This window comes from Sciurus carolinensis (genome assembly GCF_902686445.1).
Source record: "Sciurus carolinensis chromosome 14 unlocalized genomic scaffold, mSciCar1.2 SUPER_6_x, whole genome shotgun sequence".
In the NCBI taxonomy this organism is placed as follows: Eukaryota; Metazoa; Chordata; class Mammalia; order Rodentia; family Sciuridae; genus Sciurus; species Sciurus carolinensis.
In genome coordinates this window covers 4,706,014-4,778,102 of record NW_025920104.1, presented here as the reverse complement: position 1 = coordinate 4,778,102, position 72,089 = coordinate 4,706,014, and positions in this window count along the sequence as shown.

Below are 72,089 nucleotides of genomic sequence, written 5' to 3'. Positions count from 1 at the left end.
TCAATACTCATGGTCAGTGCTCCTGACCATGGGCTCTGCCTCTGTGCTCTGTGCTCTGGGTTCTGGTCTCTGTACTCTGGTCTCTGTGCTTGTGCTCTACACTCTGCACTCTGGGCTCTGACTCTGTGCTCTGGCTCTGTTCTTTCTGCTCTGTGCTCTGGGCTCTTTGCTCTGAGCTCTGGGCTCTGGACTGTGTTTTGTCTCTGTACTCTGGGCTCTGGGATCTGTGTTTTGTGCTCTGGTCTCTGTGCTCTGTGCTCTGTCTTCTGTGCTCTGTATTCTGTTCTCTGGGCTCTGTGCTCTGGGCTCTGGCTCTCAGCTCTGTTTCTCTACTCTGGGTCTTGGGTCTTGGCTCTGTGCTTTGTGCTCTGTGCTCTGGTCTCAGCTCTGGCTCTGGGCTCAGACTCTCTGCTCTATCTCTGTTCTTTGTGCTGTGAGCTCTGGAATGTGGGCTCTGTGTTCTGTCTCTGTCCTCTGGATCTATGCTCTCTGCTCTGTGCTCTGTACTCTGGGCTCTGGGCTCTGTACTCTGGTCTTTGTGATCTGTGCTCTGCACTCTGTGCTATGTGCTCTGGCTCTATTCTCTGTGCTCTGTGCTGTGGGGTCTTTGCTCTCATCTCTGGGCTGTGGGCTGTGTTCTGTCTCTGTAATCTGGGTCTGGGATCTGGGATCTGTGTTCTGTGCTCTCTTCTCTGTGCTCTGTGATCACTGCTGTTTGCCCTCTTCTCTGTGCTCTGTGATCTGGGCTCTGGCTCTTGGTCTGTCTCTCCACTCTGGGTCTTGGCTCTGTGCTTTGTGCTCTGTGCTCTGCTCTCTGGGTACTGGCTCTGTGTTCTCTACTCTCTGCTCTGTGCTCTCTGCTCTGCCATTGTGCTCTGTGCTCTCTGCCCTGGCTCTGTGCCCTGTGATCTGTGCTGTATGCCCTGTTCTCTGTTCTCTGAGTTCTGGGCTCTGTCTCTTGGCTCTGTCTCTCTACTCTGGGTCTTGGCTCTGTGCTTTGTCCTCTGTGATCTGGTCTCTGTTCTCTGGTTCTGGGCTCTGCGCTCTGTGCTCAGGGCTCTGGCTCTGTGCTCCCTGTTGTGTGCTCTGTGCTTTCTGTTCTGTGCTCTGTGTTCTGCTCTTTGTGCTCTGGGTTCTAGCTCTGGGATTCTCCTCTGTTCTCTGTGCTCTGTGCGCAGGGCTCTGGCTCTGGGCACTGACTCTGTGCTTGTGCTCAGTGCTCTGTGTTCTGGGTTTTGGGCTCTGTACTCTGGATATATGCTCTGAGCTATGTGCTCTCTGCTCTGCATTCTGTGCTCAGGGCTCTGTCTCTGTGCTTTGTGTTCTGTGCTCTGGCTCTGTACTCTATGCTCTGCACTCTGACCTCTGTACTCTGACTCTGAGTTATGGGGACTATTCTCTGTTCTATGGGTTCTGTGCTGCAGTCTCTATGCTCTGTGCTCTGTGCTCTGTGCACTGGGCTCAGAGCAGGATCCCAGTGCCAGAACCCAGAGCATAGAGTACAGAGCACAGAGCCAGAGCACAGAGCACAGAGCACAGACCACAAAGCACAGAGCACACATCACAAAGCACATGAAACAGAGTAGGTGCCCAGAGTCAGAGCCCAGAAGACTGGGTGCAGAGCACAGAGCACAGAGTACAGAGCCAGGACCCAGAGAACAGAGACAGCCTTCAGAGCCCAGACTCAGAACACAGAGCACAAAGCCAGTGATCAGAGCGAGAGACCAGAGCAGAGAGCATGGAGAACAGAAGAGGAGCACAGCACAGAGAGAAGAGCACAGAGTACAAAGCCAGAGCACAGAGCACAATGCAGAGAGCACAGAGCACTGAGCCAGAGCCCAGAGTACAGAGATAGAGCACAGAGCACAGTGCACAATGACCAGAGTGTAGAACACAGAACATAGATCATAAAGTCAGAGCCTAGAGCCAGAGTCCAGAGAACCGAGTGCAGTCTCAGAGCACAGAGCACAGAGCCACAACACAGAGTCAGAGCCCAGAGCATACAGTGCAGAGCACAAAGCAAAATCACATAGTCAGAATCAGAGTCCAGAGCCCAGAGCAAAAAGCACAAAATACAGAGCAGAGAGCTCAGAAAACAGAGCAGGAGCACAGAGCCAGAGCCTAGAGCACAAAGTGCAGAGCACAGAGCCAAGACCCAGAATACAGAGACAGAGTTCAGAGCCCTGATCCAGAGTATTGAGACAGAGCCTAGAACCTGAGCCCAGAGTACACAGCCCTGAGCACAGAGCACAGATCACAGAACAATGCATAGAGCACAGAGACCTGAGCACAAACACAGAGTAGAGAGCAAGAGTACAGGGAGGGAGCACAGAGCAGTGTGACCATAGACCAGAGCAGAGTACAGTGCCCAGAGCCCAGAGTCCAAAGTCCAGAGCACAGAGCCAGAGGCCAGAATGCAGAACCAGAGCACAGAGCCAAGAACACAGAGTTCAGAGCAGAGAGCACAGAGCACAGTTACCAGAGCACACACTCAGAGTACAGAGACAGAACACAGAGCCCAGAGCCTAGAGTACACAACACAAAGCACAGCATGCAGAGACAAGAGCACAGAGTACAGAGTCCACTGCCTAGACAAAGTGTAGAGGGACAGAACACAGAGACCAGTGGCCAGAGCTCAGAGCACAGAGCATAGAGACCACAGAACAGAGCACAGAGCACAGAGTCCAGAGACCACAGAACATAATACAGAGAACAGAGCACAGAAACCAGAGCAGAGAGCACATAGCTCAGAGCTTAGGTCCAGAGAACAGAGACAGAACACAGAGATAACATCCCAGATCTCACAGCATAGAGCACAGGGAGGAGAGAGAGAACCCAGAGCCAGAGCCCAGAATGCAGAGTGCAGAGCACAGAGCACAAAGCCAGAGCACAGAACACTGAGAAAAGAGCCAGAGCACAGAGCACAGAGCACAGGGCAAAGAGCCAGAACACAGAGCCAAGGGCACAGAGCACAGAGCACAGATCCAGAGCCCAGAGTGCAGACTGCAGAGCCAGAGCACAGACCCAGAGCCCAGAGCACACTGTGCAGAGCACAAAGCAAGATCACATAGCCAGAGCATAGAGCACAGAGCCCTGAGCACAGAGCACAGAGAACAGAGTAGGAGCCCAGAGACAGATCCCAGAGCACAGAGTTCAGAGCACAGAGCACAGAGCACAGAGCACAGAGCCAGGACACAGAGAAAGGAGACAGAATTCAGAGCCCAGACCCAGAGTATTGAGAAAGAGTCCAGAGCCAAAGCCCAGAGCACACAGTCCAGAGCAGAGTGGACATAGCACAGAGACCAGAGTACAGAGCCCAGAGCCCAGAGCCCAGAGCCCAGAGCTGAGAGCCAGAGCCAAAGTACAGAGACAGAGCCCAGAGCACAGTGACCAGAGTTCAGAGCACAGAGCAGAGAGAATAGAGCCAGAGCCCAGAGCTGTGGGTCTGGCCTCTCAGCTCTGTGCTCCATGCTCTGGTTTGTGCTCTCTGCACTGGTCTCAGTGCCATTTACTCTGTTCTCTGTGCTCTGTACTCTCAGCTCTGGGCTTTGGCTGTGTGCTCTGCACTCTGTGCTCTGGACTCTGGCTCTGGGCACTGTCTCTGACTATAGTTCTGGGCTCAGTGCTCTGTGCACTGTGCTCTAGCTCTGTGCTCTGTGCTCTTCACTTGACAATCTGAGCTGTGGCTCTAGGCTCTGGTTCTGTGCTCTGTGCTCTATCTCTGTACTTTGGATCTGCCTCTGTGCTCTGTGCTCTGCAGTAAGTGGTCTGTACTCTTTGTTCTGTGCTCTGGATCTGTGCTCTGTGCTCTGCGTTCTGAACTCTGGGCTCTGGCTCTGGTCTCCTGCTCTCTGCCCTGTGCTCTGTGCTCTGGCTGTGTGCTTGGTGCTCTGAAATCTGCACTCTGGGCTCTGGCTCTGGGCTTTCTCTCCTCTGTTCTCTGTGCTGTGAGCTCTGGTATGTGGGCTCTGTGTTTTGTCTCTGTTCTCTGGATCCATGCTCTGAGTTATGTGCTCTGTACTATGGTCTCTAGTATCTGTGCTCTTGGTTCTAGAATCTGGATTCTGTGCTCTCTGCTATGGTGTGTGATCTCTGAGCTCTGTGCTGTGTTATCTGAGCTCCGGTCTCTGGGCTCTGTGCTATGTGCTCTGGGAACTGTCTGTGGTATCTATGCTCTGTGCTCTGAGTTCTGGGCTCTGGTCCCTGTGTTTTGTCCCTCTACACTTGGTCTGGGCACTGGACTCTGTGCTCTGTGCTCTGGTCTCTGGTCTCTGTGCTCTTGGCTCTGTACTCTAGGTTCTCATCTCTGTGTTCTGTCTCTGTAATCAGGGTCTGTTCTGGGCTCTGGCTGTGTGCTCTGGCTCTGTGCACTGTGCTCTGGGCTCTGAGCTCTGGCTCTGGGCTCTGGGCTCTGGTCTTGATGATTTGTGCACTGGGCTCTGTGCTCTCTGCTGTGTGCTCTGTGCTGCATGCTCTGGGCTCTGGGCTCTGTTCTCTATGCTCTGCACAATGTGTTCTGGGCTCTGGTTCTGTGTTCTGTGCTCTGCGCTCTGGTCTCTGGTCTCTGGTCACTGTGCTGTGTGCTCTGGGCTCTGTGTTCTTGGCTCTGTACTCTGTGCTCTGTGCTCTGCACTCTGTGCTCTGGGCTCTGCCTCTGTGCTCTATGCTCTGTGCTCTGGGCACTGGGCTCTGTGCTCTGTGCTCTGGTTCTGATCACTGTGCTCTGTGTTCTGGGATCTGTGCTCTGTGCTCTGTCTTACACTGTACTCTGGCTATGTACACTCAGTCTGGTCTCTGGACTCTGTCCTCTGTGCTATGGTCTCTGTGCTCTGTACTTTGTTCTCTGTGCTCTGCACTCTGTGATAAGTGCTCTGTGCTTTGAGATCTGTGCTCGGGCACTGTGCTGTGGATTCTCTCTCAATACTCTGGGTCTGTGCTCTGAATCTCTCTCTGTTCTCTAGGTCCTGGCTCTGTGCTCTGTGTTCTGTGCTTTGTACTCTGTGATTTGAGCTCTTGTTCTGTGTTCCTGCTCTGTTTTCTCTGTTATGTGCTCTGTGCTCTGTGCTTTGCACTCTGCACTCAGGGCTCTTGCTCTGGGCTCCTGCTCTGCTTTCTGTGCTTTGTGCTCTGTGCTCTGTGCTCTGTGCTCTGTGCTCTGTGCTCTGGCTCTGTGCTCTGCACTTGGTGCTCTCTGTTCTCACTCTGGGCTCCTGCAGGACCCAGAGCACAGAGCACAGAGCACAGAGACCACAGCACAGTGCCCAGAGCACAGAGAACAGTGCCCAGAGTTCAGAGCCAGAACCAGAGTAAAGAGACAGAGCACAGAGCAGAATGACCAGAGTCCAGAGCACAAAGGGGAGAGCTCAGAGTCAGAGTCCAGAGACCAGAGCACAGAGTCCAGGGCACAGAGTACAGAGACCAGAATACACACCTGTGCCCAAAATCAAGATGCAGAGACAGAGCACAGAACTCAGTGCCCTGAACACAGAGCTGGGGACTGAGTACAGAGAGAGAGCAGAGAGCCAGAGCACAGAGCAGAGAGCCCAGAGCAGAGAGCACAGAGCACAGAGCAAAGAGCAAAGAGTCAGAACACTGATCCAGAGCCCAGAGTGCAGAGCAGTAACACAGAGCACAGAGCACAGAGCAAGGACCCAGAGAACAGAGAGAGAGTTCAGAGCCCAGACCCAGAGTATTGAGACAGAGCCTAGTACCAGAGCCAAGAGCACACAGCACAGAACACAGAACACAGAGCACAGAGCCAGAGCAAATAGCACAGAGTATAGAGCACAAAGCACAGTGTGCAGAGCACAGAGACCAGAGCACATTGATCACAGACCAGAGAATATAGCACATAGTCCACAGCCCAGACCCAGAGTACAGAGCCAAGGTACAGATACAGAGCACAGAGCACAGAGCACAGTGACCAGAGACCAGAGCACAGAGCCCAGAGCACAGTGTCTGGAACCCAGAGGAGAGAACACAGCAGAGAGCACAGAGTACAGATCACAGACAACAGAGCAAAGAGCCCATATTTCAGAGTCCAGAGTGCAGAGATCAGAGAACAGAGCCCAGATCACACAGCACAGAGCACAGAGCCCAGTGCACAAATCTAAGAGCCTAGAGCCCAGAGCACAGGGCCCAGATCCCAGAGACCAGAGCACAAAGCACAGACCCAGAGCCCAGAACACAGAGATGGAGCACAGAATCCAGAGCACAGAGCACAGAGCCAGAGTACAGAGACAGAATACAGAGCCCAGAGCCTAGAGTACAGAGCACAGAGCACAGAGCACAGAGCACAGAGCCCAAAACCCAGATCAAGTGTAGAGAAACAGAGCACAGAGACCTCTCGGTCCTGGATGCTGGCTCTTTGCTCTATGCACTGTGCTCTGACTCCATGCTCTGTGCTTTGTGCTCTAAACTCTGTGCTGTGGCCTCTAGCCTGGGCTCCTTCTCTGTGCTTCATGTTCTGTGCTTTGTACTCTGTGCTCTGTGCTCTGGCTATTTGCTCTGGCCTCTGACTCTGGCCTCTGGCTCTGTACTCTGTACTCTGTGCTCTGCACTCTGTGCTCTGGCTTTGTGCTCTGGGATCTGACTCTGTGCTCTGTTCTCTGTGCTCTGGGATCTGGCTCCATGCTCTGTGCTATGGTCTCTAGTCTCTAGGCTTTGGGCTCTGTTCTGTTCTCTGTGCTCTGAAATCTGTGCTCTAGGATCTGACTCTGTACTCTGTGCTCTCTGCTCTGGTTCTGGTCACTGTGCTCTGGGTTCTGGGCTCTGTGCTCTGGTCTCTGATCACTGTGCCCTGTGCTCTGGTCTCTGGTCACTATATTCTGTGCTCTGTCTCTGAACTCTAGCTCTGTACTCTGGGTCTGGCTCTGTGCTCTGTGCTCTGGTGTCTGTGTTCTGGTCTCTGTCCTCTGCACTCTGTGCTTGGTGCTCTGTGGTTGTGCTCTATTCTCTGATCTCTGAGTTTTGTCCTCTGCACACTATGCTCTGGCTCTGTGCTCTGTGCTGCTTCCACTGGGCTCTGGGCACTGTGCCCTGTACTCTGGGCTTGTTGCTCTGTGCTCTGGACTCTGACACTGTGCTCTGTACTCTGTGCTCTTCCTTCTGTGCTCTGGGCTCTGACTCTGGTCTCTGTGCTCTGCTCACTGACTCTTGACCCTGTGCACTAGACTCTGGGTTCTGGCTCTGTGCTCTGTGCTATGGTCTCTGGTCTCCTAGCTCTGTGCTCTGTGCTATGGTCTCTGGTCTCCTAGCTCTGTGCTCTGTGCTATGGTCTCTGTGCTATGGTCTCTGTGATCTGTTCTTTGTGCTCTAGGTTATGTGGTGTGGTCTCTGTATTTTGTGCTATGTGCTCAGGGTTCTGTGCTCTGGGCTCTGTCTCTGTGCTCTGGACTCTGGGCTCTGGTCTCCTAGCTCTGTGCTCTGTGCTCTGGTCTCTGGTCACCGTGCTCTGAACTTTGTGCTCTGTCTCCGTATTCTGGCTCTGAGACCAGAGCCCAGAGCACAGAGCACAGAGCACAGAGTGCAGAGCACAGAGACCAGAGCACAGAGCACAGAGCCAGAGCCAGAGTACAGACAGAGCACAGAGCACAGAGTGCAGAACACAGAGCCAGAACCCAGAGCTAGAACCCAGAGCACAGAGCACAGAGCACAGAGAATAGCGCAGCAGCCCATAGTCATAGCCCAGAATGCAGAGTGCAGAAACAGATCATAGAGCACAGAGCCGGGACCTGGAGAACAGAGGTAGAGTTCAGAGCCCATACCCATTTTATTGAGACATAGCCTAGTGCCAGAACCCAGAGCACACAGCCCAGATCACAGAGCACAGAGCACACAGCAAGAGCACAGATCACAAAGCACAGAACACAAAGCACAGATTGCAGAGCACAGAGAACATAGCACAGAACACAGAGACCAGAGCACAGAGCACAGAGCTGAGCACAGAGCACAGAGCTGAGCCCAGAGCACAGAGCACACAGCCAAGAGCCCAGAGCATAGAGCACAGAGTGTAGAGCACATTGCCAGAGCACAGAGCTCAGAGGACAGAGCACAGAGCACAGAGTAAAGAGCACAGAGCACAGAGGTGAGAGCCCACAGAGTAGAGTCAGAGTACAGAGACAGAACAGAGAACGTAGAGCACAGTAATCAGATACCAGAGCAGAGAGCATAGAACCTAGAGCCCAGAGCACAGAACAAAGAGCACAGAGCATAGGGACCCGAGCTCAGAGCCCAGAATCAAGGGCTAAGAACACAGAATACAGAACACAGTGCCCAGAGCCCGGAGATAAGAGCCACAAACAGTACAGAGACAGAGCACAGAGCACAGAGTGTAGAGCACAGAGCACACAGCCAGAGCCCACAGCCAGAGCCAAGAGCTCTGGGTCTGTGTTCTCGCTGTGTGTTCTGTGCTCGGTTTGTGCTCTGTGCTCTTGCCTCTGTGCTCTTTACTCTGTGCTCTGTGCTCTGTACTCTGTGCTCAGTGCTCTGGGCTCTGGGTATGGGAACTGACTCTGATTCTTTATCTGGGCTCAATGCTCTGTGCCTTGTGCTCTGTGCTCTGAACTCTACACTCTGGGCTCTATCTCTGGGCTCCTACTCTATGCTTTGTGCTCTGTGCTCTATGCTCTGTGTTCAGCATCCTGGGCTTGCTCTGGGCTCTGGCTATGTGTTTTATGCTCTGAACTCTATTCTCTGGGCCTTGTGTTCTGTGCTCTGTGCTCTGCAGTCTGTGCTCTGCACTCTGGCTCTGTGCTCTGTGATCCTTGCTCAGGACTCTGGGTACTGTGTCCTGTGCTATGGAATCTGTGCTCTGTGCTTTCTGCTCTGAGCTCTGGCTCTGTGCTCTGGGCTCTGGTCACTGTGTGTTATGGGGCACAACCACTGAGAAGTCCAAATTTGATAAACTTTATTAAGTAAGCCAGCTTTCTAGCTCACACAATGCCCCCCAAAAAGGGCTATTGGGAGAATAACCCCAACCATAGTGTTGTAGGGGTTCTCATACCAAAAATCACATTAATCTTAAGTGTCTGTTGCTATGATTCGAAATTACAAACTAACATCATGAAATCTTCAATATGGGGAGTAGTGGGTCAAAATGACCCTTACCTAGGTATGAACTAAAGAATGGTTACTAACATCCACACAATTACCATTTAACAGTACATTAGTTAAGAGCAATAGAGATCAAAAGACAGCAATTTCCCATTACATAAGAATTGTCATTTTGTATTGCTAAACATGTCACACTAAATAACTAAGGATGGGTACAGAGGCAGGGTGTTCCCATGGGAGAAACTTATTTCCCACATTACATGGAGTCTCAGAACAAAATGGAGTCTGTTTATTCATTTCCTGTCAGGGACCAAGAAGAAGTTCTCATTCTGAGGACGTTCTGACCTTTATGATAAGCAGCAGCCCAGGGAGCATTTTGCGGTTGCCTCCCCTGCACAAACACCCTGCAGCTGACTCAGGCATCCTGCAGCTGAAGGCTGACGGATTCCTGGAGCGCGCCCCCTCCCCACTCCCGGCTGATAGTTCTGCCTATGGCCCGCCCCCGCTTCTCTTCCGGGATTTCACCTTCCTGCCGGTGTGAACTTGCACCTTATCAGGAGCCCAAAAGAAAAACACAGCCAACCAGCCTGTGTCTCATCATACCCCTCATTCCCTCAGCATAAATACACTTGAAAACAATAAAAATTTGCAGCTTGATCAGAATTCCTGTCTTGCTATCACTCCCTGTGTCTCTTGTCCCTTCATTCCTTCTCTCTTAGGTTTGCCATCCTGCGTTGATGTCCCGCGGGTCGGGACAGTTGGCGCCCAACGTGGTTGATTGGAACCTTTGCCAGAGAAGCGAACGCCACCCTCCGGGGAAGACTTGGCCAAGCGGGATTCGGGATCGCCTCGGTAAACGTGACCGGGAGTCAGATCCAGGAGGAGAGTGAGGTCGGCGCAAGGTGAGTGACACACCATGGGACAAGCAGTTTCGTCACATGATTTGTTTCTGTCGGGTCTCAAGGAGGCCCTCAAGACTCGGGGAGTGCATGTTAAGAAAAAGGACTTAAAATTATTCTTTTCATACATAGAGGATTTGTGTCCTTGGTTTCCCCTCGAGGGGTCAATTGATGGTAAAAGGTGGCTCAGAGTAGGAGACTGCCTCAAAGAATATTATGAGACTTTTGGTCCTCAAAATGTGCCTGTCACTGCCTTTTCTTATTGGAATTTAATTAATGAAATTCTTAAAAGTTCACCCTTTGACAGTGGTACTTTAAAACTTGTAAAAATTGGGGAGCAGGCAATGCAATCCACCTCTCGCCTCCCCTCGGCATGCCCTTCGGTTAGTATTCAAATGCCCCCTACTCAGCCTTCTCAGGACCCCGGGACCCTCCCAGACCCCGGGACCCTCCCAGACCCCACCTTACCAAAAGAGTCCCCTAAAAATCCCCCTAAGATTTATCCGGTTTTAAATCCCTATGATGAGGTGACCCCAGAAGGGGAGGCTACCCTGGAGGAGGCAGCGGCTCAACACCATTCTCCAGACCTGCCACCACTTAAAAATCCACTTCCCTCTTATACACCCCTTGTCTTTCGTGCTCCGGCCCTTCAGGGACCTACTGCCCCCCCCCGATATTTTTTCCCCGCTTTCCCTTGCCTAATCTAACCCCTTTACGTGAGTCTCTCCAACATAGGCGGGAACAAATCCAACTTTTAAAAGAACTAAAAGCCCTTGATGCCGAACTTCGCTCACTGGCCTTGGGCACAGAATTAACACAAACTGGCCCCAAACCCCTTAATACTTGTAAGGTGAAGCCGCGTGGTCAGCCTGTTCTTGTCTTTCCAGTTACTCGCAGTCAAGCAGATCAGCTCGCACAGACTAAGGCAGAGGGTGTAGAAGGAGGTCAGGAAAAGGAATCAGGGGAGGAACAAGAGGTAGAACCAGAGGGGGAACAAGAGGAGGACCAGGAATCAGGGGATGAGGAGGAGCCCACCTCTGGACAGAGTGGAGCCCTTAGTTCTTATAAAAGGCTGAGCCTCCATTTTCTTGAAAGACTTAAAAAGGCTTGTGCTCAGTATGGTCCCACTGCACCTTATACACTGGCCTTGCTAGAGAACCATAGTACACAATGGCTCACCCCTAATGATGGGAAATTTTTGGCCCGAGCCACCCTCAGTGCAGGTGACTTCCTGTTGTGGAACACAGACTTTAAGGAATACTGTCAGGAAACTGCCCAAAAAAATTCAACCAAGGCTTCCTCTAAATCCTGGACCTATGTTAAACTAGTGGGTAATGCGCCATTTAATACTAACCCTAAACAGGCGCGCTTCCCTACTGGGCTCCTAGCACAGGTTCAAACTGCTGGTTTGCACGCTTGGAGATGGCTCCCTCAAAAGGGCTCAGCCACCACCTCCCTAGCAAAAATTCATCAGGGTCCTGACGAGCCTTACAGTGACTTTGTTGCCCGGCTTAATCTAGCTGCGAAGCACTTACTTGGACCAAGTGAAAGCAAGAGCTCCTTTGTATAATATTTTGCCTTTGAAAATGCCAACACAATATGTCAAGATGTTCTTCGGCCCCATAAAGATAAAGGGGACCTTTCTGACTTCATTAGACTGTGTGCCAGGGTAGGACGGCCCATACCATGGGTCTCGCTATTGGCGCCGTCTTCACCAAGGCCCTTCACAACCCTGGCCCACGTACTTGCTTTACTTGCAAACAACCTGGCCATTTTGCACGAGAGTGCCCAACAGGGAGACTGGGTCAAGGACCCACATCTCCTCAAACAGGGTCTAAACCACCTCCACTCACCCTTTGCCCTAAATGTGGTAAAGGTCGCCACTGGGCCAAGGAGTGTAGATCCAAAACCAATGCCCTTGGACAGCCTATTCCCTCTAACTTCTCGGGAAACTCCTCTCGGGGTCAGCCCCTGGCCCCGACTGCCCCCAGAACAAACCCAGGGGCAATAAGGTTTGTTCCCTCTCAGACTCCCAACCCAATCCAGGCCCCCTGTCCTTCTCCACAATCACCTCCCTCCAACGCGCTACCCCAGGCAGCGCAGGATTGGACCTCTGTGCCTCCACCGATACAATATTAGACTCTATGCAAGGACCCCAAATAATACCCACTGGGGTTGTAGGCCCCCCTCCACCTCATATGTGTGCTCTTATTCTTGGGAGAGCTTCTACCACCTTACAAGGTGTTCAGGTCTTCCCTGGCATCATTGATAATGATTATACTGGAGAAATTAAAATACTGGCCACAGCTATTAACGGAATAGCAGCCATCCCTGCAGGAACAAAAATTGCACAATTAATACTCCTTCCCCTCAATTCAGGAAATTCACCAGGAAACACAGCCTCCTTAGGTTCCTCTGATGTGTATTGGGTCCAACCTATCTCCCACAAAAGACCCACTCTTACCTTATTTATTGAAGGAAAGAAATTCCAAGGGATCCTAGATACTGGTGCGGACGCCACAGTTATTTCTCAAAAATATTGGCCATCAGAATGGCCCCTCACCTCATCACTAACTGACCTTAAAGGAATAGGGCAATCAAAAAACCCCTTAGTTAGCTCCAGGGTGCTCAATTGGACTGACACAAAAGATAACACAGGAAATAAAGGAACTGTTACCCCCTTCATTGTTCCTGATCTCCCTGTCAACCTTTGGGGATGAGACATTCTAAGCCAAATGAAAGTTATTCTTGCTAGTCCCAACTCTTTAGTCACTCATCAAATGCTTCGTATGGGCTTTATCCCTGGTACAGGCCTTGGGAGGCTAGGACAAGGACAGGTTGAGCCTGTACAGCCCATACAAAAAACAGACAAATTTGGACTTGGGTATGTGGATTTTTAGTGTCGGTCCCTGACCCTCCTGTACCCCATGCAGACAAAATTATTTGGGAAACTCAAACTCCTGTGTGGGTGGATCAGTGGCCCCTTACCCAAGAAAAATTAGAGGCTGCCTCCATGTTAGTACAGGAACAGTTGACAGCCGGCCATGTGGAACCCTCAACCTCACCCTGGAACACTCCTATTTTTGTTATTAAGAAGAAATCAGGCACATGGCACCTTTTACAGGATTTGCGTGCTATCAATAAGGTTATGTGCCCGATGGGGGCACTACAGCCAGGCATCCCTACACCGGTAGGTATTCCTAGGGACTATTATAAAATGGTCATTGACTTAAAAGATTGCTTTTTTACTATTCCTTAACATCCTGAGGACAGACCCTATTTTGCTTTCAGCCTCCCCCGCATCAATTTTCAGGGCCCTATGCAAAGATTTCAATGAAAGGTCCTTCCCCAGGGTATGGCTAACAGCCCTAGTCTTTGCCAAAAATATGTTGCTCAAGCAGTAGACCCTGTGAGAGAGTGGTGGCCACAAGTTTATATATTACATTATATGGATGATTTGTTAATCGCTGCACCTAATACCTATGATCTTAACAATTGTTATTTGGATCTCTATAAGGCCCTCACTGCCTTGGGACTTCAGATAGCCCCTGATAAGGTTCAGACACAGGACCCCTACACCTACTTGGGCCTCAAACTTCAAACCAATCAAATTCAAATCCCTAATATACAATTGCGTGTGGACCATCTCCACACTCTTAACGATTTCCAAAAATTACTAGGGGATATCCAATGGCTAAGACCATATTTAAAACTACCCACCTATGTGCTTTTGCCTCTTAATGATATTTTAAGGGGAGATTCTGACCCTTCTTCTCCTTGAGAGCTTACTCCGGAGGCGCGGCAAGCATTAATTCAAGTCACAGAAGCCATTGCTCAACAATTTGTTACACAAATATCTTATAACATTCTTTTGGTTTTGGTTATATTACACACCCCTCATACACCCACGGGACTATTCTGGCAGCGGGATCCACATTTTAAAAATAAAGGTTGCCCCTTGCTTTGGGTTCATTTGCCCACCACATCCTCTAAAGTTATTGCTGTCTATCCTGCTCAGGTAGCTTCTATCATTATTAAAGGTCGCCTGCTTTCTCAACAACTATCGTGCTCCCTCTGGCCGCAGAGAGAGACACGACAAATGTCTGAAGCTTTGGAGGTTTATTATGCACAGTCCCTCTCCTACACTTCTCTTACTCCCAGCTTCCGCGCACTCCCAGCTTCTCTTCTCTCAGCTTCTTCTTAGCTTCCGCGCACTCCCAGCTTCCAGCTCAGCTTCAGCCTCCACCTCTCCTCTACTCTCCCACCCACCAGGCTTATATACACTTCAACCAATCAGGGGAGAGTACACGAGGTAAACGCGGACAGCTGCAAGCATAGGATAGGTACACGAAGGGGGCATGCTCTAATCACATCGTTAACTAGCCAATCATTGGAATTCGCTGGTTGTTTACTGTATAGCTGGCCGCTTTTGGCTCAGCGTCAGGCGCCATCTTGACCGTGCCCAAGGCTGGGGGTCCCGGAAACCTCGACATATCCCCCTTCTTTACTATTAAACTAAGGCTCGGGACCGTGTCTGTCTTAGGCTGAGTGGTCAGCATATGTCCTTACCCGTCATCAGAGCCTGCAGAGCATGCTGCAGCTCCTGTCTTAGGTTGGTACACAGCCACCTCCTTCATTACCCATCTTTGACTACCGGTCCAGCATCAAGAGTCATACTAATGGGGGGCTGTCGGCCTTTAGGGCGGTCATGGCCTGATGAAAGATAATTTGATCCCTCTATTGGCTAGCTTGTAGATGCATGCCAAAACGAATGAAGAGAAGGAGACCAAGGCAGAGGAGTACCACCATAGCTCCTAAGCCTGCCCACGGTTTGACAAATCTATAAGCAGAAGAAAAACCATATAGCCATATTAAATACAGAAACAATATACATCCCAGTAGAATTACAATACGGGCAACACAAACAGCTCTCAGGGAATAAACGCATCCCAGTCCCAAAAGTTCTTGCAAGGTATCCACTTGTTCTTATAGTGAGTCCACTCTCTGATAGAGTCTCTATGGTCTGTAAGGCTGCAGCTGCACTTTCGCCCGAATGATCGTTGTTATGGTTGTGTCAATGCTGCTACTGCAAGGACTGTGGTGGCAATGATCATGGCTGTTGCAATGTCGAAGCCTCTTCTGTTTCTTGATAATAGCACTGGCAATTCTATATCTGCAACAGAAACTAGGACTGGTAGGAAGATAGAAATGTGCAAATTGCACGGGTGGCAAAAGAACCATTCCAGTATTGTGAGAGATAGCACACGGTTAGTGAACAGTTAAGAGGTGTTATTAGAAATGTTAGTTGGTAGAAACATAAAAGGGAGGAAATACACAAGCTGACGTGGGAGGAAAAGCAATATCACAGCTAGGGTCAGCAGAACGAGTTGCTCCACTCTGGGTCTGATTTGTAGTATGATTCCAACAGCAAAATGCAAAAATTCCTCCTGTTAAAGCAAAGAAAGACTGGAGATATCCTTGTCACCAAAAACAGCACGACCTGAAAAATCATCAGTAGAATTGACAGGCTTGCAAAGGAATTGGTGAAAAACAAGAAAAGGAAGGATAAAAATGTGTTAGTTAGAAGTGAAAAATATGGCCAGGCTAACAATGGCCCTTAGGTTCCGGGTTTGCCTTTCCGTCTGAGTTTTTGTTATTGGAGGAAGGCTCAGGCTCGCCATTGCGAGGAGGAGCAGCATCACTTGCATGCTGTAAAACTCTGATTAGCCTTTCTGGAATCCAGACTGGAGTCTGTTGATCCTGTGGGAAAATACAAACAGACCCTCGGACCCAACGAAGGACTGGATCCGGTCCTTTCCAAAAACCTGTCAGGATATCTTTCCATTTTGCCCATACTTGAGGAGTATCATGGGGATTATAATGTCGATCAGCTGCAGAATGGCCATCCCTATCCAGAGTTAAGAAATTTAGAATGAAAAGAACTAAATTAAGTTTATCTTTAGGAGACTTGTAGGAGGCTCCTATTCCCCCTTTTTGTTTATTTAGACAATTTTTTAAAGTAAGATGTGCTCTTTCCACAATGCCCTGTCCCTGAGGATTATAGGGGATGCCAGTGACTGATTGGATGTTAAATGTTTGTAAAAACAACCGGAAGCTTTTGGAAGTATAAGCAGGACCATTATCTGTTTTAATAACTTTAGGTATGCCCCAGCCAGCAAATGCTTGTAGGCAGTGTTGAATGACATCTTTTACCTTTTCTCCAGAATGAGCGGAAGCCATAATGACCCCTGAAGCAGTGTCTACTGACACATGTACATACTTAACAGTACCAAATTCAGAAATATGGGTTACATCCATCTGCCAAATATGACCAGGCAGCAGTCCCCTGGGGTTAACTCCAAAGGATTGTACTGGGATTAAAGGAGCACAATGTTGACAATTTTTTACTATTTGTCGAGCCATACATTTAGATATAGGAAATTTTCTGCTCAAAGTAGTGGAATTTACATGAAATTTTTCATGAAAGAGTTTTGCTTGTTCCTCTATGGAAAAAAACAAAAATTGATTTGGTGGCCATATCTACCAAGTCATTAGCATTGGCCAAAGGTCCTGGTAAATTAGAATGAGCTCTAATATGTCCTACATAGAATAGATGTTTACGCTGTAGGATAAGGTTTTGTAGCGTAGTAAAATAAGAAGCTACCGTGGACATGGAAGAAATATGGGGTACCGTTTCAAGAACCTGTAAAGCGTTAATGATATATAAGCTATCAGATAGAAGATTGAATGGCTGATTATCTGCTAATTTAAAGGCTACTATTACAGCTGCAAGTTCAGTAACCTGTGCGGAGTTGGGTGGAACTATTATGGTGTGAAGTTGTTTACTGATAAGTACTGCACCTACTCCATTTTTGGAGCCATCAGTAAAAATGGTTACACAGTCTTTAAGAGGCTGGACACTAGTCACTTTTGGAAAAACTATGGGAGTATTTTTACAGAATTGAATCCAGGGATGTTCGGGATAATGGTTATCGAACTGAGCTGAAGTGGAACAATATAATACTGACCAATCATCATCATTATTAATTAGCCATTTAATTTGCTGAGTAGAATAAGGAGTTATAATAATAGACGGATGGATTCCAAAAACAGTAATGCATGATTCTATTCCCTTGAATATTACCTGAGCAATAGCTTGGGGATATGATTGCAATGTTTTAGCTGGAGAGCTAGGGAGATTTATACTTTGCAGAGGTCCTCCTTGCCAAACTATGCCAAAAGGGGTATACTTCTCTGAGATTATGATTAAACTTAATGGTTGAGTAGGATCACAATGATCAACGTAACACTGCTGAAGTCTATTCTCTACTAGCTGTAAGGATATCCGTGCTTCAGGAGTAAGTTTCCTAGGGGAATTCAAGTCAGGATTACCTTTTAATATATCGAATAAAGGTTTTAATTCCCCTGTGGATAATTTTAAATAGGATCTGATCCAGTTAATGTCACCTAAGAGTTTCTGAAAATCGTTCAAGGTATTCAATTGATCTGTCCTGATGGTCAACCTTGTTGGTCTGACTGTAGTAGCAGTGAGCCTTGTACCCAGATATTCTTGGATCTCCTCTAATTGTAATTTTTCAGGGGCTATCGTTAGTCCTCTCTTTTCTAATGCTTGAGTTATAAATTGTAATGCTTCTAACAAAACTTCTTTTTCTGGATGGCAAATAAATATGTCATCCATATAATGATAAATCAACAATCTCTTAAACTTTTGTCTAGTAGTTGTTAATGCTTTATCTACGTATATTTGACATATAGTAGGACTGTTAGCCATACCTTGAGGCAACACGGTCCATTCGAATCTCTGGTCAGGCTGAGTGTGATTAAGAGAAGGCAAAGTAAAAGCAAATCTCCAACAATCATTTTTGTGTAAGGGTATAGAGAAAAAGCAATCTTTTAAATCCAGAATAATAGTAGGCCAATTTTTTGGTAGTGCAGTAACAAGAGGGAGTCCACATTGGATGGGTCCCATAGGGTACATTTGTTCGTTTATAGGTCTTAAATCATGTAATAACCTCCATTTTTCTGATTTTTTCTTTGTTAAGAATATTGGAGTATTCCAAGGAGAGGTAGAATGTTGTAAATGACCTGCTTGTACCTGCTCTTGTACTAACTTATGAGCTGCCTCTAGCTTCTCTTTTGTTAGGGGCCACTGTGGAATCCAGCGAGGCTTATCATCTTTCCATATTATAGGGATTGATGGTTTATCAGTGGCCCCTAGGAAAAACCCAATCCATGAGAATCATTTTTTGGTAGAAGTAAAGGCAGTGGTTGGGTAGATCCTTGACTATGTCTTCCTAATCCTTTTTTATCATCATAGTTCATATTTTGTAACATATTTCTTACAGGAGTCCCTTGGTAAGTCTGATCAGTGGTGAGTTTCATATCCATTTGCTGCAGGACGTCTCATCCGCATAGGCTAATAGGAACATTACAGACATATGGCTGAAATATTCCTGTGTGTCCCTCTGTATCTTTCCACGATAATGAGGAAGCACTTTGATTGGGGCTTTCTGCTACTCCTAAGCCTCTCAAGCTCTGAGCTGCTGTGATCAATGGCCAGTGCTTTGGCCAGACCATTGCGCTAATAATACTTTTGTCTGCTCCCGTATCTAATAAACCTGTAAATTCCATATTTCCCACTTTTAATTTTAGGAGGGGCCTCTGTCCCATATCCATAGTAAGGTTTATTAAAGTGGTTCCTGTTGATCCAAAACCTCCTTGTCTTTTATTTGTATTTTTACTGGGCCACAAAGAATGTCGACTGGGCAATATAAGCATTTGTGCAATGCGATCCCCTGGAGAGATGACCATAATTCCTTTTGGTGAAGAGACCAAGGCTTTTATTTGTCCAGTGAAATCAGGATCAATAACCCCTGGGTGTACTATAAGTCCTTTTAGTGTTGAGGAACCTCTACCTAGTAATAGTCCTACACTGTTCTGTGGGATTTTTTCAATGCCAATCAGTATCAATCATCTGCACCCCCATATCTGGGGTTAGTATGAGTCTGGAGGTGGCACAGATGTCCAATCTGGCACTTCCGGAGGTGGCTCTGCGCTCCCCTTCTCTGTGGGAGGATACCAACGTCGGGGAACTTGTTGAATTACCCCGTATATTTGTTGTGGGCCCCAGGGAGGGCCCTGTCTCCCGTTTTTTTGAAGTTTAGGATTCAACCCTAGGAAATTATCCTCCCTATCTCTAATAGGCTGACAGGCACTATTCCAATGACTTCCTCTTCTGCATCTTGGACATAGCCCAGGTCCGGTTCCCAGGTTATTCTTTGTATAGATGTTCCCACCCCAGGCAAAGGGTGGCCTTTTGTTTGGACAAGTGGCTTTTAGATGTCCCTTCTGTCCGCACACAAACCCTGATCCTAAAGACTCTTTATTAGTTCTTGAAGGGAACCTCCCCTGGGCTTGTGCAAGTGCGGCAGACAACACTTTGCCTATGGCTGCTACAAAGGCACTGCTCTGCGCCGAAGTATCATTTACATCTCTACACACTTTTAAGTAGGCGGACAAGTCTTTGTTTCTCCATGGTCTTATGGCCTCCCTACACCATTTGTTAGCTTGTTCGTAAGCCAATTGTTTTACTAGGGGCATGGCTTGCTCTGCATCTCCGAAAATGCGTGATGCTGTCTGAATTAGCCTATCGACAAAATCCGCATAGGGCTCACTATTCCCTTGAGTTGCCTTTGACAACTGGCCCTGCAAATCTCCTGCTCCTTGTAATGTTTTCCAGGCCTTGGTTGCAGCCACAGCAATTTGCGCATAGACTGCTGGATGATAATTAAGCTGTGCCTGAAGGGTTTCATAAGGTCCTACGCCCATAAGCATGTCCCTATCGACTTGGGGATTCCCCGCTGCTGCATTTCAGCGGGCGGTATCCGTAGATATTTCTTGCCATGATGTTTTCCACATAAGGTACTGTCCCCCAGACAGAGCGGCCCTAGCAAGATTAGTCCAGTCCTGAGGCACTAAGTTTAATGATGTCAAGGTATCTACTAAGGCTATAGTAAAAGCTGACTGAGGACCATATTGCTAACTGCTTCTTTTAACTGTTTCACTATTTTGAAGTCTAAGGGTTGATGGAATCTTTGGTTTTGAGCATCCTCAAAAACAGGATATGCTACAGATCCAAAATGACTCCATTCTGAGCGTAACCTGAAACCGGACGCTTCATGAGGGGGTTCCCTATTTATGGGAGGTGCACTAGGCAACACGGGCACTAGAGGGGGCTTTTCATCTAGTCTTAATCTTTGTACTCTTTTTTCCAGTTCCTCTCCTGATAATTCTCCTTCTGATAGTTCCTCATCTGAATTAGTTCCTTTTTCTGAATTTTGAGAAAGATATGAACGTTCCTCTTTTATTTCTTCCAAAACCTGTCTTCCCTCAGCTAAAGGCTCGGTGAGTGAAGGTTTTTTGTTTTTATCTTGCAGACAGGATTTAATAAGAGACCAAATAGCCATAGTGCCTACTGGCAAAGGGTTTTGCCTATCCGCTATATGAAGGTCCTTCCCCAACTGTTCCCACTGTAGGGTATTCAAAAGGCCCTCATCCAAAAACCAAGGGGAAATCCTTTCCACAGTATCAAGAAATACTTTAGCTGTTTTTTCCTTTAATGGTGTCCCATGGTTTTTTAATAGCTCCCTGAGAGGTTGCTGCATTCTGAATTTAGACGTTTCAGACCCCATTGTTACTAATTTGAATAGCTTTAGCTATAGCAATTACAATAACAAACAGTGGCCTACCTGCCAGGAGCAACGAGATTACTGAAAGGAAAACTATCAAGTGTGCATTAGAATTTTTATAGCAGCTTTTCACATACTACCTACACTCTAATTGGACCGCTTCAAACGTGTTTCTACTTTCACTTTAATTAGACCGCGTTCCACGTGTCAGGACCGCTGATGGCGTATCCCGATACCTTTTAACTGGACCGCATTCCGCGCGTCCCCAGGACCGTTGATGGCGTATCCTGATACCCTTTAACTTTTTTATAACCGGTTTAACTTGTATATATAAAAAAAAAAATTTAGATATCTTACCTTTTTTTTTTTTTTATAAGGCCTTCATCTTCCCGGGTTTCGGCACCAGTTATCGCGCTCCCTCTGGCCGCAGAGAGAGACACGACAAATGTCTGAAGCTTTGGAGGTTTATTATGCACAGTCCCTCTCCTACACTTCTCTTACTCCCAGCTTCCGCGCACTCCCAGCTTCTCTTCTCTCAGCTTCTTAGCTTCTGCGCACTCCCAGCTTCCATCTCAGCTTCAGCCTCCGCCTCTCCTCTACTCTCCCACCCACCAGGCTTATATACACTTCAACCAATCAGGGGAGAGTACACGAGGTAAACGCGGACAGCTGCAAGCATAGGATAGGTACACGAAGGGGGCATGCTCTAATCACATCGTTAACTAGCCAATCATTGGAATTCGCTGGTTGTTTACTGTATAGCTGGCCGCTTTTGGCTCAGCGTCAGGCGCCATCTTGACCATGCCCAAGGCTGGGGGTCCCGGAAACCCCGACAAACAACATTTTGGCAAAGACCCTGATAGCATTCTGATTCCATACACTAAGGATCAGACCCAATTTTTACTACAGACAAGGGATGAATGGGGCATTGCCCTATCAGGCTTTTTGGGAACAATTGATAACCACCTTCCCAATGACCCCCTTTTGCATTTTGCTCAATTACATCCATTTATTTTTCCTTGGGTTACTCGGAAGGCTCCTATTCCACAAGCCCTTACTGTTTTTACAGATGGCTTCAGCAACGGCCATGCAGCCTTTGTTGTTGATAATCAGCCCACCACCTTTGATACTGCTTATCCATCAGCACAGCGTGTAGAATTGTTTGCTATAACACAAGTCTTTATGACATTTTTTGATAAACCTGTTAATATTTATACAGATAGTGCTTACATTGCCCATTCTGTGCCCCTATTGGAGATTTCACCTGCCATTAAGTCTTCCTCCAACGCAGCCTTTTTGTTTAACCAGCTTCAACAACTAATTCAGGCTAGAAAACATCCATTTTTCTTAGGACACATTAGAGCTGATCTTCCCGGTCCCCTATCACGGGGTAATGCTCAGGCTGATGCAGCCACTCGCTCCCTTTTCCCAGTTCTTATTGGATCCATCCAAGAGGCCACAGATTTACATAACCTTCACCACTTAAATTCTCAGAGCCTTTGGTTACTTTGTAAAATTACCAGGCAACAAGCAAGGGAAATTGTAAAAGCATGTCCTGCTTGTGTTGTCTCCCTTCCTATTCAACATCTGGGTGTTAACCCTCGAGGATTACTGCCCAATCAGATTTGGCAGATGGATGTTACTCACTTTCCCGAATTTGGAAAAACAAAGTACATACATGTTCCCATAGATACCTTTAGTGGCTTTATTTTTGCATCACCGCATTCCGGAGAAGCTACCAAGGATGTCCTTTCTCATCTTGTCTCAGCCTTTTCCATAATGGGAAAGCCAGCACATATTAAGACAGATAATGGCCCTGCATATACCAGTACCAAGTTCAAACAGTTTTGTGCCACTCTTCAAATCTCTCTTACTACTGGAATTCCATATAACCCTCAAGGTCAAGGCATTGTGGAACGTGCACACCTCACCTTAGAAACCTGACTTGCCCGCCTTAAGGCCTCTTCCCTTGCATTGACCCCCAGGGATCGCCTTACTCATGCATTATTTGCTCTTAACTTTCTTACCCTAGACAATGAAGGACATTCGGCCGCGGACAGACATTGGCATCCCTCTTGACATTGGCATCCCTCTTCTAATTCTGCTCGCCCATCTGTTATGTGGCACAATCCTTTAACAAATAAATGGAAAGGCCCAGATCCCGTCCTCATTTGGGGACGAGGCTCAGCTTGCATTTTAGATCAAGAACAAGCAGCCCCAAGATGGTTACCAGAACGCCTGGTCAAACAGGTCAATGATTTACCACAACCCAGGGATGGAAACCTTCCCCCTAAGGATGAATCTTCCTCTCTTACAGATGCAGCTGACAATCTATGCCAAAAATCCCCTGAATGGCAAACCCTGTGACTGCACACCGTTGCTTCTCTGGATAATGGCTGCCTGTTCACTGCTCTCCCACAGCCATGCAGGATTTGAGGACCCAGCTAAGGTCCCCTCCTTTGCTTGCTGCTTATCGTATCTATAGGTCCTTTGATATTCAACAAGATCATGGCTTTTCTTAGAGCTCATATTGAGGCTATACTGGCGAAACCTATTCAGGTTCATTATCATCGACTGGAGATGATGGATCGTGATGGTGATCTTAAAAGACCATCACCCCTGTGAGCTGAACTGGACAGCCAATGACGGGTAAGATTCGTGAGAGCTCATACCAACCTAAGACAGGAAATGAGGGCTAAAGCCTCATTATCCAATGACGGGTAAGGATGTTGCTCTGTCACGGACAACCTAAGACAGGCGCAGTTCCCGAGGGATTGTCACTCCAGCTCTGTACCTGTTCGGGCAGGCCACGCCCCCGCCTCACCACATAGCCTCTATCACCCCTTTAAAATATGGCTCTCAGAATATGGTCAATAATTTTATATAAGAAAGGGGGAAATGTCAGGGACCAAGAAGAAGTTCTCATTCTGAGGACGTTCTGACCTTTATGATAAGCAGCAGCCCAGGGAGCATTTTGCGGTTGCCTCCCCTGCACAAACACCCTGCAGCTGACTCAGGCACCCTGCAGCTGAAGGCTGATGGATTCCCGGAGCGCGCCCCCTCCCCACTCCCAGCTGATAGTTCTGCCTATGGCCCTGCCCCCGCTTCTCTTCCGGGATTTCACCTTCCTGCCGGTGTGAACTTGCACCTTATCAGGAGCTCAAAAGAAAAACACAGCCAACCAGCCTGTGTCTCATCATACCCCTCATTCCCTCAGCATAAATACCCTTGAGAACAATAAAAATTTGCAGCTTGATCAGAATTCCTGTCTTGCTGTCACTCCCCCATGTCTCTTGTCCCTTCATTCCTTCTCTCTTAGGTTTGCCGTCCTGCGTTGATGTCCCACGGGTCGGGACAATTTCCCTATAACATTATCACGGAGCCAGATCTGTCAGCCCATTATATGTGCTCTGTGCTCTGTCTTTGAATTCTGGGTCTGTATTCTGGGTCTGGGATCTCTGCTCTGTGCTCTGTGATCTGTGTTCTGTGCTCCGGTCTCTGTGCACTGTGCTCTGTGCTCTGCACTCTGGACTCAGGACTCTGTGATCTAGGCTCTGTGCTCTGTGATCTGGGTTTGAGCTCTGTGCACTGGTTCTGTGCTCTGTGGTCTGGTCTCAGGCTCTGGACTCTGGATCTATGCTCTGTGCTCTGTGTTCTGTGCTCTGGGTTCTGGTTCTGGGCTCTGAGTTCTATCTTTCTACTCTGGGTCTGGGCTCTTGACTCTGAGCTCTGTGCTCTGATCTCTGGGCTCTAGGTTCTGTGTTTTGTGTGTGTACTCTGGGTCTGGGCTCTGTGCTCTATGCTCTGTGCTCTGGTCTCTGTATTCTGTTCTCTGGGCTCACAACAGTGGGCTCTGGTCTCTGTGCTCTGATTTCTGTGCTGTGTGCTCTGTGATCTGTGTTTTGTCCTCTGTAATTTGTCTTCTGTGCTCTGGGCTCTGGGCTCTGTGCTGTTGGTTGTGGGCTCTGAGTTCTGTCTCTGTACTCTGGGTCTGGGCTCTTGACTCTGAGCTCTGTGCTCTGGTCTCTGTGCTCTGTGTACTATGCTCTGATCTCTGGGCTCTGGGTACTCTGTTTTGTGTGTGTACTCTGGGTCTGGGCTTTGGGCTTTATGCTCTATGCACTGGTCTCTGTACTCTGTGCTCTGTACTCTGGGTTCACTACTGTGGGCTCTGGTCTCTGCTCTGTGATCTTTGCTTTGTCCTCTGTGCTCTGGGCTCTGTGTTCTGTCTCTGTATTCGGGTCTGGGATCTGTGCTCTGTGCTCTGTGCTCTGAGGTCTCTGCTGTGGGTTCTGTGCTCTGTCTCTGTTCTCTGGTTCTGTGTTCTGGTCTCTGGTTTCTGGTCTCTGTGCTCTTTTCTCTGTCTCTGGACTCTGGGTCTGAGCTCTGTGCTCTGTTTCTCTACTCTGTGAATGGGCCTTGTGCTCTGTGCTCTGGGTACTGGTTCTGTGCTCTGTGCTATGAGCTCTGTGCTCTAGCTTGTGGCTCTGGGCTCTGTGCTCTGTGCTCTGAACTTTGTGCTCTGGTCTCTGTTCTGTGTTCTTTGCTCTGGTCTCTTGTCGGCACTCTGTGCTCTGTGTTCTGTCTCTGCACTCTGGGTCTGTGCTCTGTGCTCTATGCTCTGCTCTGGTCTCTGGTCTTTATGCTCTGTGCTCAGGGCTCTGTCTCTGTACTCTGCTCTGTGATTTGTGCTCTGTCTCTGTGCTCTGTGTTCTCGTCTCGGTGCTGTGTGCTCCATGCTCTGGTCTCTGGTCTGCACTCTGTGCTCTGTGATCTGTCTGTCACTCTGTGTCTGGGCTCTGGACTCTTTGCTCTGTGCTCTGGTCTCTGGTCTCTGTGCTCTGTGCTTTGGGCTCTGGGCTCTGTGCTCTGGCCTCTGGGCTCTGGTCTCAGGGCTCTGGGCTCTGTGCTCTGTGCTCTGTGTTCTGTGCTCTGTGCACTATGCTCTGTGCTTAGGAATTTGGGCTCTGTGCTCTGTGCTCTGTACACTCTGATCTGCACTCTGTGCTCTCAGGTCTGTGCTCTGTGCTCTGTCCTCTGCTATAGTCTCTGTGCTCTGTGCTCTGGGCTCTGTCCTGTTTCCTCAGGATATGGGCTCTGTCTCTGGGCTCTGCCCTCCGTATTATGGCTGTGCCTCTGCACTCCATGCTCTGGTCTCTATGCTCTCTGCTCTGTCTCTGTACTCTGATTCTCGCACTGAGCTATGGGCACTGGGCTCTGTGTTTTGCCTCTGTACTCTGGGTATGAACTCTGGGCTCTGTGCTCTGTGCGCTGTGCTCTAGGATCTGAGCTCAGTGTTCTGTCTGTTACACTGAGTCTGGGCTCTGGGCTCTGGCTCTGTGCTCTTCACTCCGTGCTCTTCACTCTGTGCTCTCTCTGTACTCTGGACTTGGTTCTGAGTTCTGGACTCTGGATTCTGTGGTCTGTCTCTGTACTCTGGGTCTGCACTCTGGGCTCTGGACTGTGGGCTCTGAACTCTGTGCTCTGTGCTCTATGCTCTGGCTCTGTGCTTTGAGCTCTTTGCTCTGTCTCTGTACTCTGATCTGTGCTCTGTGCTTTGGGCTCTCGCTCTGGGCTCTGGCTTTGTGCTCTGTGCTCTGATTCTGGGCTCCTATTCTGTGATCTGTGCTCTGTGCACTCTGTTCTTGCTCTTTGCTCTCAGCTCTGCTCTGTGCTCTGTGTCCTGTGCCCTGGGCTCTGTGTCTGGGGCTGTGTCTCTGTGCTTTGTGCTCTCTGCTCTGGCTCTGTTGCTTATTTCTGTGCTCTGACTCTGCTGTGGGCTCTGTACTCTGTGCTCTGTACTCTGGCTCTGTGCTCTGGGCTCTGTCTCTGGGCTCTGGGCTCTGGTCCTGGACTATGTCTCAGGGCTCTGTAATCTGAGCTCTCTGTTCTGGCTCTGTGCTCTGGGCTCTGGGCTCTGTCTCTGGGCTCTTCCTCTGTACTCTGTGTCTCTGCTCTGTGCTCTGAGTTCTGGTCTTTGCCTGTGTGCTCTGTGCTCTGTGCTCTGCACTCTGTGCTCTGTGCTATGTGATCTGGGCTCTGTGCTGTGTGCTCTATGTCTGGGCCTGTGCTATGGTGACTGTACTCTGAGTCTGGGCTCTGGGATCTTTGTTCTGTACCTTGGGTCTGGACTCTGTGCTCTGTGTTCTGTTCTCTGGTCTCTGTGCTCAGGGCTGTGTGCTCTATCTCTTTACTTTGGATCTGGGCTGTATGATCTGTCTCTGTACTCTGAGTCTGAGCTCTGGGATCTGTGTTATGGGCTCTGTCTCTATACTCTGGGCTCTGTGCTCTGTACTCTGGGCTCTGGCTCTGGGCTTTTTGTTGTATAGGGTCTCTGGGTCTGGGCTCTTGACTATGATCTTTGAGCTCTGTGCTCTGGACTCTGTGCTCTGTGCTCTGGGCTCTGTGCTCTGTGCTCTGGTCTCTGTGCTCTGTGGACTGCACTCTGGGTAATGGCCTATGTTTCTGAGCTGTAGATCTGTGCTGTGTGGTCTGTGCTCTTGGTTGTGGGCTCTGTGTTGTTTCTGTACTCTGGGTCTGGTCTCTGTGTTTTGTGCTGTGTGTTCTGGGCTCTGTGCTCTGTTCTCTGTATTCAGGAATTTGGGTTCTGTGCTCTGGTCTCTGTGCTCTTTTTTGGTTCTATACAATGGTCTCTTGTCTCTGAGTCTGTGCTCTGTGCTCTGTTCTCTGGGCTTTCAGCACTGTGCTCTGTTCTCTGTACTCTGGTCACTATGCTCTGTGCTCTGGGTTCTGGCTCTGTGCTCTGTGCACCTTGCTCTGGGCACTGTGCCCTGTGCACTAGGTTCTGTGTTTTGGTCACTGGTCTCTGAGCTCTGTGTTCTGTGCTCTGCATTCTGTCTCTGAGCTCTGTCCTCTGGGCTCTGTGCTCTGTGCTCTGGTCTTTGTGCTGTGGTATCTCTGCCCAGTGGTCTGTGCTCTGGGATCACTGCTCTGGGTCTTGGGCACTGCAACCTGTGTTATAGTATCTGTAATCTGTGCTCTGTGCTCTGTGCTCTGCACTCTGGTCTCTGGGCTCTGGGCTCTGTGCTATCTGCTCTACACTCTGGTCTCTGGGCTCTGGGCTCTGGACTCTGTGCTCTTGGATCTGGCTCTTTGCTCTGTGCTCTAGGCTCTGGGCTCTGGCACTGTGCTCTGTGCTCTGGTTCTGGTCAATGTGTTCTCTGCTCTGTGCTCTGAGCTCTGTACTCTGTGGACTGTGCTCTGTGCTCTGGGCTCGGTGCTCTTCCTCTGTCTCTTTGCTCTCTGCTTTGACTCTGGGCTGTGTGCTCTGTGCTAGATGCACTGGCTCTGTGCTCTGTGGGCTGTACTCTGTGCTCTGTGCTCTGCACTCTGTCCTCAGGGCTCTGTTCTCTGTGGTCTGTGCTCTAAGCTCTGTTCTCTGGGCTCTGGCTCTGGACTCTGCTCTGGACTCTGTGCTCTGGCTCTCTGCTCTCTGCTTTGTTCTCTGGTTTTGGGCCTTGGTTTCTGTGCTCTGTGCTCTGGCTATGCACTCTGTGCCCTGAGCTCTCTGCTCTGCACTCTGGGCTCTGGCTTTGTGCTCTGTGCACTGTGCTCTTGTCCTTGTGCTCTGGTCTGTGGTCTCTGTGATCTAGGCCCCAGTCTCTGTGCTCTGTGCTTTGTGCTCAGGCCCTTTCTCTTTGTTCTGTGTTCCTGGCCCTGGGCTGTCAGCTGTGTGATCTCTGCTCTAGCTCTTTCTCTTTCTTTTGTGCCACTGGCCCTGGGCTGTGGGCTGTGAGCCCTGGGCTCTGTGTTTTGGCTCTGTGATCTGTGCTCTGGATTCTGTTCTCTGGCTGTGTCATCTGTGTCTGTGCTCTGTGTCCTGTGCTTTGTCTCTGCGCTCTGTGCTCTGACTCTGTGTTCTGGGCTCTGTCTATGTGCTCTGTGCTCTGTACTCTGGGTCTGGACTCTAGTCTCTGCCTCTCTACCTTGGGTCTGGGCTCTATTCACTGTGCTCTTTGCTCTTGACTCTGTGCACTGTGCTCTGGATCTGTGTTCTGTGCTCTGTATCTGTGCTCTGTTCTCTGTGCCCTGCATTCTGTATTCTGTGCTTTGTTCTCTATGCTCTCTGTACTCTGTATCTGTGCTCTGGGCTATGGGTAGATGCTCTGGTCTCTATGCTCTGTGCTCTCCCTTATGTGCTCTGATCTCTGGTTCTGGGTTATGGCACTGTGCTCTGTGCTCTGTCCTCTGGCTCTTGGCTCTGTGCTTTGGACCTGTGCTCTGGGCTCTTTGCTTGGGCTCTGTGTTCTCCACTGTGAGCCTGGGATTTGCCTCTGGGCTCTGGTTCTCTGCTCAGTTGCCATGCTCTGCACTCTATGCTAAGGCTCTGTGCTCTGGCTGTGTCCTCTGTGTTCTGTTCTGTGTCTCTCTGCTCTGTGGTCTGCACTCTGCAGTCTGGTCTCTGACTCTGGGCTCTGATTTTGTGCTCTGTGCTCTGTACTCTGGGCTCTGGCTATGTGCTCTGTGCTTTGTACTCTGGGTTTGGGCTCTGTGCACTGTGCTCTGTGCTCTGTACTCTGGGTTTGGGCTCTGTGCACTGCACTCTGTGCTCTTGGCTCTGGGCTCTGTACTCTGACCATGTGCTCCATGCTCTGGTTTCTATGCTATGACTGTGTGCTCTGTGCTCTGTGCTCTGCAATGTGAGTCTGGATTCTGGCTCTGGAGTCTGGCTTTCTGCTCAGCTTCTGTGCTCTGTGCTCTTGTCTCCATGCCCTGTGCTCTGTGCCCTGTGCTCTCTGCTCTGTGTTCTGTGCTTGGGCTCTGACTCTGGACTCTGGCTCTGTGCTCCACACTTTTTGCTATGGATTCTCGCTGTGAGCTCTGGATTCTGGTCTCTGTGTTCTGTTTCTGTACCCTGGATCTGTGCTCTGGGTGCTGGCTCTGTGCTTTGGTCTCTGTGCTATGTACTCTGGTCTCTACATTCAGTACTCTGGGCTCTAGCCCTGGGCTCTGGCTCTGTGCTCTGGGCTCTATGATCTGTGCTCTGGTCTCTGTGATCTCTGCTCTGTGTTCTGACTCAGTGCTCTGGCTTTGTTGTCTGGGCTTTGGGCTCTGTACTTTTTGCTCTGGGTTCTGGTTCATTCTCTGTGCTCTGTGCTCTGGCTACGGGCTCAGAGCTCTGTGCTCTGTGATCTGGGCTCTGGTTCTGTCACTGTTGTCTGTGCTCTGGCTGTGAGATCTTTGCTCTGTGCTCTGGACTCTGGCTCTGTGCTCTGGGCTCTGGCTATGTTCCCTGGCTCTTTGCTCTGGCTCTGTGCTCTGGGCTCTGGGCTCCTGGCTCTGTGCTCTGGGCTCTGGGCTCCTGGCTCTGTGCTGTGGTCTCTGTGCTCTGCACTCTGAGTTCTGGGTTTTGTTCTCTGTGTTATGTCTCTCTGCACATTGTCTGGGCACTGGGCTCTATGCTCTGGTCTCTGGTCTCTGTGCTCTGGGCTCTGGGTTCTGTCTCTGTATTCTGGGTCTGTGCTCTGAACTCTGGCTGTTTGCTCTGGCTCTGAGATCTGTGCTCTGGTCTCTGTGCTCTGGCTCTGTGCTCTGTGCTCTGTGCTCTGGGTTCTGCCTCTGGGCACTGTCTCTGACTGGTTTTGGGCTCAGTGTTCTGTGCTCTGGCTCTTTGCTCTGCACAATATGCTCTGGGCTGTGACTCTGGGATCCTTCTCTGTGCTTTCTGCTCTGGGCTGTGTGCTCTATGCTCTGTGCTCTGGCTATGTGCTCTGGGAAATGGCTCTGGATTCTGGCTCTGGGCTCTGTACTCTATGCACTGCATTCTGCCCTCTGTGATCTGGTTCTGAGCTCTGAGTCTGTGCTCTGTCTTCTGTGCTCTGTGCTCTGGTCTCTGAGCTCTGTGATCTGTAATCTGTCTTTGAGCTCTGGTCTCTGAGCTCTGGGCTCTGTGCTCTGTGCTCTGGCTATGTGCTCTGGGAAATGGCTCTTGACTCTAGGTCTGTGCGGTGTACTCTGTGCTCTGCACTCTGTGCCCTGGGATCTGACTCTGGTCTCTGTGCTCAGGGCTCTGTGCTGTGTTCTCTGTTTTCTGTGCTCTGGGGTCTGTGCTCTCTGTTCTGAGCTTTGGTCTCTGGAATCTGGGCTCTGTGCTCTGTGCTCTGGACTCTGTGCTGTGCTCTCTGTCTCTCGGTTTTAGCACTGTGCTTTGTTTTCTGTTCTCTGGTCTCTGTGCTCTCTGCTCTGGCTATTTGCTCTGAGCTCTGGCTCTTGGCTCTTGGCTCTAACACTGTGCTCTGTACTCTGTCCTCTGCACTTTGTGCACTGGGATCTGGCTCTGTGCTGTGTGATCAGACCTCTGTGCTGTGGTCTCTGTGCTCTGTGTTCTGGGCTCTGTGCTCTGCTCTGGGCTCTGTACTCTGTGCTCCTTGCTCTGGGCTCTGGGCTTTTCATTCTTTTTCTGTACTCTGGGTCTGTGCTCTCAGCTCTGGATGTGTGCTCTGGCTCTGTACTCTATGGTCTGGTCCCTGTGCTCTGGCTCTGTTTTCTGGGCTCTGGGTCTGGTCTCTATGCTCTGGTCTCTGTGCTCTGGGCTCTGTGCTCGGGATTCTGGGCTCTATTCCCTCTGCTCTGCACTCTGTTTTCTGGGCTCTGGCTCTGTGCTCTGTGCTCTGTGCTCTGGGCTCTGTGTTCTGTTCCCTCTGCTCTGCACTCTGTGCTCTGGGCTCTGGCTCTGTGCTCTGTGCTCTGGGCTCTGTGTTCTGTGCCTTTTGCTCTGCACTCTGTGCTCTGGGCTCTGGCTCTGGGCTCTGGGCTTTGGGCACTGTGCTTTGGGATCTGTGCTCTTTCTCTTCACTCTAGCTCTGTCCTCTGGATCTGGGCCCTTGCCTCTGAGCCCTGTACTCTGGGCTCAGTGCTCTGGCCTTTGGCTCTGTGCTCTGGACTTCAGGCTCTGTGCTCTGAACTCTGTCTCTGTTCTCTGGTTCCTGGCTCTGTGCTCTGTGCTCTGGCTAAGTGATCTGGTTTTGTGCTCTGCATAGTGTGCTCTGAGCTCTGGCTCTGTGCTCTGTGCTTTGTTCTCTGCACTCTGGGCTCTCTCTCTGTTCTCTGTGCTCTGTGCTGTGAGTTCTGGGATGTGGATTCTGTGATCTGTCTCTGTACTCTGAATCTATGCTCTGAGCTATGAGCTCTCTGCTCTTGTCTCTGTACTCTGTGCTCTGTGTTCCCAGCTCTGGCCATGGGCTCTGCATTATGGTCCGTTGCTTCTGAGCTCTGTGCTCTCTGCTCTGTCTCTGAGCTCTGGTCTCTGGTCTCTTTACTCTGTGCTCTGGGTTCTGGGCTTTGGTCTCTGCGTTCTCTCTCTCTACACTTGGTCTGGGCATTGGACTCTGTGCTCTGTGCTCTGGGCACTGTACTCTAGGCTCTGTGTTCTGGGTATTCTCTCTACTCTGGGTCTCTGCTCTGGGCTCTGGCTGTGTGCTCTGGCTCCATGCTGTGTGCTCTGGTCTCTGTGCTCTGGAACTTTGCTCTGGGCCTGGGCTCTGAACTCTGTCTCTGTTCTCTGAGTCCTGTCTCTGTGCTTCTCTGCTCTGTTTTCTACACTCTGCACTCTGGGCTCTGGCTCTGGGCTCTGTCTCTGTTTTCTGTGCTTTGTTCTGTGAGCCTGGGATTCGGGCTTTGTGTTCTATCTCCATACTATGGATTTATGTTATGGGCCCTGTGCACTGGGCGCTGGGCTCTGGTGTCTGGTCTCTGTGCTATGGTCCTGGTCTCTGAGGTCTGTGCTCTGTGTTCTGTCTCTGAACTCTGGTCTCTGGGCTCTGTGCTCTGGTCTCTGGGCTCTCTGTTCTCTGCTCAGGGTTCTGTGCTCTGGGCTCTGTGCACTGACCTGTGTGCTCTACACTCTGGCCTCTGGGCTCTGGCTCTGTGCTCTGCCCTCTGTGCTCTTGGTTCTGGGCACTTTGATCTGTGCTCTGGGCTCTGTACTGTCATCTCTGTGCTCTGTGCTCTGTGCTGTGTGCTCTGTGCATGGGCTCAGAGCAGGAGACCAGAGCCAGAGTACAGAGCACTGGGCACAGAGCACAGGGCACAGAGCACACAGCAAGCAAACATAGCCAGATCCCAGACTGCAGACTGTCGAGCACAGAGCATAGAGCCAGTACACAGAGTACAGAGACAGAGCCAAGTAACTGTGCCCAGAGGACAGATTCCAGAGCACATAGCACAGAGAAGAGTAGGAGCCCAGAGACAGAGCCCAGGACACAGAGTGCAGAGCACAGAGCAGAGAGACTGATATAGAAGAGACAGCACAAAACACAGAGACAAGACCCAGAGTAATGAGACAGAGCTCAGACCACAGAGAACAGGAAACAAAGCCCAGAGCACAGAGTACAGAGCACAGAGCCCAGGGCACAGAGCCAGAGCACAGAGCACAGAGCCCAGAGCACAGAGTCAGAGCACAGAGAAGAAATCAAAGAGCACAGAGCACAGATTGCAGAGCACAGAAAACAGAGGGAGAGCACTGATCCAGAGCCTAATGCACAGAATGCAGAGCACAGAGCACAAAGCAGAGAGCCAGATACTGATCCAGAGCCAAGAGTGCACAGTGGAGAGCAAAGAGCCAGATCACATAGCCAGAGCACAGAGCACAAAGTACAGAGCAGAGATACCAGAACACAGAGTACAAAGCAGAGAACCAAGACCCAGAGTACAAAGAGAGAGCCCAGAGCCAGAGCCCACAGCACAGAGAGTAGAGCACAGAGGGCAAAGCAGAAAGCAAGAGCACAGAGCACAAAGTAGAGAGCCAGAGCACAGAGCACAGAACTCAGAGCAAAGAGTCAGAGCACAGAGCACAGAACACAGAGCACAGAGAAAGAGCCCTGAGCCAGAGACCATAGTGCAAAGGGCAAAGCACAGAGCAAAGAACACAGAGCCAGAGCACAGAGAAAAGAGCCAGAGTTCAGAGTATAGAACCCAGAGCACAGAGCACAGAGCAAGAGCAGAGAACAGAGAGCACAGAGCCAGAACACAGGGCACAGAGCACAGAGCAGGAGCCCAGCTCCAAAGCTCAGAGCGCAGAATTTAGAGCACAAAGCAAAGAGACCAGAACACAATGCAGAGAGTCCAGAGTCCAGAGACAGAACACAGAGCTCTGAAACCAGTGCTCATAGCTAGAGCCAGAGTAAAGAGACATAGCACAGAGCACGGAACACAGTGAACAGAGACCAGAGCACAGACCCAGAGCACAGACCCAGAGCCCAGAGAGCACCATGCAGAGCAGGGAGCCAGAGCAGAGAGCACAAAAAAAGCAGCCAGAACCCAGAGCCCAGAGCCCAATGCCCAGAGCACACACCACAGACCACAGACCACGGAGACAGAGCCCAGGGCACAGACACAGAGTACAGAGAACAGAGCACAAAGACCAAAGATTAGAGATCACAGAAAAGAGCAAGGAGCAGAGACACCAGAGTACAGAGACCAGAGCACAGAGACCAGAACACAGAGCATAGAGCATAGAGAACAGAACCAGAGCACAGAGCACAGAGCCCACACCCAGAGTACAGAGACAGAACAAAGAGCCCAGAGGCCAGAGCTCAGGGCCAGAGCAAGAGTACAGAGACAGAGCACAGAGATTAGAGCACAGTGACCAGAGCACAGAACACAGAGTGCACAGGAGAGCCAGAGCTCAGAACCAGAGACCATAGTACAGACCCAGGGCAAGAACAAATTGCCATAGCAAAGAGCCAGAGACCAGAGTGCAAAGTGCAGGGGACAGAGTACAGTACACAGAGTCAGAGCCCAGAACCAGAGCACAGAGCACATAGCACAGAGCATAGAGCAAAGATCACAGAGCACAGGACACAGAGCACAGAGCCAGAGGACATAGCACAGAGCACAGAGCCAGATCACAGAGCACAGAGACCAGAGCAAAGAGCACAGAGCCAGAGCACAGAGCACAGAGCACAGAGCAGGAGCCCAGAGCCACAGTCCAGGACACAGAGTGCAGAGTGCAGAGCACAGAGACTGAGATAGAAGAGACAGCACAAAGCACAGAGATAAGACCCAGAGTACAGAGACAGAGGACAGACCAGAGTCCAGAGCACAGAACGAGAGCACAGAACACAGAGCACAGAGTACAGATCAGGAGCCCACAGCCATAGCCCAGAGTGCAGAGTTCAGAGCAGAGAGCACAGGGCATAGAGTCCAGAGCTCAGTGTGCAGAGCACGGAGCATAGAGCCAGGACACAGAGTACATAGACAGCACAGAGCCAGGGCACAGAGCACAGAGCAGAGCACATAGCCCAAAAAACAGAACACAGACCCAAGAACACAGAGTGCAGAGCACAGAGCACAGACTACAGAGACAGAGCACAGAGAGCAGAGCACAGTGACCAGAGCCACAGAGCACAGAGCAGAGCCAGAACCCAGTGTCAGAGACCATAGTGCAGATTGCAGGACCCAGAGCAAGAACAAATTGTGATAGCATAGTGCCAGAGACCAGAGTGCAGAGAGCAGAGCATAGATCACAGAGAACAGAGTCAGAGCACAGAACCAGAACCAAGAGTACGTACTGCAGAGCACAAAGCAAGGTCACAGAGTCAGAGCACAGAGTACAGAGAACAGAGCAGGAGCCCAGAGACAGAGACCAGAATGCACAGAGCAGAGAACAGAGCACAGAGGACAGAACCAGGACCCAAAGTACAAACATAGTTCAGAGCCCAAACCAAGAGTATTGAGACAGAGCCCAGAGCCAGAACCCAGAGCACAGATCACAGCACAGAGCAGACTGCAGAGCACAGAGCAGAGAGCACAAAACCAGAGAGAAGAGCCAGAATCCCAATCGCAGAGTGCAGAACACAGAGAACATAAGACAGAGCCCAGAACCCAGAGCACAGAGCACAGAACACAGAGCAGAGTGCAGAGCCACAGTCCAGTGTGCAGAGTGCAGAGCACAGAGAATATAGACAGAGCTCAGTGCACAGAGCCCAGAGCCAGAGCCCAGAGCACATAACCCTGCCCACAGAGCACAGAGCATAGAGCACAGAGTGCAGAACACAGAGCACAGAGCAGGAGCACAGAGCACAGTGCACACAGTACAGAGTGCAGAGTGCAGAGCACAGACCACAGATGTGAGCCAGAGCACTGATCCATAGCCAAGAAAGCAGAGTATGGAGCACAGACCACTGATCCCAGAACCCAGAGCACAGAACCAGAGCCCAGAGTCCAGAGCACAGAGAGCAGAGTACAGAGCAGAGAGCACAGAGTCAAAGTCCAGATCATAGCACAGAAAGCAGAACACAGAGGAAAGAGCACAGAGCCCAGAGAACACAACACAGAGCTCAGAGCACAGAGCCCAGAGCAGAGAGGCCAGAGCAAAGAGCACAGAGCACAAAGCCCAGAGCACAGATCCAGAGTACAGAGAACACAGAGCCCAGAGCCAAGAGCTCAGAGTCAGAGCCTGAGTAAACAGACAGAGCACAGAGTGAGAATCAAGAGACCATAGTGCGGTGCAAGGCGAACAGAGCATAGAGAACAGAGTGCAAACACAGAGCCAGATCCCAGGGCACAGAGTACAGAGTACTGAGTAAGAGCACAGAGCCTAGAGCACAGAGCTGAGAGCTAGGAGTGCAGAGCACAGAGCACAGGGAACAGAGCCAGATCCCAGAGCATAGATCACATAGAACAAAACACAAGACCAGAGCACAGAGCACAAAGCACAGAGCCAAGTCTCAGGGGCCAGAGACAGAGCCCAGAGAACACAGCAAAGAGCTCAGAGAACACAGCAAAGACACAGCACACAGAGCCAGAGTACAGAATTCAGAGCACATAGCGCAGAGCATGGAGCACAGGGAACAGAGACAGAGCCTAGAGCCAGAGCACAGAGCACAAGTTGCAGGGCACAAAGCACAGACATAGAGCCAGAGCACAGAGCACAGAGCACAGAGCACAGAGCCAGAGGACAGAGAACAGAATGCAGAGTGCAAAGCATAAAACACAGACACAGAGCCAGAACCCAGTGCACAGAGCAGAGAGCACAGGGACAGAACACAGAACACAGAGCCCAGAGTTCAGAGACAGAGCCAGATTACAGAGAGAGAGCACAGAGCACAAAGCACAGAGTCCCAAGCGTAGAGTGCAGAGCACAGAGCCACAGACCAGAGCCAGAGTCCAGAGCACAGAGTGCAGAGTGCAGAATGCAGAGTGCAGAGCACAGAGCACAGTGCACAGAGCACTTAGCCAGAACCCAGAGCACAGAGCACAGAGCCCAAAGCCAGAATCCAGAGCACAGAGCACAGAGCACAGAGCACAGTTCCCATAGCACTCTGAGAGAACACAGCACACAGAGCACAGTGACCAGAGTTCTGTGATCTGTCTCTGTACTCTGGTTTTGTGCTCTGTGTTCTATGCTCTGGGCTCTGGGTTCTGGACTCTAGGCTCTGTGCACTGGGCTCTGGCTCTGGGCTGTGTCTTTGTACAGAGCACAGAGACAGAGTACTGAGAGAGAACAAAGAGCCTAGAGCCCAGAGCTCAGAACCAGAGTCTGAGTACCCACAGCCCAGAGTGAGAGCCAAGAGCGCATAGAGCAGACCAAGGAGAACAGAGCACAGAACACAGAGCACAGAGCCAAATCACAGATCACAACGCCAGAGCCCAGAGCACCAAAGCCAGAGCACAGAGTGCAGAGCAAAGAGCATAAAGCAGAGAGCCAGTACACAGAGCACAGATCACACAGTACAGAGCACAGAGTGTAGAGCAGAAAGCACAGAGCAGAGAGCAAGAGCACTGATCCAGAGCCCAGAACACTCAGTGGAGAGCACAGAACCAGATCACACAGCCAGAGCACAGAGCACAGAGCACAGAGTACAGAGCAAAGAGCACAGTGCACAGTGCACAGGGCACAGAGAGCTCAGAGCACAGATGGTAGAGCACAGAGCACAGAGATACAGCACAGTGCAAAGAGCACAGAGCCAAGACCCAAAGTACAGAGACACAGCACAGAATCCAGGGCCAGAGTATTGAGACAGAGAACAGAGCCAGAACCCAGAGCACAGAGATAAGAACACAGGGTGCAGAGCATAGAGCCAGAACATAGAGCATAAAGCACAGGGTGTAGAGCACAGAGCAAGAGCATAGAGCATAGAGCACAGAACACAGTAGAGAGCCATAAGCCAGAGCCAGAGCCCAGAGTGCAAAGTGCAGAGCAGAGTATAGAGCTCAGAGTCAGAACCCAGAGACAGAGCCCAGGGCTTGTAGACAAAGCACAGTGCACTGAACACAGAACCCGGACCCACAGTACAAAGAAACAGCCCAGAGTCAGAGCACAGTGCACAGAGCCTACAGCACAGAGTACAGAGTGCAGAGCCCAGAGCACAGAGAACAGACCCAGAGTACAGAGACAGAGCAGAAAGCACTGAGCACAGAGGCCAGAGGGCAGCATGCAGAGCACAGAGCACCAAGACAGAGCCTAGAGCACAGTGCACAGAGCACAGAGAGCAGAGCACAAAGCACAGAGCGTCGAAGCAAGTCCCAGAATACAGAGAAAGAGAACAGAGCCGAGACACAGTATTGAGACAAATCCCAGAGCCAGAGCCCAGAGCACAAGCCCAGAGTACACAACACAGAGCACAGAGCACGGAGCACAGAGCCAGAGTACTGATCCAGAGCCCAAAGAGCAGAGTGCAGAGCACAGTTCACATACCAGAGAGCCAGAGCACTGATCCAGAGCCCAGAGCACACAGTGGAGAGCACAGAGCCAGATCACATAGTCTGGGCACAGAGGATAGAGCCCAGAACCCATGGCACAAAGCACAGAACCTAGAGATCAGAGCAGGAGTACAGAGCCAGAGCCCAGAGCACAGAGTGCAGAGCATGGAGCACAGAACACAGAGCCAGGACCCAGACAACAGAGACAGAGTTCAGAGCCCAGACCTAGAGATTTGAGACAGAGCCCAGAGGCAGAGCACAGAGCACAGAGCATGCAGCACAGAGTGCAGAGCACAGAGCCAGAGCACAGAGCACAGAGTACAGAAACAGAGCCCAGAGCCAGAGCACAGATCACAGAGTCAGAAGACAGAGTAGAGAGCAGAGAGACATATCCCAGAGACAGAACTCAGGGCACATAGCCAGAGCACAGAGCACAGAACTCAGAATACAGAGCACAAAGCACAGATCAGGAGCCTTGAGCCAGAGCCCATAGCACAAAGTGCAGAGCAGAGGATAGAACTCAGAGCCAGAGCACAGAGCACATGCCAGACCCAGAGTACAGAGACAGAGCACAGAGCCAGAGACCAGAGCCCAGAGCACAGAGTACAGAGCACAGAGCACAGAGCAGGAACCCAGCTCCAGAGCCCAGAGTGCAGAGTGCAGAGCACAAAGCACAGAGACCAGAGCACAGAGCAGAGAGTCCAGGGCTCACAGCCAGAGACAGAGTACAGAGACAGAGCAGATAGCACAGTGACTAGAGACCAGTGCACAGAGCAAAGAGCACAGAGACCAGAGCACAGAGTCAGAGGGCAGATCCAGAACCCAGAGAGCATAGTGCAGAGCACAGAGCCAGAGCACAGAGAAAAGAGCAGGATCCCAGATCCAGAGCCCAGAGTGCAGAGTGCAGAGCAGACGGCACAGAGCACAGAACCAGGACCCAGTGCACAAAGACAGAGTTCAGAGCCCAGACCCAGGTTATTGACACATAGCCCAGAGCCAGAGCCCAGAGCACATAGTGCAGAGCACAGAGTATACAGCGCAGAGCCAGAGGCCAGAGCCTGAGCCCAGAGCCTAGAACCAGAGTAGAGAGACAGAGCCCAGAGCACATAGCACAGTTACCAGTGCCAAGAGCACAGAGTACAGAGCACAAAGTCAAGAGCAAAGAAACAGAGCCCAAAGACAGAGCCCAGAGCACAGAGTGCAGGACACAGAACCCAGAGTGCAGAATGCAGAGCACAGAGGAAAAACCTAGAGCACAGATTGCAGAGCACAGTGACAGAGCCTAGAGTCAGAGCCCAGTGTGCAGAGTGCAGGACACAGAGCCCAGTGTGCAGTGTGCAGAGCACAGAGCCAAAGCCTAGAGCACAGAGTGCAGAGCACAGTCAGAGCACAGAGTACAGACCCAGAGCCCAGAACTCAGAATGCAGAGCCCAGAGTCCAGAGCAGAGCAGAGGCAGCACACAGATCCCAGAACACAGAGCACTGAGCCAGGACCCAGAGTACAGAGACAGAACAAAGAGCACAGACTCAGAATATGGAGAGAGAGTCCATTGCCAGGGCCCAGAGCAGAAATCTCAGAGAACTGATAGCAGAGCACAGAGCACAGAGAACAGACCGCAGAGCAGTCTGTACAGAGCACAGTGCACAGAGACCAGAACAGACAGCACAGAGCCCAGAGGCCAGATCCTGAGTACAGGGACAGACCTCAGAGCCCACAGACCAAAACTCAGAGTACAGAGCACAGTGTGCAGAGCACAGAGCACAGAACACAGAAAACAGGGACAGAGCACAGAGCCAGAGGACAGAGCACTGAATGCAGAGCACAGAGACCAGAGACCAGATCACACAGCACTGAGCAGAGAGCACAGAGCGCAGAGATGAGAGCACAGAACATAGAACCCAGAACTCAGACCCAGAGTAGAGACAGGACACATAACACAGAGCCCAGAGCTCAGAGACAGAGCCAGAACAGAGACAGAGCACAGAGCACAGAGCACAGTGACCAGATACCAGAGCTCATTTCACAAAGCCCAGAGCCCAGAGTGTAGAGCACAGAGCACAGAGCCATAGCCCTGTACACCTGCAGAGTAGGACAGAAAGAGCTTACCTGATAGAAGAGACCTTGTCGCTCCCGCCAGCAAGAACGACCCGGAGACGTGATGGGTGGCAAACTTCCCTATTAACAGCTTTTTCTTCTTTTTATTTCTTCCCCTTTTGGGAAGTTATTGTCACTTATATAGGTTATATCAACTAATTAGAATATTCATGATATGTGGGGAGAAGATAGACGTATATGGGTATAACTTGAAGCACCTAAAAATCACGCAAGAATCATGCAGAGGCCCTGACCAATTACTGAGAATTCCTCAAGGTGAAGTTAGTTGTATACGTGCAGAATAGCAGTTTTTCAACTGCACTGGCAGCTTGCCAGGCGCCATCTTGGCCAGGCTCCACCTAGGGCCAGGGGTCCGGCCGAAACCCCGACAGTTCCCCCTTTTTTCTTTTAAAAGAAAAGCTCGGGACCAAGCCTGTCTTAGGCGGAGTGGTCAACCACCGTCCTTACCCGTCATCGGATAACTGCAGAGCATGCTACAGCTCCTGTCTTAGGTTGGTACGGCGTTACCTACTACCTTACCCGTCTGGTCAATGGTCCAGCCTCGCGAGCCACACTTGTGGGGAGCTGCCGGCCTCTAGGGCAGCCATGGCCTGATGGAAGATGATACAATCTCTAACTTGATCTCGGCGCATGCGCATGATAAGGCGTGTGAGGAAGATAACAGTAATAACCATGAACATACAAAAGGCTCCCATACCTGCCCATTGCTTACAAAGCTGAAAGAGGAGGATAGCCAACTTAGCACTTCGGACATAGGGGCTACATTAACTCTAGTAGCATTGAGACTAACAATTTGAGATCTAAGAATAGCAGTAAGATTATCAAATTCGTAAGACCAGTTTGTTTGTAGCTGAGCAGACAAGATTCTAGACAAGTTTGCTGCATAGCTGAAGTTATGGTAAGCTACAGGTGTAACGCACAGTCCCGCCAGATGATAAATACATCCCACGTTTAACAGTTCCTGTAAAATGTCCATTTGTTCTTGAAGTAAGTCCACTCGCTGGTTCATAAGGAGTATGCCTGCTGTTAGATGTTGGTTTAGGGTCTCTTTAGTCTGTAAGGCTGCAGCTATATTTTCGGCCAAGTGATTGACTGCTGTTGCTGTAGGTATGGCAGTTGCTAGTGCTGCTGTTGCAGAAACCACTATTGCAGTGACCATAGCCGCTGTGATGTCAAATTCTCTCCTGTTTCTTGATAGTAACACTGGCAATTTTGCATCTGTAACAGAGACTGGGACTGGTAGGAAGGTAGGAACACACATTAAGTCTGCCAGCAGGAATCTAGAAGCATTTTAGCACAAATCTAAAGTACAATTGAAAGAAGCGGTTGTTTTGTTACATAGTTGAACTGTTCCTCCTAAGAGACTAAAAAGAGGTAGTAAGTTAGTTTATTCCGTGGAAACACACAAACTGAGCCACAGCTCCAGTAAAGCACCGAGTTACCCTTATTACCCAGAGTTAAAAAACCCCAAACAAAGAGACAAAGAGAAAGTTTATCTTTAGGGGACCTGAAGGTCTCCTCTATTCCCCCTTTTTGTTTATAAAGAACATTTTTGAGGGTGAGATGTGTATGTTCAACAATACCTTGTTTTTGTGGGTTATAAGGTACATCTGTGGTTAGAGTTATTTTAATTTTAGTGAGGAATTGGTTCTTACCAATTTTAGTTTTTAAAGAAAAATATAGACTTTATAACGTAGTACAATCTTTAACAGTTGTTTAACCATAATTGTATAAACCCCTATTTTTAAGACAATTGTTCTAAAGAATAAAACTTAAGAGACACAAAGTTAAGAGTAAATTAGTGTTTCTAAGAAATCCTTGTCATTTTACCATGTCATTTTACCATATAGATTAAACTTTGGCTTATATCAGAACATTAGTATTTCACCTTAGGAAAAACCTTAAATAGCTTTAGCTGTTTTACATACATACAACCAACTTAGTTACACACAGATTTGTTGAAACTTGCCCTTTGTTACACACAGACTTTCTTATCCAGAAACATTTCCTTTTACCTTTTACTAAATATATTTCTATACCCAGAACCTTTTATTTATTTATTTATTATTATTTTTTTTTATCTGTTGACACCTTTTTGTTCACATTTTGAAACAACACTTATGAAATTTCTGAATTTAGATAAATCACCCTATTTTAATAAGATTAAATATTTTGTTGTTTATAGTACCCTTAATTGAAACACAGTTGAAACTTTTGGGACCCTTTATATATAGAATTCCACTTGTTAGGACATAACTTTTAGTAACCTTGTTTTTAGTTTAGTGATGGCACAAAGCAAGTTTAAACCCTTTTATTTACCAACCTATGAAAACACCAATAATGTTTAAGTATGATACCCCATGGAATTTGAGGAGTTAAAAGTACTTGATGTTATTTAACAATTAGCATTTCAACTTTGTAAATTAACCAGACGTCTCTACAAACACATTTGAGTAATCCCATACATGTTAACTCCAATTTATTTATTTTATAAAAACCAAGATATCAGACAAGTGTCCTGAACAGGATCTGCTGCCTCTTTCCTGTTGAAGAAAAGTCCTAGAAGCAATTGATATTAGACATTGTTTAACATTAACATTTCATTAGTTTGACCACCTGGAAACTTGCAAGTTATTTTTAAAAATATTTTACTTTTATTAGTTTACCCAATTTAAATTGAACCTTTTTAAATCATGTGAATAAAAGTATTTGGATCCATTTTTAAATTTTAATTTTAAGAGCTCTCAGTTTTGATGCAGATAAGACATAACACCAGACAGTACGACATACAAATAACACAAAATCAAAGGCCTTGTAATTTATAGGTAAATGTTCATTGCAATGAAACAGCTGTTCAAAAACTTCAATTGAATAAAAAATAGAACTGATCAAAAAGAGAAAAAAAATCATTAACCTAGGTATGCAGGATCAAAATTATGAGCTCAAAAATACAGCATTAAAGAAAAAACAAAACAAGAATCCTGAAGAATAAGTTAGTTTTTTGTAGCGGCCCAGGAGTTAAAACGGACACTTTTTTTTTTTTTTTTTTTTTTTTTTTTTTCTTCTTTTCTTCTTATCTTTAGGTTACCCCCCTTTTCTCCTTGAGACGCTGTAGTTACATTCCAAAGTGGCAGGGGGAGGGAGGATCACCCAGGACTTTTTAACCCTTTTTTTGCCTGGTTGAGAAATCAGGTTAGGTTTGAATGCAGAAAATCAGAAAACATTATTTTTTACTACTTTTAAGGAATGGAGCTGCTGAGCTCTCTGCTTAGGGGGACCCTCCCCTAAACTGATTTTTCTCTTTGTGCTCTGTTTGTGGTTTTATTTGTACTTTCTCCCTTTTTTTTTTTTTTTTTTTTTTTTTTTTTTTTTTTTTTTTTCCACTGCGCCACTGCATATTTTTGTAAGCTCAACTCTTTTGAGTAACTCTTTTTTTTTTTTTTTGTAACGCCTTTTTTTTGTCTTCTAGCTGCTGCCCTATGCCCTCCAATTCCCTTAATGCCTGTTGACTAATTGAACCAGCTTGAGAACACTTTGTTTCTTTACTAATTTTATTTAACTCCATCTCTGAGAGTCCCTCTTCGCTCTCATCAGAATCTGACTGAGCGCTAACAGAGCCCTTTTGTGACTCTTCTTTTACCTTTTTCAATACTTCCTCTCCCTGCGCAACTGCCTTTTGTAAAGCCTCCCGAGGGGAACGCAAACAAGTTCTGACTAATGACCAAACTGCTAACATCCCTGGGAGCGTTACCGGACAGCGCTTTAAATCTTCCCCCGGGTGTTCCCACTGTGGGATAGTTAACAATCCTTCTTCCAGAAACCAAGGTGAAATCTCCTCTACCTGCTTTAAAAATGCCCAAGCAGTTTGTCTTTAAGGAAGTGCCGTTAGCTTTAAGAATTTCTTTCAAGGGACCTTCCATTCTATATCTAGCAACCTCGTTCCCCATTTTTTGAGGAAACTTTCACCTCTCGTTCCTAGGAACTTTATCACAATCACAATATTATCGTCTCTAGGAAACCTCCCTGTCCACTGACAGATCTGGGTGCACACTTTCACCGATCCGTTGCTCACCTCACTCACCTCTCCGCGGCACGTAAGATTCCCGGGGTTCAGCACCACTTGTCGCTCCCGCCAGCAAGAACGACCCGGAGACGTGATGGGTGGCAAACTTCCCTATTAACAGCTTTTTCTTCTTTTTATTTCTTCCCCTTTTGGGAAGTTATTGTCACTTATATAGGTTATATCAACTAATTAGAATATTCATGATATGTGGGGAGAAGATAGACGTATATGGGTATAACTTGAAGCACCTAAAAATCACGCAAGAATCATGCAGAGGCCCTGACCAATTACTGAGAATTCCTCAAGGTGAAGTTAGTTGTATACGTGCAGAATAGCAGTTTTTCAACTGCACTGGCAGCTTGCCAGGCGCCATCTTGGCCAGGCTCCACCTAGGGCCAGGGGTCCGGCCGAAACCCCGACAAGACCTACATCACAACCACATAGATTTCCTTCTGAAAACCCCATTGATTGCATCCTTAGTCACAGGAGCTGTGTGCAAAACACCAAGCTCAGTGCTGTCTGCAACCATCTACTGGGCCTGAGCCTTCCTTCTCCCCTGCACTCATTCACAGGCCTACCCCAGTCATGATGTTTCCCCTCATCTCTTCTCAAGGTGCCTAGAACTTTCCTCTCACTCCTTGTTTGACCTCTGGTACACCAGATGTCCTGGGCTTCCAGATGGGGTCCACCTGACTTCACATGCATACACCCTTTTCATAGCAGACACACAGTTTCTGCAAACACCAGTCCTCCTAGAAAGACAGACATGATTTCTGGACCAATGCTCTTACTGCAGAGCACCCTTACTAAAGAAGGAGCTCCCCCACCTGGGAACTGAGGTGGCTTGCTGTTGTTGGAATTTCAGACAGAACATCTTACTCACTGCCACCTAACTCAATTCCACAGAACACTCCTGCAAGTGAGGTTGTGGACATGACATTCCAAAGGCAGGGACCTCAGCCTGCCTGTGTTCCTTGGCTGTGGATTTGGCTTGCTCAGTTTCTCCCCTGCTGGAACCCAAGTGTCCTTTGATTCACAGAATGACTTGTCTGCCCCTCAACTAAAAGACTCCAGAGCTTCCAGAGGGCAGACAGAGACCTCTCAGGATCCCAGTTTCCTCCTTCACTGTACCAGCAGCTATGTGGGAGTACAGGGCTGGGTGCAGGTTGGATGAGACCCTTAAATTTGGAAAGAAATGTTTCTTGGACCATTCACTGAGTAGGTGTTGGGTGAAGGAAGACCAGAGGCCAGAGGGTTGCTGGGATCCCTGACTGCAGCAGACACTGTCCAGTGCTCCTACCTTTCTTGGTGCAGTTCTCCAAGCTGCAACCCAACATCTGTACTCAGAAAGGTTCTACTTTCTGCACCACAGGGGCTCTTCCAAGGCTCATGCCAGGTCTGCTCCCTACAGCCCACCCAAGATTCCTGCCTGGATCATCCCATGGTGCCCATCCTTTCCACATGTGGGCACCAGCCAGACCTGGGAAGAGGTGGCAGACATGCAGAGCATGAAGAGCACATTTTGAACTCTGCAAAGAATCCAAGCTGTGGTCAGTCCACATGGGGCCGGAGATGTGGGGCCTGAATGGGGCCTCAGGAAAGAAGAAGCTTGATCTGGTCAACCTCCCTCCCATTGCCATGCTTCACTAGCCCTGTTCCCCTCCTGCAGGCCTTGGCAAGGGGATGCCTCTGACCAGAACTGAGGACTGTCCTTTGAGGGGTGCACCAGTCTACCCCCATTGTCCAAAAATATATGATGCAGTGTCTTGGAAGATGTGAGATTTGGGGGACTGGAGCTGACCCTAAAAGGGAGTCCAAGTCTGTTGGGCAAGAAATGTGTGCAAGGCTCATGCAAAACCCTTGGGCAGAGACAGACGAGCAGTGTGCACTCAGGAAGGATCTGAATGCAAGGCCTGTACCTGTTGATGAAATCCTTAATACACCAAGGTGTCAAGGACTGACTCCTGGAAGCTTGTTATAATTAGGTTAAGGTTTGAGTTGCTGTGATTGGGAGTTCAAACAAATGCTGTTTCAGGACAGTGATGGGTAGTGGCCCAACTGAAATTGTTGTAGGATATTTGGACAGAGACACGAGATACCAGGGATGGCAGCAGGAAGCAGTGTTTATATGTGCTAGCCCTGGCTCAGTGGATTCATATCCAAAGGCTGAGCCTTTGGCACAGGGAGAATAGCCTTGTATAATTTTGTTAGTTTCCTTTTACACACTAGTTCTCTGTCTTCTGTATGAAGTAATTGACTTTCATTTTTGAGCATTCTATTTGTATACAGAGACTAGCAGCAATGTCCCAACTGAGATGTGGAAGGATCACATTGATACTGATAGTGACATATTATCATCTTCTTTACTATGATAAAATCTCTACCTAAAATAAGTTGGATATGCAGAGATAAGTTACTTAGGTAACATAGTTACACTTTGAATAACCCTGGGAAATATAATTTCATGAATGGATGTTTGTTTTCTTTTTGCTTCTCTTCATTTTCTTTTTACAAGAGAACATTTTTCAGGTCTTCTATCTTTAGGCTTCTTTTCAAGGAATGGAAAGTGAAAACAGAAAGACAGAGCTGGGGTGAGGCAGGTCAGGTCAATCACTGACCCAGCCTATTGCTGGAGCCACCCTGACTTAGTGAAGAACAGGTGGGGAATCAGTATCTGTAAATTTCTCACTCAGAAGGAAGACTTTCCTGGGAAGCCCAGACACTTGGTTGCATTAATCATCAATGAATTTAGAAGATAAACCATCCAAGTACCCACACTATTAAATTGAAATGAGTTCAACACATTTTATTATTCTAATTCATTGTTATAAAATTGGTTACTTTTTTGTTTGCCATTTACTAAACATATAATTTATCCTAGGCCAGAAGTTACTGATTATAAACATTTTGCTTGACCACCCATACTGTCTCTGAGTCCATGTGAAAACACTTCCCAGAGGCCCTGCACCTTTGACTTCCCTTGACTGTGGCCTCCAAACTCTGCATTCAACTCCTGTTTTTAGGTGGGGGTGGGGGTGGGGGTATTGTGTTATTTATTCTGGCCCCAAACACCAGGGCTCAGGGGATCTTCCTGCCTTTGGTACTGAGGGTACACTCAGCAGAGAATTGAAAAACAGGGCACAAATGTAACAAACAAGCAGCATGTTATTGCAAAGCAAAGATTACAAAGTAACAGACTCCTGCCAAGAGCAGGGAAGTCAACAGAAAAATTACTGACTTGTTCTCTTCAGAGACTTTTTTCTCTTTCTATCACATCCCCCTCCACACTCCCCACATTCTTCACTGATACTACCAAGCCCATGTGTTCTAGTCAGCTTGTTTGCTGCTGTGACTAAATAATCTGACCAGCACAATTGCAGAGGAAGAAAGTCTTATTTGAGAACTCAAGACTCCATAGAAGGGCAGCTCCATTCCTCAGGGTCCAAGGTGAGGCAAAACATCATGATGCAAGAGTGTGGCAGAGGAAAGCAGCTTGCATCATCAGGAATCAGAGAGAGACTCTACTCTCCAGATTCAAAATATATACCTCATAGCCATGCCCCAATTCCCACCTGATCCAACCATACCTTACCGTATCAATTAATCCCATCAGGGATGAATTCACTAATTGGGTTAAGACTCTTAATTAACCCAATCATTTCTCCTCTGAACCTTCTTGCATTATCTCAAATGTGAGCTTTTGGGGAACACCTCACATACAAACCATAACACCATGAATCTTGGTCTTTCTGTTGGATTCCACCCTCATGTCCACAAGCACTTTGGTCAGCTAGGCAGTTGACCTTCTTGGTGAATCATCTTTATTCTTGCTGTCTGAACTTGAACCTGCCCCTGATTTTCTCCTTCACCATCCTGCCTTGGCTGCTCATGCAGTTCTAAATCTCCCTCACATCTGCCCTTGAGCCAGCAACTGCCCAGAGATGGCCTTGCACCCTCAGTCACTCCCATGGGCCTGGCAAGGAGCATTCAGGAGGGTGCCAAGGTACACTTATCACTCCACCTCAGCCTCCACCTCACAACTGCCTCATTAGCCCTGAGAACTGAACCATACCCATGGGCCTGTGGAGGTGCAACTCCCTTTCTCTCTTTGGGGTTTGAGTTCTGAGGACATTGTTCAGGTAATTCTGGGGAACAGGAGAAAAGGACTTAAAAAGGGAGGAAACAGAACACTAGGAGAACTGCTGTTGCACCCCAGAGGAGCCATTCCTGCCTGTCTTGGCTTCTCCCCAGTTGTGGGAGTCAATCAGATCCTTTGGACTGAATCCCTTCCTGCTGAGTTTTGAACTGATGGGGCAGTTGGCCAGGGCCCTTTTCTTTCTGCCTATGACCCCTGGGAACCCAGGGGAAGCAGGAGTGCCTATGAGAGTGCCTCATGCCACAATCCCTACCCCTTCCACTCCAGTCTACCTACAATGACCCTGCAGACCAGGGAAGCTCTCCTGGTACCCAGATGTTCATCTGGTTCACCCCTCCCCAGAGTCTGAGGGTGTGGCCTGTTCAGTGGCCACACGAAAACAACATTCTCTTGAGCACATGGTATGCACTCATGGAGAACTCTTGGGAGGATAGGGCTGTATCCGGCTTCCTTGAGGATGTGCCCAGCCTCACACATCACTAGGGGAACCTTGAACCTCTCAGAGACACCAGTCAGGATGAGGAGGTATCCTGCAGGGGAGCTGGTAAGAGACCTAGGTGCAGCATGTATCTTCTCAGGCAAGACTGGCCACTCCAGTACCTGCAGCCATACAGCCCTTCCTTCAGTTCTTTTGCAGGCACTGTAAGGCAGCTTGGGACCCATGGTGATTCTAGCCACCACTGCACACTCCTGCTGAACTGCCGCCCACTCACTTTTCTCAGTTGTGGCTCGCCAATAGCTCTCAGAAAAATGCACGGTGGACACGAGGTCTCACGCAAGAGACTTTATTATGCGGACAACTAACACATCCGCTCCAGGGTGAAAAGAAAGGAAAAAAGAGAAAGATGGCATGTAGCTTCTCCCAGATATTGGAATCTTGTGGGCTGGAAGGAACCAATAGCAGAGGAGAACACTTGCAAGCTGACTGATGAACCAATAGCTATCTAGCATGTTAAGACTTAATGTCCCGCTGGAGCAGTGAACTCGGAAAGCGGGGAACTTTGCAAAGGAGGTTGTGCGACACACCGCTTGGTTTTGAAGCGATCTGCCAGGGCTCCAGCGGCTGCCAGAGAAAGAGTGGCTGCCAGAGAAAGAGAACGTTGCCTGCGAAGGCTGCCCTGCCCAGGCGGCGAGTTGTTTGGATCCAGCAACAGCCTGAGCAATGAGGAGGGGACTGCCCAGAGGAGGTGGAGGTACGCAGTGAGTGGCTTGGTCTCCAAGCCCCGACACAGAGCACCAGGTGGCTGTCTGGAGGAAGAGACGAGCGACGGGTCACTGGGGCTTGGAACATATGTACGAGGCTCCAAGTGACTGGTCAGAGGGCGGGTCGCATAGCCAGGCAATTAGGTGCATAGCAAGGTCCGGTCCAGGGACCTAGGCACCTTTTCTTGAATGAACTACACAAAGACAAGCTGAGGGGCGAAGTGAAGGTTCCAGGACTTTGGGCAGCTTCTCTAAGAAGGGACAACCTAAGGAGACTCGTCTACGAAGGGTGAGGCTCCCAGGCCCAGGAGAGCTACACAGAGACCAGCTGAGGGGTGGAGCGAAGGTTCCAGGACTTCGGGCAGCTTCTCTGAGGAGGGGCCACCTAAGGAGACTCGTCTGCAAAGGGCAGGGCTCCCAAGCCCAGGAGGTAGGTCCAGGCCCCTGGAAACGTTGCTTGGGAAGCTGCCCTGCCCAGGCAGGTAGTTGTGGACTGAGGGGAACCTCTAGGAGGGGAACGGACTAGCGAGACCTCCCCACCGGGTGGGTCTTCCCCGCCGAGTGAGGTTTTCCCACAGAGACGGTAAAACCAGAGACACAGGCCCAAACAGGCATTGCCTCAGCCCGCAGTCTAGTTCCCCTTTGGATGACCACTGGTCAACAAGTAGAGGCACCTCTGCCCTCTAGCAGGGAATATACCCCACCTGAAGACCACCACCCCTAGAGAGGCAGCTACCTAGGGGAACACTGAAGTATCAACTTCCTCTAAGACTTCAGGCTACTGAAGGATAAGAGGGGATACACTAGCAATCTTCAGGGACATTATAAGCCAATAGAGGAAATCTGCAACATCTCTGCAGTCCACTGATACCTGAACAATATGAGAAAACAAGGGAAGAAAATGCCTCAAACAAATCTGGATGTTATATCAATAAAATCCAATGACAGCATGGCAGAAGAAATGTCAGAAAGGGAGTTCAGAATGTACATAATTAAAATGATTAGGGAAGCAAACGATGAGATGAAAGAGCAAATGCAGGCATTGAATGAACACACCAATAGACAGTTAAAAGAGCAAATACAGGAAGCAAAAGACCATTTCAATAAAGAGTTAGAGATATTGAAAAAAAAACCAAACAGAAATCCTTGAAATGAAGGAAACAATAAACCAAATTAAGAACTCCATAGAAAGCACAACCAATAGGATAGAACACCTGGAAGACAGAACCTCAGATATTGAAGACAAAATATTTAACCTCGAAAACAAAGTCGAACAAACAGAGAAGATGGTAAGAAATCATGAACAGAATCTCCAAGAACTATGGGATATCATGAAAAGGACAAATTTGAGAATTATTGGGATTGAGGAAGGCTTAGAGAAACAAACCAAAGGAATGCACAACCTATTCAATGAGATAATTTCAGAAAATTTCCCAAATCTGAAGAACGAAATGGAAAATCAAGTTCAAGAGGCTTACAGGACTCCAAATACACAAAATTACAACAGACCCACACCAAGGCACATTATAATGAAAATACCTAACATACAAAATAAAGACAGAATCTTAAAGGCTGTGAGAGAAAAGAACCAAATTACATTCAGGGGGAAGCCAATACGGATATCAGCAGATTTTTCAATCCAGACCCTAAAAGCTAGAAGGGCCTGGAATAACATTTTTCAAGCCCTAAAAGAAAATGGATGCCAACCAAGAATCTTATACCCAGCAAAACTTACCTTCAGATTTGACGACAAAATAAAATCCTTCCATGATAAACAAAAGCTAAAAGAATATACAAAAAGAAAGCCAGCATTACAGAACATTCTCAGCAAAATATTCCATGAAGAAGATATGAAAAACAAAGAAGCAAATCAGCAAAGGGAGGAGATATCCTAAAGGAACTCTCAAATAAAGAGGAACCAAGTTGTGTCAAAAATAAGCAAATAAATGAATAAAATGAGTCAAATGACCAGGAATACAAATCATATCTCAATAATAACCCTGAATATTAACGGCCTGAATTCATCAATCAAAAGACATAGACTGGCAGATTGGATAAAAAAGAAACATCCAACAATATGTTGCCTGCAAGAGACTCGTCTCTTAGAAAGAGATACCCATAAACTAAAGGTGAAAGGATGGGAAAAAACTTACCATGCACATGGACCCAGCAAAAAAGTTGGGGTATCCATCCTCATTTCAGATAAAGTGGACTTGAAGCCAAAGTTAATCAGAAGGGATAAAGAAGGACATTTCATAATGCTTAAGGGAACCATAAATCAGCAAGACATAACAATCATAAATATCTATGCCCCAAACAGTGGCTCACCCATGTATGTCAAACAAATCCTTCTCAATCTCAGAAACCAAATAGACCACAATACAATAATACTAGGTGATTTTAACATGCCTCTCTCACCACTGGACAGATCTTCCAAACAAAAATTGAACAAAGAAACCATAGATCTCAATAACACAATCAATAATTTAGACTAACAGACATTTATAGAATATACCATCCAACGAAGAGTGAATACACTTTCTTCTCAGCAGCACATGGATCCTTCTCTAAAATAGACCATATATTATGCCACAAAGCTAATGTTAGCAAATACAAGAAGATAGAGACACTTCCTTGTATTTTATCAGACCATAATGGATTGAAACTAGAAATAAATGAAAGAGCAAAAAACAGAAATTACTCCAACACCTGGAGATTAAACAATATGCTATTATATGAGGAATGGATAACAGAAGATATTAGGAAGGAAATTACAAAATTCTTAGAGGTAAACGAGAACAAAGAAACATCGTATCAAAATCTCTGGGACACTATGAAAGCGGTACTTAGAGGAAGATTTATTTCATGGAGCGCATTTAATAAAAGAAGTAAAACTCAAAAAATAAATGACCTAACACTACAGCTCAAAGCCCTAGAAAAAGAAGAACAGACCAACACCAAAAGTAGTAGAAGACAGGAAATAGTTAAACTCAGAGCTGAAATCAACGAAATTGAAACGAAAGAAACAATACAAAAAATTGACAAAATAAATAGTTGGTTCTTCGAAAAAATAAACAAAATTGATAAACCTTTAGCCACACTAACAAAGAGAAGACGAGGAGAAAACCAAATCACCTAAAATTCGGAATGAACAAGGAATATCACAACAGACACGACCTGAAATACAAAACATAATTAGAAGCTATTTTGAAAATCTATATTCCAACAAAATAGAAAATTTCGAAGATATCAACAAGTTTCTAGAGACCTATGAATTGCCTAAACTAAACGAGGAGGACATACACAATTTAAATAGACCAATTTCAAGGAATGAAATAGAAGAAGTCATCAAAAGCCTACCAACAAAGAAAAGTCCAGGACCTGATGGTTTCTCAGCCGAGTTCTACAAAACCTTTAAAGAAGAGCTCATTCCAATACTTTTCAAAGTATTCCATGAAATAGAAGAGGAGGGAACCCTCCCAAACTCATTCTACGAAGCCAATATCACCCTGATACCTAAACCAGACAGAGACACATCGAGGAAAGAAAATTTCAGACCAATATCCTTAATGAACATCGACGCAAAAATTCTCAACAAAATTTTAGCAAATCGCATACAAAAATGTATTAAAAAGATAGTGCACCATGATCAAGTGGGTTTCATCCCAGGGATGCAAGGTTGGTTCAACATCAGGAAATCAGTAAATGTAATTCACCATATCAACAGACTTAAAGTCAAGAATCACATGATTATTTCAATAGATGCAGAAAAAGCATTTCGTAAAATACAGCACCCCTTCATGCTCAAAACACTAGAAAAAATAGGGATAGTGGGAACGTTCCTTAACATTGTAAAGGCCATCTATGCTAAGCCCATGGCTAATATTATTCTTAATGGTGAAAAACTGAAAGTATTCCCCCTAAAATCTGGAACAAGGCAGGGATGCCCTCTCTCACCACTCCTATTCAATATCGTCCTTGAAACTCTAGCCAGAGCAATTAGACAGACCAAAGAAATTAAAGGGATACGAATTGGAAAAGAAGAACTCAAACTATCCCTATTTGCTGATGATATGATTATATACCTAGAGGAACCAGGAAATTCCACCAGAAAACTCTTAGAACTCATAAGTGAATTCAGTAAAGTAGCAGGATACAAGATCAATGCTCATAAATCCAATGCATTTTTATACATAAGTGATGAATCTTCAGAAAGAGAAGTTAGGAAAACTACTCCATTCACAATAGCCTCGAAAAAAATAAAATACTTGGGAATCAATCTCACAAAAGAGGTGAAAGACCTCTACAATGAGAACTACAGAACACTAAAGAAAGAAATTAAGGAACACCTTAGAAGATGGAAAGATCTCCCATGTTCCTGGATAGGCAGAATTAATATTGTCAAAATGGCCATACTACCAAAAGTGCTATACAGATTCAATGCAATTCCAATTAAAATCCCAATGATGTACCTTACAGAAGTAGAACAAGCAATCATGAAATTCATCTGGAAGAATAAGAAACCCAGAATTGCTAAAGCAATCTTTCGCAGGAAAAATGAAGCAGGGGGTATTGCAATACCTGAACTTCAACTGTACTACAAAGCAATAGTAACAAAAACGACATGGTATTGGTACCAAAATAGACAGGTAGATCAATGGTACAGAATAGAGGACACGGACACAAACCCAAACAAATATAATTTCCTCATACTAGACAAAGGGGCCAAAAATATGCAATGGAGACAAGATAGCCTCTTCAATAAATGGTGCTGGGAAAACTGGAAATCCATATGCAACAAAATGAAAATAAACCCATATCTCTCACCGTGCACAAAACTAAACTCAAAATGGATTAAGGACCTCAGAATCAGACCAGAGACCCTGCATCTTATAGAAGAAAAAGTAGGTCCAGATCTTCAACATTTCGGCTTAGGACCAGACTTTCTCAACAGGACTCCCATAGCACAAGAAATAAAAGCAAGAATCAACAACTGGGATAGATTCAAACTAAAAAGCTTTCTCTCAGCAAAAGAAACTATCAGCAATGTGAAGAAAGAGCCTACAGAGTGGGAGAAAATCTTTGCCAATCACACTTCAGATAGAGCACTAATCTCCAGAATCTATAAAGAACTCAAAAAACTCAACACTAAGACTACAAATAATCCAATCGACAAATGGTCTAAGGAAATGAACAGACACTTCACAGAAGAAGACCTACAATCAACAAACATATGGAAAAATGTTCAACATCTCTAGTAATAAAAGAAATGCAAATCAAAACCACCCTAAGATTCCATCTCACCCCAATCAGAATGGCGATTATCAAGAACACAAGCAACAACAGGTGTTGGCGAGGATGTGGGGAAAAAGGTACACTCATACATTGCTGGTGGGGTTGCAAATTAGTGCAACCACTCTGGAAGGCAGTATGGAGATTCCTTAAAAAACTTGGAATGGAACTACCATTTGACCCAGCTATCCCACTCCTTGGCCTATACCCAAAGGACTTAAAATCAGCATACTACAGAGATACAGCCTCATCAATGTTCATTGCTGCTCAATTCACCATAGCCAGATTGTGGAACCAACCTAGATGCCCTTCAGTTGATGAATGGATAAAGAAACTGTGGCATATATATACAATAGAATATTACTCAGCCATAAAGAATGATAAAATTATGGCATTTGCAAGCAAATGGACGAAATTGGAGAATATCATGCTAAGTGAGATAAGCCAATCTCAAAAAACCAAAGGAAGAATGATCTCGCTGATAAGTGGATGATGATACATAATGGGGCGTGGGAGGGGTTAGTTTTAGGGTTAGAGTGAGGGTTAGGGGGGGGGCAAGAATGGGGGAAGGAAGGACTGTATAGAAGGAAAAGAGGGATGGGAGCGGTGGGGGGAAGGGGAAAAAATAACAGAATGAATCAACCAACATCACCCTATGTAAACGTATGATTACACAAATTGTATGCCTTTACTCTATGTACAAACAGAGAAAGAACATGTATCCCATTTGTTCACAATAAATAAAAAAAATAAATAAATAAAAATAAAAAGATTAAAAAAAAAAGACTTAACGTGGGAAGCAGGAAAATGGTGGCAGCATAAGCCAGAAATTCTTGTAAGGTAAGAGGTGGGCAGAGCGCAGATTGATAAGTGGTTGGGAGGTGGGGTATCAGCTTTATATTACAGGCACCACTCCACCTCAGCCGCCTTGTTCTTGTGCAGGTTCTGCTGCTCCTTGTACTGAGTCTGCTGCTTTCTCCACCATGTAGCTGAGCAGTGTGACTGCACCCAGGGTTTCACCTGTATTTCAGGGCCTCCAGCTGCAGGCATGCATTGCTGCAGATCATCACACAGTACATCTTGCTCAGCCAGGTGGTCCACTTCATCTTGGTCTCCAGATCCTGGACCTGCCCTTCATCCTGCTCCCCATGCAGCTCTTTCAGTGGGCCTTGCTGTGGCTGCTGGCTCTCCGGCACCTGCAGACGGTTCTGGAGTGTCACCATTGTGAGGTTCCCTTCATCTTCTGCTGCTTCTCTTTCCTGCACTGGGCCTTGCTAGTCCGTACCACCTCACATATCTCCACCTTAATGAAGATGAGCACCAGCTCCGTGGCTCCATGCAGGCCACCTCCAAGGAAGCCTGACTGCCTCCTCTATCTTTGTTGCCTTCTATGTCCCACCAGGACCCCTTTGGTCCAGCTCCTGCTTTCTCCATTGCCTTTTATCCAGAAGAGCAGTGGACAGCTTCTTAGGGCTGCCCTGGTCCCTGGCCTGCTGGGTCTTTTCCTGTAGCACTGTTGCAGGGCCTCCAGGGCAAAGAGAGTCTGGCTCTGCTGTTCAAGCATAAGCCTCTTCCTCTTAGGTTGCTGCTGGCTTCTTGGCCCCAGAAATCATTGGAGACTTCTCACCAAGGCAGTTGGCCTTGCTCCTGTTGTGCCCAAAGGCTCGAGACCCCACAAGGACCACCAGAGACCACGATCAATGCAAGCAGCAAAGAGTCATTTATTAGCAAGTTCGAACCTGGTCCTCTGCGTCCTTAACCAGTGATGCTAAGAGAGGCCCCGAGCCCTCGTTAGCAGGGTTTTTATAATGAAAGGCAAGCAGTTTTACAGTGTTCTTTCAATTGGTTAACATTTGAACAGCTAAACATTAGTCCTCCTCTGGTTGGGTTCGGCCAATCTATTTGATTCTCATTGGGTCCTGCCAGAACTGAACGGTCCTAGTGGAAGAAGGGAGGAGGGAAGGGGTGAACTATGCAGGAGATGAGTCGGGGCTAAGCCCCACTCCCGTCCTTGACGGATAAGGTCTCCAGGCAACCGCACATTCCTCGGACAAATATCTCTTAACAACCTTGGTAAGCAAAGGGGCCCAGTAGTCCTGTTTGTCCTTGAGACAGTTAGCAGCACAGATACCACACTGCTCTCAACATCCCCCCTTTCCAAGAACATTTAGAGAGCCAATCTTGGGTCTCTATTGTTCTAATTCTTGCTGCTTAATGGGCTGATATTGGGCCTTTAGCACCATTAGCTGTACTGTATTTATTCTATCTTTAACAAAAGCAATTAACTTATTGATTATACAAGGTCCTATAGTTAAAGCTAGTAACAACAATATTAGGGGTCCCACTGTAGCGGACACCAGAGTAGTTAACCAAGGGGAAAAATTGAACCAGGATTCAAACCAGTTCTGACTAGCTTCCTGTTCTTTCTTTCTGTTTGTTAGTCCTTCTCTGACTTTTGCCATGGATTCCCTCACTACTCCAGAATGATTAGCATAAAACCAACATTCTTCTCCCAGAGCTGCACATAGACCTCCTTGCTTACAGTCTTTAAAGGCAGGTAAATTTGGTAATTAATGAGCTCCAGAGATCCTTGATGTTTCATTCTTTCAGGGGCAGTCTCCAACTTCCAAAGGCAGATGGCTTCATGGCTTCATTTCCTCAAATTGACCCGATTCCCTATTTCTACACTAACTACCTGTCCTTAATTCTGGCTTCATTCTCCCCTTTAGCTTTAGGAACTCCTAACTGCTGTAAGGAAAAGAAAGGGGGCATCGATCTTTCTGGCTTCTTCGAAGCTGAAAGGGGGCAGTGAGGGGCAAGCAGTTTGGAGTTCCTTTTTTAAAAAATTGGATCAATTGAGGGGTCCAAGGTAGAAGCCTGGTTGGGGAAGAGGAGGTTGTAAACTCATCTGGGGGTGGGTGCTTCTATGATAGAAGAACAAAAAGACATGAGTACTGAAATGAGATTAGTACAAAGTAAATGTTGCAGCATCTGAAATATGCCACTGAGTATCATGAAAATGACAGAAGTCAATCTCTCACCAGGAGGTGGAAGAACTGAGAAATTATTCCCATAACTAGGCCTAGCAAAAGCTGGAGGGGACAAGGCCTTTATTTGGGGACTTTAACATTGTCCAGGGTATCAGGAATGTAAACACAATATTTAACTTTTAATGTCATTGAGGTCCCCAGAAAATATAGTTAAGCTACTTAATGTCATCTGATTTTTGTAAAATATCCCTTTATTGGTATAACCTGTGTTTAGTAGAGATCTCTATACTTCTGTTACTTAGGGATAGATAATCATACGAGCAAACATAGATAAAGCCTACCTGTGACTGTAGGCCTTAAACTGACTAAAATCTTCTGACTCTGGCAGTTTCCCTTGTTAGTTATCAGGCACATTTGCCTAAGAATCTTTCTTTTGTAGCTTCCACTCTTAATTTTAGTGGGTTAACACAAGTGTACATCTTAAGTTACTTTTAACTATTATTTCTTTTAAATGCCCAAGAATGGCTATATTTTGGTTTTAACTGTTTTGCTGGGTGTCCAAGACCAAGCTGGTCAAATTGACCTGGTTCCTGTCTTGTTAAAGAGTCAGCTGAATTTCCACAGGGGCCACTCATAGAGAACTTAAGAGCAACTTCTTAGCTCCATTAGTGCCATTGGTTAGGCAGGGTCTTCTCGATGAGGTGGCTTTCCTTGAAAGCATTAGGGGTGTCTCCCTTTTTCCATGACCCTCCTCTGCAGCAGATGCACTGAGTGATTCTCATCCTCTAGTCTCAACAATCTCCTTGATCAGGAGGTTGTGTGACCCAGAGTTGCAGCGCTCCTTAGAGAAGTCCTCTTATTCCCTGGGTTCAGGCTGACTTTGAGGGCAAGATACTGTTTTTTTTTTTTTTTGGCCTCTGTATTTAATTCCAATTTCTAAGTTTGATCTTAATCATCCAGCAAGCCAGTCTCACCAGTCATACAGTAAGAGTACTGAGCTTTAACTTTAATGTCCATAACTTTACAGTCATTTACCCTTTTATTAAAGTACTACCACATACTATCTGTTTTGAAGGTGATGGCCTATTATCACAAGTTACCTAGGTTGTATGTTCTGGAAGCAGCTACTTCTGCAAAATAGTAACAGGCAACAGTTTTACAAAATGAAATTAGCAAGAGTAAAAACATATTTAGCTTGTATAATAGTTATCTTGAATTTTGGCTGAGTTCTACATTATATACCCTGTTTGAGATCACAGTAATCTTTACAACAAACATCAAATTTTTGAGCACAACTTTAAATGAGTTAAAGCCTGGCTTACTTTGAAGTCATTCTAACATGTAGCAGGGTGAGGCAGAGCCTTATCTCAGGTAAGGCAGGGCTCTTCACAAGTCTTAAGTAAAATGTTCTAATCCTAAAGCTAATTTTTGCCCCTTTTGCCATGACCAGCATGACCAAATTTTCAAGTTCAGTGAGGGTCAAAGGAGTATTAGAAAATAAAGGTTTATAAACACAGATTTTGAAGATTAAGCTGAGATCAGATGGAGCTCTGTTCTCTGATGGAAATGCAGATCTAAAGAGTTATGTTAGCAACATTTATACATGTCTTATTATTAGGTTAAAGACTATGTAAGCATTATTCTTTGTTTTCAGGAGAGTTACAGAGACTAGACCATCTACATAACTTTTTCCCACAACTGCAAAGTACAATGTTAGGAACTCTGTGTAGCTCTCAAAGAAGTCCACTGTCCAAAGTTACTGTAAGGTGGGCAGGAACTAGAGAAGGGAACTGATGAAACACTGGTTATCTAGCAAAACAATTTCTTTCTGCCCAAGAGCTGTGTGCCTGATATCAATGTAAGAGCTGATAGGACTCCTGTACAGAGCCTCCCCAGGGAGGCTACTGCCACAGCAGTTAGGCATCTTGCGCTCCTACACAGGAACACTCCCAGGCACCAGGCATGCTACAGTCATGAAGTCAGGGACCCCAATCTCAGTCATTGTTGTCCCATTTTTGCTATAGTGCATTATACTCTTTCTTAAATGTCATTTTAAGAAGTTTACATATATTGATTTCTGAGTCCATATGAACATTAGTTAACACAGTCTAAAATTATATCCAAAACAGGAATCAATCAAAGAAAGGCTGAGAGAGCTTTTAACTTTTCTTTTGTGTAGCAAAATGCTTTCACCTTCTACAATATGAACCTTTAAACAAATCAGGCTGTCACTAACTCTTAGATATACATTTACATTTAAATTTTTATCTCAGTGAAATAAGTAACCAATTTTACATATACCTTACTGATAATATGTCCCATAATAGAACATTAAATGATAGAAATAAATCCCCAATAAAATGTACTCTTTAAGTTTAATATTACCAGTACAGACAAGTTTATTCTGGAGAATAGCAGCTTGACAAATTTCCTGCTTTAAAAACTTGTATGCCTGGAAAATATGAATACATTTAATATACAAGGAGTGACCATTTCACAATTACCTTGACACTTTAATCTTACTAAATTCAGTTTTTAAAGAAAAATTTAGACTCTGTAACATAGTACAATACTCTTAACAGTTGTTTAACCATAATTGTATAAACCCCGATTTTTAAGACTAATTGTTTTAAAGAATAAAATTTAATAGACACAAAGTTAAGAGTAAATTAGTGTTTCTAAGAAATCCTTGTTATTTTACCATGTTATTTTACCATATAGATTAAACTTTGGCTTATATCAGAACATTAGTATTTCACCTTAGGAAAAACCTTAAATAGCTTTAGCTATCTCACATACACACAACCAACTTAGTTACACACAGACTTGTTGAAACTTGCCCTTTACTTACACACAGACTTCCTTAGCACTTACTTAGACCCTCATGTATTCCATCACACAGGCACTTTCTTACCCAGAAACATTTTCTTTTCCTTTTTATTAAATATATTTCCAAACCCAGAACCTTTTATTCTCTCTTTCCTATCTGTTGACCCCTTTTTGTCTACATTCTGAAACAACTCTAACTGAAACACAGTGAAAGGGGAGATGGTAGCTCTAAATCCAAATCTAAGAGCTCCTTGGAGCTTTGCAGAACTGGAGGGGGAGCAGGGGGAAGTGGTAAGGGAGCAGATGGAAGGCTCACCCTCCGAGTTGAGGTTTTATCTGTTAGAACATAACTCTTAATAACCTTGTTTTTAGTAATGACACAAAGCAATTTTAAACCCTTTTTAATTTACCAACCTATGAAAACACCAATAATGTTTAAGTATGTTACCCCATGTAATTTAAGGAGTTAAAAGTACTTGATGTTATTTAACAATGAGCATTTTAACTTTGCAAATTAATCAGATGTCACCAACAAACACATTTGAGTAATCCCATACATGTTAACTCTAATTCACTTATTCTGTAAAAACCAAGATATTAGACAAGTGTCCTGAACAGTATTTGCTGTCTTTTTCCTGTTGAAGAAAAGTCCTAGAAACAATTGATATTAGACATTGTTTAACATCAACATTCCATTAGTTTGACCACCTAGAGACTTGTGAGTTATTTCTAAAGACATTTTACTTTTATTAGTTTACCCAATTTAAATTGAACCCTTTTAAATCACGTGAATAAAAGTATTTGGATCCATCTTTAAATTTTAATTTTAGGAGCGCTCAGTTTTGATACAGACAAAACACGACATTAGCACGACATACAAATAATACAAAATCAAAGGCCTTGTAACTTTATAGGTGAATCTCCATTGCAATGTAACAGATGTTCAAAAACTCTAGTTGAATAAAAATAGAACTGATCAAAAAGAAAAAAAAATCATTAACCTAGGTATGCAGGATCAAAATTATGAGCTCAAAAATACAGCATTAGAGAAAAACAAAACAAAACAAGAATCCTAGAGAATGAGTTAGTTCTGTGTAGCAGCCCAGAAGTCTAAAATGGACACCTTTTTTTTCTTTTTTTTCTTATCTTCAGGTTACCCCCCTTTCCCGCTGAGACTACTGCAGCCTACATTCCAATGCAGGCTTCAGCAAGGCCAGGCAGGGGGGAGGGAGGATCACCCAGGGCTTTTTAACCCTTTTTTTTCCTGGTTGAGAAATCAGGTTAGGTTTGAATGCAGAAAATCACAAAACATTATTTCTTACTACTTTTGAGGAATGGAGCTGCTGAGCTCTCTGCCTAGGGGATTGGAGTAAACAAATCTCTCAGGAACAAGGAGAAGGACTGTAAAGTACCCTGCAATTAGTATCCCTAAGCCTAAGATCGAATTAACACAATGAAGAATTTAATAGAAGGCAAGAGTAAAGACCATATAGTACAATACACAAACAGACAGACACGTAGTGCGCCGAATCAAAAATTGGCTAGCTGGTACTTTGTCAATAAAAATAAACAATTTCCAATTATATCAAAGAGTTGCCCAGGTGCAACACAATGCCCAAATGGGACAAAGAGTTAACCAGATGCGACAAGTCGCCCGAATGCAGCACAGAAGCTGCCCAGATGCAGCGCAAAAGCTGCCCAGATATGAGAGTCACTCAAATGTGACAGAATTGCCCAGATGCAGTGCAAAAGCTGCCCAGATGCAGCGCAAAAACTTCTCAGATGTGACAGAGTCACCAGATGCGACAAGTCGCCAGAATGCAGAACAAAAGCTGCCCAGATGCAGCGCAAAATCTGCTGAGATGTGACAGAGTCACCAGATGCGACAAGTCACCCAACGGGTCAAGGGGACATCTCCCGAGACCCTGCTGGGGTCCTATAGCACATCCGCCAGGACTATGCCAGCCCAGAACCAGAACCTGAAGGCAATCCAGACCAGAAAACACATGGCAATGCCTTACTCACCGGCCGAAGGTGTCACTTATGACTCTATGATCAGGTGTCTGGGTGGGCTTGGGGCATCCCAGACAAGCCCCCATATGTTGTGCCCAAAGGCTCGAGACCCCACAAGGACCACCAGAGACCACGATCAATGCAAGCAGCATAGAGTCATTTATTAGCAAGTTCGAACCTGGTCCTCTGCGTCCTTAAATAGTGATGCTAAGAGAGGCCCCGAGCCCTCGTTAGCAGGGTTTTTATAATGAAAGGCAAGCAGTTTTACAGTGTTCTTTTAATTGGTTAACATTTGAACAGCTAAACATTAGTCCTCCTCTGGTTGGGTTCGGCCAATCTATTTGATTCTCATTGGGTCTTGCCAGAACTGAACGGTCCTAGTGGAAGAAGGGAGGAGGGAAGGGGTGAACTATGCAGGAGATGAGTCGGGGCTAAGCCCCGCTCCCATCCTTGACGGATAAGGTCTCCAGGCAACCACACATTCCTCGGACAAATATCTCTTAACAACCTTGGTAAGCACAGGGGCCCAGTAGTCCTGTTTGTCCTTGAGACAGTTAGTAGCACAGATACCACCCTGCTCTCAACACTCCCAGCATTCTGTTCCTTTATTTTATTTTTTTAATGTGTTGCTAAGGCTTAAACCCATGACCTCATGCATGCTATGCGAGTGCTGTAACCACTGAACCAAAACCCCAGCCCAAGCCTTCAGTTCCTGTTCTCATAATTTCTTTTTCTTTGCTTTTTTGGGGCCCAGACCCCTCTGAACCTTGAATATTCACAGCTTGTGTGAGCCAGTGACATGGGCCAGGGCAGATTGCAGGTCATTCTGACCAGATCCCATAGTTTGGCATCTTGGTGGTCTCCCACCAGGACCATGCAGTGGCATAACTCATGTGTCTGCTTTTGAAAATGTCTACCTAGAACTTTGGTCCATTGTTTAGTGTGCTTTTGTTTGTTCATCTCTTTTTTTTTCCTATGGAAATGTTTGAATTTCTTAGAGATTCTGGGCATAATGAAAATCTTATAAATATCTTTCCTCCTCTCAGAGATTGTCTCTTGACTCAATTGATTATTTTCTTGGATGTTCAGAGGATTTTAACTAGATATGAATGCATTTGTCAGTTTTGGTTGATGTGCTTTTGAGGTTGTAATGAATAAATCGCAGACTGGTTTTCTAAAGTGAGTTCTATACTGGGCAGCTCCACTCTGTGAGCAACAGTCAACCTAAGGAGAGACCTTCACCTTTCTTCTGGGCAAAGCTTCCCCATGAGTATGGTCTGAGGTAGGCTGTGGAGACAGGCCCATATATATACATTTATTTCTATGGAAGAAGAATGGAGATGATGCTTCTAGTACTCCACTATGGAGGTGAGCCAAGAGTCCCCAGACTGGAATCAGCCCCCTCAAACTGTCCACCTATGTTCTGGTTATCTTAACGCTGGATGAATAGGATATTAGGATGCATTGGTGATGGAATTGAAATTGGTTCAGGTCAATGGACCTGCCCTGGGCTGTCCTAGTTCCCACCTCCCATGACCCACCCTCTCAGGCCCCAGATCCTGGACTCTGCAGTTTGAAACCCCTGCTACCATTCTTGGTCTGACCCCTCAAAGCTATATCAGCCCTATGCAAGTTGTAACTAAGTGTCTGTACTAATAATTATGAATTGCACACTGCAATTCAAAGGTATCACTCCAGCTTCCATAGAAATATCACCCAAAATGAAAACTTGTCATTTTTTCATTCTTCTTTCTAGGCAGGAACATCTGGGTAAAACAACTTCTGAAGTTAATAATTTCTTGTTCAGAAACCTTTATATAAAGATTGTTAAAATGATCTGTCTTTCAGGGCTAAAATATGATTGCTTTTTCATCTGACTTTTGTAGGTACTCTGGTTCCTGTGTTAGCAACAGCTGTCATGTCAGGGGCTCATGACTAGTTTTGTAGGTACTCTGGTTCCTGTGTTAGCAACAGCTGTCATGTCAGGGGCTCATGCCTAGTTCTGTGGTAGTGTGCAGGAATCATTGGTACCCTGGTACAAGTCCTTCCTATTCCTCATATTCGCACAACTTCTTCCATACCTCCCCTTGGCCTCATTCCTCATCTTGATTGGTGGGCAATGGCTTCATTGATTGTAAGTTTCATCAAAAATATTTGAAAATAGAAAGATGTAGAAACCTAAGTGAGACATGAGGACAGGCTTTTGTTCCATTCTGGGCAGAACATACAAACATTTTGTGAACCCAGTCTTCTTCAATGTTTCCCAAATCCCAACCCACAGATCATGGTGCAGATGCAGGTGAGGCTTGTGGGGCCATGATTCTGGGCAAAACCTGAAAATCCCTGGCAGTGCATAGTATGGAGCAGATGGGGGCTCCATGAATCTACCACAGCACCAAGAAGAGCAAAGGCAGTCAGGAACCTGCTGAGGCCTCCAGGCCCTGCAGAGAACAACACCCCTCCTACAACCCTGAGAGTTCCCTGGGTAGTTTAGGAAACCCACAGAGGAGCAGGACCAAGACTAGGCTGTCACACACTGCACTGTGAAGCAGCCCAGTGACAATGAGGAGCAGCCTTAGCTTTGACTGCTTTAATTGGTAGCTAATTTGTGACATAATTCCACTGGACTGTGGGAGCTGGAATGTGCTCTCCATCTGAAGCAGCCACAACTATGCCCTTTGAGGAGTCTGGCCTGAGGGCCAGGTGGGACCAGCAACCACACACAAGCCAAAGGACAACCTTGAGTTCTGATAAGAGGCTGTGAGAAATCCTCTCAGTGGATTCTGTGGCATTGCTGGAGTTTCTCCTCAATCCTAATCACAGCTGATGTGCTGGTGATAACCTAGTTTGGGAGGTCCTGGGAAAGGCTTGGATAGAGCCAGACATGAACACTTGGAACAGGCTGGACATTCTGTTTTCCAGGAAGTGAGGGTGGCACTCAGGAAGAGTGTGAGATCCAAGGCAGGAGCAAGATGACTCTTCTATTGAATGGGGTTTCTTCCTTGGAGGGGTGAGGGCAATGATGTCACCTACACACAGTCACCGGGGACTCATTTGAGGTGGTGGTGAAGGAAAATCCATTTATTGTGCACAAAGCTTTTGGTTACATAGACTATGCAGCTACTTACTTGAGGGGAGGCTCCTTCTGCATCAACCAATGAAAATGTCATTGACTCTGCCTATTGTGGATGTTCCTAAGGCTACAGGCAAGCATCACAAGTTCACTGGATGGCATTCCATTCCAGCCTGAATGGTGGGCCTTTGCTCACACCATTGACTCAGTGACTGTTGCCAAGTATGCCTGTGGGACATGACCTACACCTTTCTACATGGCACCCCTGTGTCCTGGCAACACAGCCTCCTGTGCTGCAACTGGGATTCCTTCTTCTCACAGCCTTCCAATGCCTTCAGTTCCTCACACCAGAAAGGGGGCCCATTCCCAGGGGCATTGCTAGGGAGGTAGGCATGATGGTCTTGGGTTCCCAGTGCCCTGGAGCTTGTCTGCCTCCACAGACTTGAGTGGCTACACAGTCCTTGCAGAGACCTCAGACATATTTTTTCAGAAAGATGCCTGGGCTGGGAATGGCCACATCACCTTGAGAGGAGCAGATCATCCATGGAATATGACCAACCACTGATAAAGAGAAGAGTGTTCTGGAATTAACCACCCTGTGACTTGTGAGTCACCTTGTCACCTCCTTCCACAAGTTATGTGCTGCCCCAAGCCACTAAATCAGGATCTCTGAAGGTAAGTGGATATTTGTCTTTGTACAATTCCCCAGGTGATGCTGATGTACAGTAGCACTGGAACTCTAAATACTTATTCCACATCTAGGAAGTGGGTCAGGAATGTAACTCACCAAGACCAATGGAGCCAGGTCTGGATCCCAAGCCTTCCAGGTGCCTGTACAATCTTAGATTACCCCCAGTGACTGTCAGTCTTCTGGAACAAGGCTTCCCCACCCACCCCAAGCTCCCTGGGCTTCCATCCTCACCAGGTCACAGGTGCTGAACTCTCCTGTGTGCCCCTGGGTGCCTGCTCTCTAACCTGCTTTGCATGGGAGAAAAGTGTTCATCACTCTGGTTTCATAATTGGATGATAGACCTACAATGCTGTAGCTGACAGTTCCTGAACAAGGCTGAGGGCCCCCCACAGGCTCTGGAGGAACAGAGAAGTCAAGTTTCTTCCAGGGTAGAAGATGACACAGTCTCATGCAAAGAAATCTACTTTGGAAGCAGGCAAGTGGGCATGCAGCCAATTTTTGCATATGAGTGTTGGATCCTTGCTGGATTTTTACTCACCTGTAAAATAAGGCTCCCGATTGTCAGGAGTGATCACTTGAGTTAACAGATGGGAGGGCACCTGCTCTGTTATCATAGGTAGAATATTGCCTGTATGATAGTCAGGAGAGGTAGGGTTGCTGCTGTTACAAACACTCCCCAGCTCTCCACAAACCAAGGCTTCATTTCTCCCACACATTAGATGTTGGAGGAGGTACTACAAGTGGGATTGGTTGATAGTTGACCCTGAGACTCAAGCTGCAGAATCTCCATCACCAATGGAACATCAGGTTTCAGGTTCACAGTAACAGGGAAGAGAATGTTGGAGAACCACACACCAGCTCTGAAGTGTTCTCCCCAGAAGTAACACATCATGTCATTCACATTTATCAGGTAGAGCAAGTCAAAGGGCACATCTGACTTTGAGGGCAAGTTTTCAGAAGATGAGATGAGAGGCCTCAGAGATCATGACCAACATGGACATGATGTAAGGATGTAGCATCATCTGGGTGGCAGAGATACACTGCAACACAGAACTGACTAGCAGCCAGGTTCTCCTTGATCACAACATGCAGTCACCAATGGGCAGTTCTTTACAGAATTATCATGCCTTCTGAGTCCTTCACCTCTCACTGGATGGTAACTGAAAAGGGAGATTTCCAGTGCGCAAGAAAGACATCTGAGCAAATGCACTGCTGTCAAGTCTTCCTGCTGGAGGACACTTCCTTCTCTTGGGTTCATAGCTCCTGCCATAATGCTAAGTATCAGCAGTAGTACTTACATAAGCAGTGGTATTTCAGGTAGGAAACATGGAAGGCATCTCACTCCTCAGCATTTCCTTTGACTTCGGTTGTGGGTTCACATCCTGGTTCCTGTGGTCACCCACAGTGAGTCCCTCTTTCAGCCAAGCTCTGCAGAGGCTCTCCAGCATGCTCACAGGGACCTGGATATGGGGAATCTCAGGTCTGCAGTAGTTGATGGGACAGGAGGTCTACTGAAACTCTGACCCACTGCAATAAAATCAGAGGACACCGTGGAAGGGGAGAGATCCAGCAGCGAAACATCTCTGGTTCATACAAGGTTCTTCCTTATGAATCTACACTACAGCTGGAAGTTCCTTAGTGACTGCTTATACATGCATACTGTACTCAGCTCCTGCTACAAGCCAGGGTTTTATTGGGCTTGGGGTCAGGCAATGAGTGGCAGAACTCCTGCTCTCCTGGATTTGATATTCTTGGAAAAGAATAGGAAAAGTGAGAGACCCACAGAGAAAAAATCCTGCTTTAGGTGGAGCATATGATGAGGAAAATCACTCAAGGTACAGGGAGAAGGGTTGCCTTTGCCCTCCCCATTAATAGAGGGACAAGAAAGACTTTCCAGAGGAGTGCATGAAGACAAACATGGAGAGAAGGGGTGAGTAAGCTGACACAGATGCACTCAGGGGTGTGTCCATGATGCCAGCATGCCCATGTGGTGGGGGTGACATGCCTTTTGAATCTCTGCAGGTCGACTGGCACTATCTCAGGGTGTTAAGTTCAGTGTGGCAAGGAGGCAGTGTAGCAGATCACATGAGGTTGCTCTCTAAGCTCCTGCCCTGCCTCAACCTCCTGCTGAGTCAGGAAGTGACTTAGCTTATGAACCACAAAGTGGGTGAGAGGGGACAGTAACCAGCATCTAAACAAGAAGAGTGAGGGTGCAGGGTCAGGTCAGGTCCACAGTGGGTGCAACAGAACATAGCCCTCAAGGCCCATCTTGGCCTTCAGCAGCCAAAACACTGGTCCCCTGCAACAATACCAGCTGTGAGAGCCATGCTGGGGAGAGGCTGGTGTCGCAGGCCCAACAGTTGGGAACCCACTAATTCCTGCACCATCACCCTGCAGCAGTTGTTATGGGACACAAATTAAGAACAGACTGATCACCACTGAGAAGTTCAAATTTGAGAGTCTTTATTAACCTGGCCAGCTGACTGTCTCACACAATGGCCCCAAAAAAATGACTATTGGGAGAACAGCCCTGACCACAGGGTTGTAGGTGTTCTTATACCAAAAATCACATCAAACATAAGTGTCTGTTACTATGATTTGAAATTACAAACTAACATAATGAGATCATCGACAGAGGGGGAATTGGGTCAAAATGACCCTTACCTAGGTACAAACTAAAGAATGGTTGCTAACATCCACACAATTACTGTTTCTACATGGTACATTGTTTAGGAGCAATAAGAATCAAAAGAGAGCAATTCTTTACTACATAGGAGTTGCCATTGTATATTATTAAACATGTTACACCAAGTAACTTATGATGCACAGGGGTGGGGTGTTCCCATGGGAGAAGTTTATTTCCTACATAACATGGAGTCTCAGAGCAAAATGTAGTCTGTTTAGTCACTTCCCTTAGAGTCTGGCTTATAACGTTCTCATGGAGTCAGATTTGACAGCCCATCACACAGTCTGGCCAACTTCCTCAATTCCACCCACCCACACCACCACCATGCATAGAGTGGCAGGTGGCCTTGTTTACCCTTTTTGTCTGGAAAGTGTCTGGGCTCCCTGGAGCACTGCCAATAGCTTCAGGGACTGGAGGAATGCACCTCTCCCTTTAAGGAATGGGTCATGTGACACTGAGATCAGTAAGTGGGAAGCTCCTTGAAGCTTTCAAAATGACCTGGGTCAACCCTCAGAGGATCAGGATTTCAGAAAGCAAACCCACTTTTGACCAGTCAGTCCAGGTCCCCCATCCACTCTCCATGCTCCACCACCATGGTAATCACTTTCTTGGTATTACAAGGTAACACATCACATTCGATTCTTTTCTTTCAAATATCCTACTGACATCTAGGTGGAAGGATGTATGGTAAAAAAAAAATTAGCTGGGGAGATTTGTATGTTTCATGTCTTGGATGTGCAGGAATGCAGGCTGAGCACAGACAGTAAAATCCTCAGTTCATGGAAGGGTGGTGGATTGGATTGTGTTCTCCAAATGCAGGAAAAATCAGGATTAATAGCAGTGTGGCCAAGAGCACAAAGCAAGAGTCAAGGGAAAGACTTGGCAAGTTGAGATGTTTTTGTGGATAACAGGGGGTGGACACAGAACAATAAAACATGCACAGGCTGCAGAGGAGGCCTGATGTGATGGAGGGGTGCAGAGAGGCAGAAATCTGACCCTGGATTCCTCTCCTGGGGTCCAGATATTTTCATCTGTACAAAGGCATCATGAGGTATAGTTTTCCATGTCTCATAACTTCCTGGACATTCCTGATTCAGGAATAATTAATTCTATTCCCAAATAGTCACTGGATAACAGTAATTGAAAGCAATTTCATTTTCATAACCTAGCACTGTGAATGGGATTTGGATATTGTCAATCTGAGGGAGGAGCAAGTGCAGGCATGTGAAGTGACTGCAGAGGTCTGACACAGCACCCAGTGAAGGGTCCCTGAAGCATTCAGAAAAGAAAGGTCCCAAAGAGAGATGTCATGGAGTGGGCTGCAGAAAAGTCATCTGGGAAGACTGCAGGGAAGGGTATTCTTGGGGACAGAAGCCTGCACAGGGGCATATAATCCTCCTGCCATCCACATCTTCCATGGTGAACGATCCTGAGCACCTGGTTCAAGACAAGTTTGTCTCAGTATTAAGAAATAATGCTGCTAGCCATCTGAATTCCTTCCCTATGATGGAATTTAATTATGGTTACACTCACCTGAGTTGCATTGTTAGGAACATAGGGAGAACGTATCAGGCATTTCAACACTATGGTGAATTTTAAAATAGGAGAGCATATAATGAGCACAGGATGGAGGAGAGAAGAGGGGGACACCTCTGCCTCTGTTTCTCTATCTGTCTCTGTGTCTTTGTTCTCTCTCTCTCTCTCTCTTTCTCTTTCTCTCACATACACACACACATACACACACACACACACATTTCACTCTATTGCCTGCAGATTCTAGGACTGTTGGGGACAATTTGTTAGGTGGTGGAAACTCTTTGGATGGAGAGGCTGAGGGCACCTGAGAGAGGGCTGGGCCTTGCCACATTCAACTTGGGTTTCATTCTATCTCTACCAGTGACCAGTGATGGGCATTCAGGAAAGTAACATCCTAGGGTCTCAATGGCTGGAGAGAAATGTGATCCTACTGTTGTGAATGGAACTGATGAGTGCTTTCCTGTCTTGTCACCTTGAGTACAGGGAGAACTCTTGGATTCCAGGCCACATCCCCATATCTCTTGAGGAGCTCTGCAATAGGAACCAATAAACTCCACTTCTGCATATGGCCCTGGAGACAATGGTGCATTGGAACAAGACTCCAAGTTTTGGAGAAGTCTTGCTCTAAAATTATAGGATTTCCATTGAATTTTCACAATTTGGTCAGAAAGAGCACTTGTATTTTCAAGATCACCCTGCTAAGTGATGGACTCCTTGCAATTCAATTGAGATCACTGTTCTAGGGGCAAAATTAAATCCAGGGAAAAGGAAAATGCTAAGATTGACTGGAATTAAAAATTTAGAATGTAATCTGCATGGCAAAGCAGCTGTGTGTACCACTACCTGCTCCCCACAGACCCCTGGAGAGGAGCTGGAGGGAAGACCTTCAGGTCCAGACATACCGGTGATATGACTTTTGTTTTCCACTGCTCCCTTATTGGTTGGCAGATTCAATTTTTCTGAATAGGGATGACAGGGCTGTGACCTCCTCAGAATTGTGCAGCTACTGAACAGAGGGAGATTCAAAATGACGTATTTCTGGTGTTTGTCTTTGTCCTGTTTACCACGTGCAACACTACTTTATGTTAAAGCAGCCCATGATCATGCACTTGAAT